This window comes from Zea mays, chromosome 6 (assembly GCF_902167145.1).
Source record: "Zea mays cultivar B73 chromosome 6, Zm-B73-REFERENCE-NAM-5.0, whole genome shotgun sequence".
Classification (NCBI taxonomy): Eukaryota; Viridiplantae; Streptophyta; class Magnoliopsida; order Poales; family Poaceae; genus Zea; species Zea mays.
Genome location: NC_050101.1, coordinates 158748842 through 158819600, shown reverse-complemented (window position 1 = coordinate 158819600; position 70759 = coordinate 158748842). Strand labels below are relative to the sequence as shown.

The window sequence follows — 70759 nt, the reverse complement described above, 5'->3', positions numbered from 1 at the left end:
TATGTTGTGCCTTCCATGACCATTTTTTGGACATCTCTTGCAGGATATGTACCACTAATGAGCATCATCTGGTATCTTTGTGATTATCATAGTGCATTCGTTCATTACCTTGATTCTGTATGGAAAGATGTCCACATATTAGAAGGCAATGTCTGTATATTCATTTAGTAGTGTCACTTTTGTATAAAATAAAGATAGTTAAATTTGTGTATACTTACTGGAGTATCAAATGGGTTGAGTAGAAGTAGTTCCCTAAGCTGTTTATGTTCTCTTTTTGCTGGTTGAAATGGAACTGGTTCTTGGATTGAACATGGTGGTAATTGTAATTTGATTTGTTCGGATAACATCCTATAAGTTTAATAAAGGGGATGTTATTAGTAGCAACAAAGTAAGGTTCAAACAGAGTCTCATGTAATTTTTTGTTGTATATAAATTCAGAAAATAACCTCAAATCATAGCAACATTCAAAAGGAATCATGGAGTCGGCAGCATGGCGATTTGCCTGAACTTGTGCATGAAACTGAAAGAGGGACCGACAACAGTTACATGGAAAAATTCTTTCTAACCAGATATAAATTCCCATTTGGTGAAAAAACCCTATCAATTTTATGGAAGACAAAATCATAAACCAGATGTTTTACTTACACTCTGTTGAGAGATAAAGCATGTCTTCAACTAAAATTCCAGAAGATGATGTTTCCACAGAGACAAACACCATCTTGTATGGACATTGCAATGACGTGGAGCATTCTTTTTTAAGATCACAAAAGTTGCTATTGCACGGAACTGTTTGCTTGTTGACGACATACCAAGGATGTAAAATGTGGCCTGAAACTCAAATGGTGAGATAAAAGATAAATTTCAAGGAACATACATGTAGGCAGTTCCAACATAAAAAATGCTATCATACATCAATTTCCAGATTAGTAGTACATTATACACACTAAATTGAGAGAGATAATAGGGAAAAACAGCTATATAATTAGTAAACCGATAATGAATTCCCACCTGTACACATTAATCTATAGCCTTTCACAATTCACATAGCATGCTAGAATGTCCCATTTACTCAATTCTCATTATGCACCAAACACATTAAACTTCGTGTTCTCTGTATGCATCCAAACACACTGAATGAAATGCAGCATAAACTCATTGAAATCAATTATAGGCCTGAAAGAAAATCAATATATTATTTGTATCCAGCATTGCAATAATCATTTAGCCTAAACAAAATTATTGGTAGAAATGTGCTTCACCGATTCCTGCAGAAAGGAATGGCACGTGAGACCATCGAGATGTTCGGCTATAGGATTTTGCAGGTGTGAGTGGGGGATGGGATCAGGGTGAATTGTGCCTGTGAATCGTGAGGAAAATGTTCATCGACTCTTGCTCTGACTCCGTCCAGGGCACGACGGTCTCCTTGACGGGACAGACTCCTCGACGGGAACCTCCACCCGCTGCTGAGCGCCTCCACACCAAGCCTCCTGCACAGTCCCAGGTTATTATGGGAGAACATCGTAGGTACACTGTGGGGGAGATAGAAGGAGCATGCGAGCTACGGTTGGTGCGGCGTACCACACGGCGACTACGACGATGGAGACAAAGGCGTGGTGCACAGCTGTGATGGCTAGGGAGAGCGAGGAACCTAGAATCCCAAACTCAACAATCCTCTACCGGAATCCCGCTCACCTAATCCACTGCAGCCGAGCAGACGACCGGCGCAGATGATGTTCACGGAGGGCCTCGATGAGTCAGCCATCTACCGGATCTAGCAGGGAACAGACTCCCCAGCCACCGCGCCCGCACCGCCATGGTCGCCGTTGTTGGAGCGTGCCGCTGCTGGGGCAGGTGGTGGCGGCGTCGTGGAGCACTGCTCTGCACGCCAGTTCGGGCAGGGCCGACGCAGGCGTCGTGGGTGAACAGGACGCACCACTTGGGCCTGCTCGGCTGCCAGCGAACGGCTGAAGAAGAAGACTGCTTCCTGCTGTCGCGCGACTATGGGCCGCCCCAAACCTAGCTGGAGTATGGGCCGCACAAAAAAATCAGCCCAAAACGCCTGCACTGCTGTGTTGTTATATTTTCTTGCAAAAACTTAGTACCATACTGGCTAGTAAAGGAGACAAGGAGCGGCTTATAAGTGTTGGCGCGGACTTAACAGTAAGAACTTTGTTGGTGGCTGAACTGGTCAGGTTCAACTCGCGCGGGCATGATAATTTTTGTTGGACACCTGCGTGTACGGCCTGTGGGGGCACGTAGATGGCAGAACCAGAGCCATGGGCAGAACAGGTCAAAGGCAGAACAAGTCAATGGCAGACTACTATTGCTTACTTAATAAGTAGTACAAATGAGAGTGCTATCCGCATGGCGGATAATCCTGTTGAACACAGCCGCACAAATCACATAGACATCCGGCATCACTTTTTGAGAGATCACCAGCAAAAGGGAGATATCGAAGTGTTTTATGTTAGCACCGAGAACCAGCTAGCCGATATCTTTACCAAGCCTCTAGATGAGAAGACCTTTTGCAGGCTGCGTAATGAGCTAAATGTCTTAGATTCATGGAACTTGGATTGATTTATAACATTCATGTGTTTTATGCCTTTGATCATGTTCCTTTATGCATATTGTTGTTTATTTATGGTGTTCAAGTTGTACAAACACTCCCCGGACCTCAAAAGTCCATGTGTGCGTGATGCACATATTTAGGGGGAGATGTGCTACAACTTGACCCTTTGAGACTAACCATGTGCTTGAGTTTTCTTAATTTAGTCTCAAAGGAGGTTTGAAAGGGAAAAAGTGGACTTGGATCATGCAAGATTTCCACTGCACTCCGATGAGAGGGTAACTTATTACAAGTTCATCTCCATGCTCTTATTGCCTTTTTACTCTTAATTGAAGATTTTGGTGAGGCCATGAGGTTCCAGGGCCAAAAATGATCTCGTTTTGGTGCTTGATGCCAAAGGGGGAGAAATTAAGGCCAAAGCAATAAATGGATCAGCTACCACTTGAGAATTTTGAAAATAGTAGAATAGAGCTTTTGGTTTGACAAAACTCTCTTATTGTCTCTCTTGTCAAAAGTTGGCCTCTTGTGGGGAGAATGGTTGATTATGGGAAAAAGGGGAGTTTTTGAAATCTTTGATCAATTTCTCTTGGAACAACTCTCTTTATGTCTCAACAAGTGTGTTTGACTTAGAGATAGGAAATTGAGGTTGATTTGCAAAAACAAAACCAAGTGGTGGCAAAGAATGATCCAAATATGCCAAATTTGATTCAAATCAAATCTGTGTTCTTATTTGCATTGATGTTGCACATCTTTGTATTGCTTTTGTTGTGTTGGCATAAATCACCAAAAAGGGGGAGATTGAAAGGGAAATGTGCCCTTGGGCCATTTCTAAGTATTTTGGTGATTGAGTGCCAACACAAGTGGTCATGTGTTAATCTATGCCAAATGATGGACAAAGTGAAAATCAACATAAAGGTATGTTTCTAAGACTTAGTACTTTGTTTTAAGGACTAATGTATTGTGTCTAAGTACTGGAAACAGGAGAAATCAATTTGGAAAAGAGATGGCTTTGTTCAGCCAAAGACAATTCAGTCTGGGAGCACCGGACTGTCCGGTGGTGCACCGGACAGTGTCTGGTGCGCCAGGCTGGCTCTGGCGAACTGGCTGCTCTCGGGTTTCGTCGGCGGAGTACGGCTATAAATCACCGGACTGTCCGGTGAGCCAACGGTCGGCCAAGCCAACGGTCGGCCGCGCAATCCGCGCGTGACGCGTGGCCGGGCCAACGGTCTGAAGGGGGCACCGGACTGTCCGGTGTGCACCGGACAATGTCCGGTGCGCCAACGGCTCCAAATCTCCAACAGTCGGCTGCGCCAAAATAGGAAAGAAATCCGCACCGGACACTATCCGGTGGTGCACCGGACTGTCCGGTGCGCCAGTCGACAGAAGGCAAGAATTGCCTTCCTGGAATGCTCTCAATGGCTCCTAGCTGCCTTGGGGCTATAAAAGGGACCCTAGGCGCATGGAGGAGTACACCAAGCATTCTCTAAGCATTCCTAAGCACCAAGACTCCAATTCCATGCATTTGATTCTTTATGATAGCAACTAGAGCTCCAGTTGAGTAGAGAACTCTTCGAGTTGTGACTTGTGTGCGTGTTTGTGCTCTGATTTTGTGTCTTGTGTGTGTTGCTCATCCCATCCTTACTTCCGTGCTTCTTTATGAACATTAAATTGTAAGGGCGAGAGGCTCCAAGTTGTGGAGATTCCTCGCAAGCGGGATATAGTGAAACAAAGCAAAACACCATGGTATTCAAGTGGGTCTTTGGACCGCTTGAGAGGGGTTGAGTGCAACCCTCGTCCGTTGGGACGCCACAACGTGGAGTAGGCAAGTGTTGGACTTGGCCGAACCACGGGATAAACCACTGTGCCTATCTGTGTTGATCTTCTTGTGGTTATTGTGTTTTGCAAGAACTCCTCTCTAGCCACTTGGCTTTATTGTGCTAACTCCTAATCAAGTTTTGTGGCATTAAGTTTCAAGTTTTTACAGGATCACCTATTCACCCCCTCTAGGTGCTCTCAGAAACACATTTAAGTCACGAGCCATGCGAGACGTATAGAAGTCTTTGCCAGTCGCGCGGGGGATCGGAACATTCTTAGGCCATCGACCCCCGGTAACCTCTAGCATCCGCGCTGAAGACTCCTGGAGCTCGGGCGAAGACATCCTTCCCCCAAGGGTTGCGCACGTCCCCATCAACTCCATAGCAAAACTATCGGAGACCCCCAGTCCCCCCACTGCAGTACCTAGTTTTCTCTTCTTAGCGGCCGGGGCAGCCACCTGCGAAGGCTCTTCCTCGGTCACGCCCATCGGTTTTTTCCCACGGCGGTCGGTGGCGTCTTCCCCGGAATAACCACCGTATGGCAAATGGTTCAATTCAAAGACCCGATTCAATCTATCGTTGGCCCCACGGATATCCCAGCTCCGCAGACCCTCTGTCTTCGGCACATAGCGCCCCACGATCCTCGTCGCACCGTCTTCCGCTTCGCGCACGAATGCGGCGAGATCCTGACCATGCAAATCCAACGCGAAGGCTGGACTTCGCACTCGCTGCCCGCCCCGGGAAGGCATCTCGCGAGGGCATACTTCGCCCAGCGCCCAGCCATGCGCCAAGGGCCACACCCCATACCCGATAAATTCCTCCACTAAGTCGCGCCCGCTACTCATGCAGGCAGCGCACCGAAGGGCTCCCTCGTCTTCATCATCCTCCGCCACCTCAAACTGCGGGTACACCACATAATAATGGGAGCACATGACGGCCACAGGGAGTCCTGGATGGTCTTCAACTGTGCCTTCGGAAACGTAAAACCAGAAATCCCATCAGTTGCCCCACTTATTGCGGGCGTAGGGAACCAACTCCACGACTTCCATCGAAGTCTTGCCGGTCCTCGGCGTAAACGTGCACGATCCAAACTGTGCAATCTCACGTCCAATTTTCCTCTTTTGCCAATGCAGACAGTAATATTTTGCAAAGACCTCCACAGAGGGCTGACCACCATATTGAAAGGGAATTAGGCTGACACCTATTTCCTAAATGATTTTGGTGGTTGAATTGTCCCACACAAATAATTGGACTAACTAGTTTGCTCTAGTGTATAAGTTATACAGGTGCCAAAGGTTCACACTTAGCCAATAAAAAGACCAAGTATTGGGTTCAACAAAAGAGCAAAGGGATAACCGAAGGCACCTCTGGTCTGGCGCATCGGACTGTCCGGTGTGCCACCGGACAGTGTCCGGTGCACCAGAGGACTCCAAGTCAAACTCGTCACCTTCGGGAAAATCCAGAGGCGCTCCGCTATAATTCACCGGACTGTCCGGTGTACACCGGACAGTGTCCGGTGCTCCAAGGAAGAGCGGCTCTGGAACTCGCCAGCTTCGGGAATTCGCAACGGCTAGTCCGCTATAATTCACCAGACATGTCCGGTGTACACCGGACTGTCCGGTGTGACATCGAAGCAACAGCTACTTCGCGCCAACGGTCACCTGCAACAGCAATTAATGCGTGCCAGAGCGCACAGAAGTCAGGCACGCGCGTAGTGGCGCACCGGACACTCTACAGTACATGTCCGGTGCGCCACCGGACATCCAGGCGGGCCCAGAAGACAGAGCTCCAACGGTCGGATCCCAACAGCTTTGGTGACGTGGCTGGCGCACCGGACATGTCCGGTGTGCACCGGACTGTCCGGTGCACCATTCGCCAACAGACTTCTCCAACGGCCATATTTTGTTTGATGGCTATAAATACCACCCCAACCGGCCACTTCAGGGAGTGGGAGTCCAAGCAACATTCCAAGTCATCTAGTTGACATACTCAAGCCCTCCCAACCACATATATTCATTGATCCATCCTATACACAAGATTTAGACCACTACAACCAATACAAGTGCCACAAAAGAGAAAGCGAGAAAGAGAGAGCTACTCAAGTGAGTTTAGCCCTAGTGCCTTGTGAGATTCATTGAGAAATAGTGTGCGCTACATCTTTGTGTTCATTTGCGCGTGGAGTTTTGACTCCCATTGAACTTCCTCCAAAGTTTTGGAGGCTTGTAAAAGCTAGCAAGAGACACCAAAGAGTGTGGTGGTCCTTGCGGGATCGAGAGTGATCCTTGAGAAGAAGAAGAGCTCGCCGATCCTTGGGTGATCGGTGGAGAGAGGGAAAGGGTTGAAAAAAACCCGTCCTTGAGTGGACTCCTCAACGGGGACTAGGCCTTCGAGGGCCGAACCTCGGTAAAACAAATCACCCGTGTTCATTGTGTTTTTGCTTGTGATTTGTTTGCTTTCCCTTACTCCAAGTTCTCTTGCACTATTCTTTGCTTATATCATTTGGTGTTGCTTCAAATTAAATTCTCATTTAGTGAAGCAACACTCCGCAAGAAAGGACTTAAGTTATTGCTCTTTTCATCTAAGCCTTCTTGCTTAATTATCATAGACTTATTAGTTGTATTATCACTTCCGCATTATTTAAAGGCTATACTCTTTACTAGCAAGAACTTAGTTTTTATTATACTCCGATAATCACATATCTTGTTCTAACCACTAATCAAAGGATCTAGTTGGGGGATAAAGTTTTAATTTTCAGGTTTCGCCTATCCACCCCCCCTCAAGGCGACTTTCAATTGGTATCAGAGCTAGGCACTTCATCTTGAGTCTAACAACTCGAAGTGATGGCTCGTAGAAGATCCCAAAAGAACAAAAAGTCTCCTCCATCGAACGCAACTCAAAAGGAGGTAACTCTTGAAGTATTATTTGATGATTGTTCTAATTATGACTCATGGTCCTCTAGTGTGATAAATGCTTTTAGAACCATAGATCCACGATCAGAACAAATTATAGACAAGAGTATTTTTCCCTCTGAGTTCAATGGAAAAATTAATTCCGAGGAGGATCAAAGATGTTATCGCTTAAACTATCTAGCTTTTGACATCTTAACTAATTCTCTTAGTAAAGAAGATTATTGTGCCTTCATATCAAATTATGATGAATCCATCCATGATGTGCATGATATTTGGACTAGAATTAGAAGCAAATTTGATGAGTCCTATTATGATAATCCATTTTGTGCTTCTACTTCCTTTGGTATTTGTGATACTAACCCTTGCAAGGAAGAAGAAGAAAATGAACGATGGAGACCAAACGATAAATCCACCTCTCCAAAAGGTTTGTCTTCCCATTTTGATTCCCACATATGTTGTGTGGCTAATGAAAATGATAGGGAATCCACAAATGAGGATGAGGAGGAAGAAAGAAGCCTCTTACAACTCTACGCTCGCCTAAACCAAGAAAATAAGGCGGTCATGCTTAAACTTCTAGAAAGAGCGAGAGAGCAAAGCAAAGCTCGTCAAAGGATAGAAGATGTTCTCTCCATAAAAATGCAATGCTTTGACGAGTTGACTAAAGAACATGAGGAGCTAAAGTGCTCTCATTTTGATTTGGTCCAAAGGTATGAAACTATTTCAATTGAGCAAGATAACGCTTTACATTGTATCGCTCAATTAGTAAATAGGAATACCTTGCTTAAGGACCAAGTAGAAAAGCTAAAAATTGAAAATCTAGCTTTTCAAGAAAAATATGATATGCTCTTATGCTCTCATGAAAATCTTATGAATAATCATATCATATTAGATATCGTTCATGAGGTTGTGATAGAAAACTTAAAATCTCAACAACCTCACTCATGCACATGTATTCAAGTTGACACTATATTATCTTGTGCTAATGCTTGTTGTTCATCGACAAGCAAACCCTCCTTTGAGCTAGAATTTGTAGGAACAAAAGATGATTCATATCAAAAGCTCAAAGAAGAAAATGAGAGGCTAAAAATGAGCTTGACACAACTAAAAGGGAAATGCATTGCTCAACCTTCTCAAGATAACCGTGATCTCATGGTGAAGAAGCTTGAGACGGGAACAACCGAGGCATGCACTAAATCCCTTGAAGAAAATGTCAAGGACTTGAGGATTGCCAAGAGAAGGAAGCAAAATAAGAAAATCAATACCTCTTCCAAAAGCCTCAACCATGCCTCCATAAAAGGTAACCTCCAAGGTAATAATCAAGTTACACTTCATACAAATAGAATCAAGAAGTGTAGTGAATGCTTTGAAGAGGGGCACTTGATTAGATCATGTCCCTATATTAAAAATGGCTTGATTATTAACAAGGATGATAAACTTTGTTTTAAATGTTCAAAGAAGGGACACTTTATTAAATCTTGTCCCCATTTAAAACAAAAGGGCATAGGGTTAGAAAAGAAAGTTTTTACTAACCATGTAGCAAGCAACAAACAAGGAAAGAAGAAAACTTCAAAACTTGGAAAACGCCTATGCTACACATGCCGGGAAAAGGGACATCAATGCAAGGATTGTCCCATTGGTAACCCCTCCACTCATAGCTTGTCATTTGATTCGTATATAACTAGGCAACCCAAAATTGCAACTTGTGCTAGAAAGGCAATAAATTTGCCAAACGCTAGTGCAAAGGACATTTGGGTTCCTAGATCTTGGTTAACTAACCATAATGGACCCATCAAGAGATGGGTACCAAAACATGCCTGACAAGCTTTGTAGGAGGAGGACATGATATGAAGCTATGGGGTGCTTAAGGGAGTTAATTCAATTCTTATTAACTCAAGCTATCAATCTTCAAATGATCTATATATTCAAGATTGACCCAAAGTTATTTCAATTTTTTATATTCAAAATTCATATCATCTCAGGAAGATATTAATGTTGTAGGAAATAAAGAATCATCATGTGCGGAAAATCAAGGCCTACAACATGGAGGAATGTCAAAGGATGGTAACACTTATGCTTTTAAGTGCAAGTATCTTAAAATTATCATTTCTTATGTGTCTTGTGTAGTCACATAGAAAAAGGAAGCACTTAAGATGTTTTTAAAGTTATGTCACCATTCTTTGAAGAAATTCCTTTCATATGGTAGATTACATATTCTTCATTTCTCTATTATGGCAATCTACATGCTTTAAATTATTGCAAGTTCTCATGGCATAGTTTACTTTAAATTATCCTATTATTGCCATGATCTAGATATAGAAAAAGATTCCATGTTCTTAAAAGAATAAGGTATCATGTAAGGAATTCAAACCCTAAAGACACTTAAAAAAGGAATCTTTCTTTATGTCTAGAATAGTGAGACTAATGTTTTTATCCAAGTAACCTAAGTAGTCTCACATTTAGAGAATAAGTTTCTCTATGGAAATGTGTAATCCATCATAACAAGGAAAATCAATCCAATAATTTATGTTGTATGTCTTATTGCTTAAATTGGATATGATTCTTCTACATTCATCGCTCTCCATGTTAAGGATTAGATTTATTCCCATAGTCTCAAGAATTTAACCATGCTTGTTTTATGAGTTAAAACTAGGCATACTTCTTGGAATAATCTAGTTCATATTATAAAGTTTCATGCTTTAGTAATCCACTTTTCATTCTTTATAAAAAATGATTACAAAAAGGGAAACTAGTGCTTGTGTTACTAATGACATATCTCTTGAGCTTACTTGTGAAATCTACAAGAGAATAAGTGCAAGTCACAAGCCTAAAGGGTCATACTTTGCCCAAAGGAAGAAAGGTAAAAAGCAACGGTATGGGAACCCATCCTCTTAATCAAATATAGTTCCCTTCAATGGTTATTTACTTTAAATTATCATTTTTGAAGAATAGATTCTTTACTGGACTAAATTTGTCTAGATGTGCATTCAATCACATTCTCATAAATGCACGTGTCCATTAGAATCTAATTCATGCCTCTGCTATATTTGCTTTCATATTGATATGCTTCTAAGTTATGATGTTAAAATTCAATATGAAGAAGTAAACTTCCTATGATTGGCCAAAAAGTTTAAAAGGTGCATATTCCTCTTTTCTAACGATGTGCACCAATAATAAGGATTTTACTTCATGTATGTGTAACTTATGGATGATAAATTATGTATATTAATTATCTAAAAGAAATCATCCTTCATCATATACTCCCTCGCGCTATTAACATCTCTCTTGAGTATCTTCAATAAGTTTGGAAGGAAAAAGAGACAACTACAAAGGGAGGACACTCAAATGAAAAAGGAAGATCATCAAGGACAACAACACCTACTTGGACAATAAAGTCTTCACAACAATCAATGGTGTGGTTGTAAGCATCCTAAAATCCTTTTTATTATGAGATTATCAGGCTTAAGTTGTTTATTGCAGATGTTATAAGCCTCGATCAAGATGTTTAATGGGCCTCCCTTTATGTCTTTAAAATTGAATGCATCAAAATCAATTCTTTCAATTACTTGATGCATATCTTTAGGGGGAGTCCATTCTTATTTTTTGATTATGTTGAGACTATTGCTTTATCTTAGTAATTTCATATAAGTCTCTTGCATGAGAATAATGTTTCTCATATAGTATGCTACTACTCATCAATCCAACTTATTAAAATAATGTCGCCTTTATCAAGGATTGTTGCTTTCATTGCTAAAGTAGCATCCTTACTGGATTCTCCTATAATAAGCTTATTTGTTAATCTAATGCTCATATTGTTCTTTTGATCACATCTGTTATTTGTTTGATCATTGAATAACTTCTATTAACACTTATACTTCTTAGTGCCTCATATAAAATCAATCATTGATATGCACTAAGTTGAAAGGAGAATTCATGTTGCCTTTATACAATTTGTGATCCATTTAATTTGAGCTAACATTAACTTGGAGAAGGATCACTAGTTGTAGAACTCTCTCTTGTGCAAAATATTTCCATATATTGTCTTGAGTATAGGTCTTAAGCAACTAAGACTAAGGACAATGCACAATGAAGAGAGCGTCTCTATGTGAAGGTACAAAAGGGTAAAACTACTTCCTTTCATTCAAACTTGTACCTAAATCTTTCTTTTCTATACTTTCTTTACATATCTTGTATAAAAGGAAGAGAAAGCATGTCCATGCATTTTTCCTACTTCATACCTAGTTTAACATCTCAAACATTTCATTCCTGCATTTATGCATCTTTGTTAAAACTGGATGAAGTAATCTTATTGTCAAAGAGCTTAAAGCTTAACCTTGTAACCAGGATAAGCTGCCTTTGTTCCAAAGGTGGATGGTCCTTAAGCCTCTTTGAAATCCTTAAGGGAAAATGCTTAAGATTTTTATAACATGCTTTCATAAGTGCATAATCTGTCATGAGCATCACACCTATACTATGACACAATGCACTTTACTTTCTCTATGATATAGATTTGTTCTCATTAACCTAATCATGTGCACTTGGCATTTAAGGCCAAAAATTTGTATTCCTCTCAAGGCACATATTTAGGGGGAGAAATCTATATTATATAGAACTATGATCATGCTTAATTGATATATCTCTTGATCATATCTCTTTATGTCTACGACTAATGTGCTTTCAAGTGATCTCTATACTAAGTCGTAGATTGAAAGGGAAATGGAGCCTTCGGCGAAGACAAGGCTTCCACTCAACTCTATCGGTACTATGTATCCTTCGCCATCACTCCACTCTATCTCTCCACATTGGTATAATCTTTCACTCGTATATTGTTTGCCAAATGGGGAGAACACTTATAGAAAGGGCTTATATTTCACTCAAAGTATCCGTTTTTGGCGATTCATGCCAAAGGGGGAGAAAGTATTAGCCCAAAGCAAAAGGACCGCACCACCACCAATTTTTCAAAATTTAAAAGGTCTTGAAATGATGAATTTTCAATTGGTATAGTCTTTCAATTTGGTTCTAAAGAAGTAATTTACAATTGATATACCCTCTTCAAAATAAATATCAAAACCCTCTTGAACACTAAGAGGAGGATTTCATTAAGGGGGAGTTTTGTTTAGTCAAAGGAAAAGCATTTGAAACAGGGGGAGAAAATTTCAAATCTTGAAAATGCTTTGCAAAATCTTATTCATTTACCTTTGACTATTTGCAAAAGAACTTTGAAAAGGATTTACAAAAGAATTTGCAAAAACAAAACTTGTGGTGCAAGCGTGGTCCAAAATGTTAAAAACAAAGAAACAATCCATGCACTTCTTATGAGTAGTTATATTGGCTCAATTCCAAGCAACCTTTGCACTTACATTATGCAAACTAGTTCAATTATGCACTTCTATATTTGCTTTGGTTTGTGTTGGCATCAATCACCAAAAAGGGGGAGATTGAAAGGGAATTAGGCTGACACCTATTTACTAAATGATTTTGGTGGTTGAATTGTCCAACACAAATAATTGGACTAACTAGTTTGCTCTAGTGTATAAGTTATACAGGTGCCAAAGGTTCACACTTAGCCAATAAAAAGACCAAGTATTGGGTTCAACAAAAGAGCAAAGGGATAACCGAAGGCACCTCTGGTCTGGCGCACCGGACTGTCCGGTGCACCACCGGACAGTGTCCGGTGCACCACCGGACAGTGTCCGGTGCACCACCGGACAATGTCTGGTGCACCAGAGGACTCCAAGTCAAACTCGTCACCTTCGGGAAAATCCAGAGGCGCTCTGCTATAATTCACCGGACTGTCCGGTGTACACCGGACAGTGTCCGGTGCTCCAAGGAAGAGCGGCTCTGGAACTCACCAGCTTCGAGAATTCGCAACGGCTAGTCCGCTATAATTCACCGGACATGTCCGGTGTACACCGGACTGTCCGGTGTGACATCGAAGCAACGACTACTTCGCGCCAACGGTCACCTGCAACAGCAATTAATGCGCGCCAGAGCGCGCAGAAGTCAGGCACTCGCGTAGTGGCGCACCGGACACTCTACAGTACATGTCCGGTGCGCCACCGGACATCCAGGCGGGCCCAGAAGACAGAGCTCCAACGGTCGGATCCCAACGGCTTTGGTGACGTGGCTGGCGCACCGGACATGTCCGGTGTGCACCGGACTGTCCGGTGCACCATTCGCCAGCAGACTTCTCCAACGGCCATATTTTGTTTGATGGCTATAAATACCACCCCAACCGGCCACTTCAGGGAGTGGGAGTCCAAGCAACATTCCAAGTCATCTAGTTGACATACTCAAGCACTCCCAACCACATATATTCATTGATCCATCCTATACACAAGATTTAGACCACTACAACCAATACAAGTGCCACAAAAGAGAAAGCGAGAAAGAGAGAGCTACTCAAGTGAGTTTAGCCCTAGTGCCTTGTGAGATTCATTGAGAAATAGTGTGCACTACATCTTTGTGTTCATTTGCGCGTGGAGTTTTGACTCCCATTGAACTTCCTCCAAAGTTTTGGAGGCTTGTAAAAGCTAGCAAGAGACACCAAAGAGTGTGGTGGTCCTTGCGGGATCGAGAGTGATCCTTGAGAAGAAGAAGAGCTCGCCGATCCTTGGGTGATCGGTGGAGAGAGGGAAAGGGTTGAAAAAGACCCGTCCTTGAGTGGACTCCTCAACGGGGACTAGGCCTTCGAGGGCCGAACCTCGGTAAAACAAATCACCCGTGTTCATTGTGTTTTTGCTTGTGATTTGTTTGCTTTCCCTTACTCCAAGTTCTCTTGCACTATTCTTTGCTTATATCATTTGGTGTTGCTTCAAATTAAATTCTCATTTAGTGAAGCAACACTCCGCAAGAAAGGACTTAAGTTATTGCTCTTTTCATCTAAGCCTTCTTGCTTAATTATCATAGACTTATTAGTTGTATTATCACTTCCGCATTATTTAAAGGCTATACTCTTTACTAGCAAGAACTTAGTTTTTATTATACTCCGATAATCACATATCTTGTTCTAACCACTAATCAAAGGATCTAGTTGGGGGATAAAGTTTTAATTTTCAGGTTTCGCCTATCCACCCCCCCTCAAGGCGACTTTCACATATGAAGTCGTCGCCCAAACATACTTCGCTAGAGCCACCATGGCATTCGGTATCAGCTGGTGGACCTGGACCTCGAATCTCCGCAGGACCTCCGCCATGAATCGATGTGCAGGCAGACGAAGGCCAGCGGTGAAAAAAGCCGAAAAACGACCAACTCGCCCTCTGGCTCGGGGACCTCCTCCGCCCCCGGGACGCGCCCCACTCCGCTGCCAAAATGTCCAAGCTGCTGCATATCCTGAACGCGGACCGAGGAAATCCGCGACACGCCAAACTCCACCGTATCACCAGGATGTAACTCCTCCACCGCCATGTTGCTCAAAGTGTCCTCGGACGATGTGCCGACCGGCGGCGTATTTGGAGCATATGAGGAAGAGGACGACATGGCTACGTACCGTCGGCGGTGGCGGACGATCTGCTTGACGCGGGCCAGATCTCCGATGAGCAGGAGCAAGGAGGGCAGGCGAGCGAACGAATGGTTTCAAAAGGAGGCTAGGGTTTTGCGGCGTGCAGAAAGAGTATCTGACCCGCCCCGCCCCGCCCCCCTTTTTATACACAGGACGCGACGCTTCGGGAAACCCGCAGTCCAACAGTACCGCGTCCGTCAACGGTCACATCAAAAACCCCCGTGGAACCACTTTGAGCGAGGGCAGCGTCTCCACCATATAGCGACGTCTTCGGCACCAGATGACTTAGTCGAACTGGTCCCTCGGAGGGCAAATGTTGGGGCGAAGGCGAAGACGCTACCCTTCGCTCGATGCCTTCGCCAATCTTGCTGCACCAACGGAGGCGAAACGATCGGCGGTTTCCACCCTTCGTCCACTACGCTGCAAGATGAAGGCCTACGACGAGGTCGCCCACGTCCCGTGTCCTCGTCGAACATGAAGGCCCACGTGGAATTCGGCCCATTGTAACAGGCCCCGCATGGCTAAGTGTATTATGGGCCCAATTTGTAATGACTTTTCTGTAATGACTGTCTGTAACCCCACTTTATGGGAATATTCCAGGGATAGCCTAGGCGCCCGAGGGCACATGCGTCCTTACTCCAAGACGTTAGGCACTCAGGCACCTATAAATACCCCCGTACAGTGCCCTTGAGAGGTCGGATTAACAGAGCTATTGTCACCTCGAGTCAAAACCTTGTTCACGTTGCTTTCATTCCTCCGTTGGATCAATTTGCCCAGGAGAGCAAGTTCCAACAGTCAAAGCAAAGTCATTCTCTTCTCTGTGTATTTATGGTTGACATCACCATTTTGATTTTTAGCTTCTTCGTAAACCTATAAAATGAAATCGTAGTGCCCAAGTGCAATTTCAATGTAAACTAAGCATGTAACGAAAGAATGTTAAACAAACTATGTGTACTATAGTTACTCAACTCTTGGAGTAAATCTGGGATGACTCAATGAATGTGAGCACCATATAAGATTTGAGTCAGAGACAATATCTTTATAATTAATCTATCAAGATATTTACATAAAAATTAAAGAGCATATATGTACTGTAGACAAAATTATATAATGAACACATTTTTTGTTTTTTTTTCATTAATGTTGCTCACCTTTGTTAAAATAAAAAAACCCACAGATTTTGTAGAAAAAATAGCACCATATGCACCAGGAAACACTTCTTCTCTTTGCACCTGATTGGATAGCTGGATGAGCGTAGCATGGCTGATGTGAGCTTGGCCCGCCGAAAACGGGATTTTTGTGCGTATCTGTGCATGCAGTTAGATGTGCTATTTCTAGTTTATCATGCAGTTGCAGGTGCAGTCTCTGGCCTCGTGTATACTTGAAACCAAATATTGTTCGTGAAAGTCGCCTAGAGGGGGGGTGAATAGGGCGAATCTGAAATTTATAAACTTAAGCACAACTACAAGCCGGGTTAGCGTTAGAAATATAAACGAGTCCGAGAGAGAGGGCACAAAACAAATCGTGAGCAAATAAAGAGAGAGAGACGATGATTTGTTTTACCGAGGTTCGGTTCTTGCAAACCTACTCCCCGTTGAGGTGGTCACAAAGACCGAGTCTCTTTCAACCCTTTCCCTCTCTCAAACGGTCACTTAGACCGAGTGAGCTTCTCTTCTCAATCAAACGGAACACGAAGTTCCCGCAAGGACCACCACACAATTGATGTCTCTTGCCTTGGTTACAATTGAGTTTGATCACAAGAAGAATGAGAAAGAAAAGAAGCAATCCAAGCGCAAGAGCTCAAATGAACACAACAAATCTCTCTCTCTAATCACTAAAGCTTTGTGTGGAGTTGGGAGAGGATTTGATCTCTTTGGTGTGTCTTGTAATGAATGCTATAGCTCTTGTAAGGTGTAGAAGTGTAGAAACTTGGATGCCATTGAATGTGGGGTGGTTGGGGTATTTATAGCCCCAACCACCAAAAATGGTCGTTGGAAGGCTGCAGTCGCATGGCGCACCGGACAGTCCGGTGCGCCACCGGACACTGTCCGGTGCGCCAGCCACGTCAGCAGACCGTTGGGGTTTGACCGTTGGAGCTCTGACTTGTGGGGCCTCTGGGTTGTCCGGTGGTGCACCGGACAGGTCCTGTAGATTGTTCGGTGCGCCAACTGCGCGTGCTCTGACTCTGGCGCGCACTGTAGCGCATTGAATGCGGTTGCAGTCGACCGTTGCGCGCGAAATAGTCGTTGCTCCGCTGGCACACCAGACAGTCCGGTGAATTATAGCGGAGCGCCCTCTGATTTTCCCGAAGGTAGCGAGTTCATCGTCGAGTGCCCTGGTGCACCGGACACTGTCCGGTGGCACCGGACAGTCCGGTGCGCCAGACCAGGGTGCCTTTGGGTTGTCTTTTGCTCACTTTGTTTGAACCCTTTCTTGGTCTTTTTATTGGCTTATTGTGAACCTTTGGCACCTGTAAAACTTATAGACTAGAGCAAACTAGTTAGTCCAATTATTTGTGTTGGGCAATTCAACCACCAAAATCAATTAGGAAAAAGGTGTAAGCCTAATTCCGTTTCAATCTCCCCCTTTTTGGTGATTGATGCCAACACAAACCAAAGCAAGTATAGAAGTGTATAATTGAACTAGTTTGCATAATTGTAAGTGCAAAGGTTACTTAGAATTGAGCCAATATAAATTCTCATAAGATATGCATGGATTGTTTCTTTATTTTTAACATTTTGGACCACACTTGCACCACATGTTTTGTTTTTGCAAATTCTTTTGAAATTTTTTTAAAGTCTTTTTGCAAATAGTCAAAGGTAAATGAATGAGATTTTGAAAAGCATTTTCAAGATTTGAGATTTTCTCCCCCTGTTTCAAATGCTTTTCCTTTGACTAAACAAAACTTCCCCTTAATAAAATCCTCCTCTTAGTGTTCAAGAGGGTTTTAAGATACTAAATTTTGAAAATGCTAGTTTCTCCCCTTTTTGAATACAATAAGACATCAATTAAAAAATTCATCATGTTTAAAAACTTTTCTTAACTTCAATTTTGAAAATAGGTGGTGGTGCGGTCCTTTTGCTTTGGGCTAATACTTTCTCCCCCTTTGGCATGAATCGCCAAAAACAGATACTTGAGTGAAATATAGGCCCTTTTAACTACTTTCTCCCCTTTGGCAAACAAAATATGAGTGAAGATTATACCAAGGACGAAGAGTTGCTCGGAGTGACGGCGAAGGATGAGTTGATGGAGTGGAGTGGAAGCCTTTGTCTTCGCCGAAGACTCGAATTCCCTTTCAATCTATGACTTGGTTTGAAATATACTTGAAAACACATTAGTCATAGCATATAAAACAGACAAGATCAAGGGTATATTGATGAGCTATGTATGCAAGATATCAAAAGAAATTCCTAGAATCAAGAATATTTAGCTCATGTCTAAGTTTGTTAAAGGTTTGTTCATCTAGTGGCTTGGTAAAGATATCAGCTAATTGTTCCTTAGTGTTAATATATGCAATCTCGATATCTCCCTTTTGTTGGTGATCCCTGAGAAAATGATACCGAATGGCTATGTGTTTAGTGTGGCTATGCTCAACAGGATTATCCGCCATGCGGATTGCACTCTCATTATCACATAGAAGAGGAACTTTGGTTAATTTGTAACCGTAGTCCCTAAGGGTTTGCCTCATCCAAAGTAATTACGCGCAACAATGGCCTGCGGCAATATACTCAGCTTCAGCGGTAGAAAGAGCTACAGGATTTTGCTTCTTTGAAGTCCAAGACACCAGGGATCTTCCCAAGAACTGGCAAGTTCCCGATGTGCTCTTTCTATTAATTTTACACCCTGCCCAATCGGCATCCGAATAACCAATCAAATCAAATGTGGATCCCCGAGGGTACCAAAGCCCAAACTTAGGAGTATAAACTAAATATCTCAAGATTCATTTTACGGCCGTAAGGTGAGCTTCCTTAGGGTCGGCTTGGAATCTTGCACACATGCATACGGAAAGCATAATATTCGGTCGAGATGCACATAAATAGAGTAAAGAGCCTATCATCGACCGGTATACCTTTTGATCTACGGATTTACCTCCCGTGTCGAGGTCGAGATGCCCATTGGTTCCCCATGGGTGTCTTGATGGGCTTGGCATCCTTCATCCCAAACTTGTTTAGAATATCTTGAATATACTTTGTTTGGCTAATGAAGGTGCCCTCTTGGAGTTGCTTCACTTGAAATCCTAAGAAATACTTCAACTCCCCCATCATTGACATCTCGAATTTCTGTGTCATGATCCTACTAAATTCCTCACATGTAGATTCGTTAGTAGACCCAAATATAATATCATCAACATAAATTTGGCATACAAACAAATCATTGTCAAGAGTTTTAGTAAATAAGTAGGATCAGCCTTTCCGACTTTGAAGCCATTAGTGATAAGAAAATCTCTTAGGCATTCATACCATGCTCTTGGGGCTTGCTTGAGCCCATAAAGCGCCTTAGAGAGTTTATATACATGGTTAGGATACTCACTATCTTCAAAGCCGGGAGGTTGCTCAACATAGACCTCTTCCTTGATTGGTCCGTTGAGGAAGGCACTTTTCACGTCCATTTGATAAAGCTTAAAGCCATGGTAAGTAGCATAGGCAAGTAAAATGCGAATTGATTCTAGCCTAGCTACGGGTGCATAGGTTTCACCGAAATCCAAACCTTCGACTTGTGAATATCCCTTGGCCACAAGTAGGGCTTTGTTCCTTGTCACCACACAATGCCAATCTTGCTTGTTGCGGAAGACCCACTTGGTTCCTACAACATTTTGGTTAGGACGTGGAACTAAATGCCATACCTCATTCCTAGTGAAGTTGTTGAGCTCCTCTTGCATCGCTACTACCCAATCCGAATCTTGTAGTGCTTCCTCTATCCTGTGTGGCTCAATGGAGGAAACAAAAGAGTAATGCGCACAAAAATGTGCAACACGAGATCTAGTGGTTACCCCCTTATAAATGTCGCCGAGGATGGTGTCGATAGGGTGATCTCGTTGGATTGCTTGGTGGACTCTTGGGTGTGGCGGTCTTGGAACTTGTTCATCTTCCTCTTCTTGATCATGGGCATCTCCCCCTTGATCATTGCTCTCATCTTGAGGTGGCTCAACTTCTTGATCTTCTCCTTCATCGTTTTGAGCCTTATCCTCCTCTTGAGTTGGTGGAGATGCTTGTGTGGAGGAAGACAGTTGATCTTGTTCATTTGGTGGCTCTTTGGATTTCTTAGGACACACATCCCCAATGGACATGTTCCTTAGTGCGACGCATGGAGCCTCTTCATCACCTATCTCATCAAGATCAACTTGCTCTACTTGAGAGCCGTTAGTCTCATCAAACACAATGTCACAAGAAACTTCAACTTGTCCAGAGGACTTGTTAAAGACTCTATATGCCCTTGTGTTTGAATCATATCCTAGTAAAAAGCCTTCTATAGCCTTAGGAGCAAATTTAGATTTTCTCCCTCTTTTAACAAGAATAAAGCATTTGCTACCAAAGACTCTAAAATATGAAACATTTGGCTTTTTACCGGTGAGGAGTTCGTAAGATGTCTTCTTGAGGATTCGATGTAGATATAACCGGTTGATGGCGTAGCAGGCGGTGTTGACCGCCTCGGCCCAAAATCGATCCGAAGTCTTGTACTCATCATGCATGGTTCTTTCCATGTCCAATAGAGTTCTATTCTTCCTCTCCACTACACCATTTTGTTGTGGAGTGTAGGGAGAAGAGAACTCATGCTTGATGCCCTCCTCCTCAAGGAAGCCTTCAATTTGAGAGTTCTTGAACTCCGTTCCGTTGTCGCTTCTAATTTTCGTGATCCTTAAGCCAAACTCGTTTTGAGCCCGCCTCAAGAATCCCTTTAAGGTCTCTTGGGTATGAGATTTTTCCTGCAAAAAGAACACCCAAGTGAAGCGAGAATAATCATCCACAATAACTAGACAGTACTTACTCCCGCCGATGCTTATGTAAACAATCGGGCCGAATAGATCCATGTGTAGGAGCTCGAGAGGCCTGTCAGTCGTCATGATGTTCTTGTGTGGATGATGAACACCAACTTGCTTCCCTTCCTAATATGCGCTACAAACCCTGTCTTTCTCAAAATGAACATCTGTTAGTCCCAAAATGTGTTCTCTCTTTAGAAGTTTGTGAAGGTTCTTCATTCCAACATGTGCTAGTCGGCGATGCCAGAGCCAGCCCATGTTAGTCTTAGCAATTAAGCAAGTATCGAGTTCAGCTCTATTAAAATCTACTAAGTATAGCTGACCCTCTAACACTCCCTTAAATGCTATTGAATCATCACTTCTTCTAAAGACAGTAACACCTACATCTGTAAAAAGACAGTTGTAGCCCATTTTACATAATTGTGAAACTGAAAGCAAGTTGTAATCTAAAGAGTCTACAAGAAAAACATTGGAAATGGAATGGTCAGGTGATATAGCAATTTTACCCAATCCTTTGACCAAACCTTGATTTCCATCCCCGAATGTGATAGCTCGTTGGGGATCTTGGTTTTTCTCATAGGAGGAGAACATCTTCTTCTCCCCGGTCATATGGTTTGTGCACCCGCTATCGATGATCCAACTTGAGCCTCCGGATGCATAAACCTACAAAACAAGTTTAGTTCTTGACTTTAGGTACCCAAATGGTTTTGGGTCCTTTGGCATTAGATACAAGAACTTTGGGTACCCAAACACAAGTCTTTGGCCCCTTGTGTTTGCCCCCAACATACTTGGCAACTACCTTGCCGGATTTGTTAGTTAAAAACATAGGATGCATCAAAAGTCTTAAATGCAATGTTGGAATCATTTGATGCAATTGGAGTTTTCTTCTTAGGCAATTTAGCACGAGTTGATTGCCTAGAACTAGATGTCTCACCCTTATACATAAAAGCATGATTAGGGCCAGAGTGAGACTTCCTAGAATGAATTCTCCTAATTTTGCTCTCGGGATAACCAGCAGGGTACAAAATGTAACCCGCGTTATCCTGAGGCATGGGAGCCTTGCCCTTAACAAAATTAGACAACCTTTTAGGAGGGGCATTAAGTTTGACATTGTCTCCCTTTTGGAAGCCAATGTCATCCTTGATGCCAGGGCGTCTCCCATTATAGAGCATGCTTCTAGCAAATTTAAATTTTTCATTTTCTAAGTCATGCTCGGCTATTTTAGCATCTAATTTTGCTATATGATCATTGTGTTGTTTAATTAAGGCCATATGATCATGAATAACATCAATGTTAATATCTCTACATCTAGTGCAAATAGTGACATGCTCAATGGTAGATGTAGAGGGTTTGCAAGAATTAAGTTCAACAATCTTAGCACGTAAAATATCATTGTTATCTCTAAGATCCGAAATGGAAGCATTGCAAACATCTAATTCCTTAGCCTTGGTAATTAATTTTTCATTTTCAATCTTAAGGCTAGCAAGAGAGACATTCAATTCTTCAATCTTAGCAAGCAAGTTAACATTATCATCTCTAAGATTGGGAACTGAAACATCACAAATATTAGAATCAACCTTAGCAATTAATTTAGCATTTTCATTTCTAAGGTTGACAATAGTGTCATGACAAGTGCTTAGCTCACTAGATAGTTTTTCACATTTTTCTACTTCTAGAGCGTAAGCATTTTTAACCTTAACATGCTTCTTATTTTCCTTAATTAGGAAGTCCTCTTGGGTGTCCAAGAGTTCATCCTTCTCATGAATAGCACTAATTAATTCATTTAATTTTCCTTTTTGTTGCATGTTTAGGTTGGCAAAAAGGGTGCGCAAGTTATCCTCCTCATCACTAGCATTATCTTCAACACTAGAGGATGCATATTTAGAGGATTTAGATTTCACCTTCTTCTTTTCGTCGTCCTTTGCCATGAGGCACTTGTGGCCGACGTTGGGGAAGAGGAGTCCCTTAGTGACGGCGATGTTGGCGGCGTCCTCGTCGGAGGAGGAGTCGGAGGAGCTCTCGTCGGAGTCCCACTCGCGGCACACATGGGCATCGCCGCCCCTCTTCTTGTGGTACCTCTTCTTTTCTCTCCTCTTGCCCTTCTTGTCGTCGCCCCTGTCATTGTCACTAGATAGTGGACATTTTGCAATAAAATGACCGGGCTTACCACATTTGTAGCTTACTTTCTTGGAGCGGGGCTTGTAATCTTTCCCCCTCCTTTGCTTGAGGATTTGGCGGAAACTCTTGATGATGAGCGCCATCTCCTCATTGTCGAGCTTAGAGGCGTCGATGGGTTGTCTACTTGATGTAGACTCTTCTTTCTTCTCCTCCGTCGCCTTGAATGCGACCGGTTGTGCTTCGGGCATGGAGGGGCCATCTAGCTCGATGATTTTCTTTGAGCCTTTGATCATCAACTCAAAGCTCACAAAGTTTCCTATTACTTCCTCGGGAGACATTAGTGTATATCTAGGATTACCACGAATTAATTGAACTTGCGTGGGATTAAGAAAAACTAGGGATCTTAGAATAACCTTGACCATTTCATGGTCATCCCATTTGGTGCTCCCGAGGTTGCGCACTTGGTTCACCAAGGTCTTCAAGCGGTTGTACATGGCTTGAGGGTCCTCGCCTTGGTTGAGTTGAAACCGACCGAGCTCCCCCTCGATCGTCTCCCGCTTGGTGATTTTGGTCACCTCATCTCCTTCGTGCGCGATCTTGAGTACGTCCCAAATCTCCTTGGCGCTTTTTAACCCTTGCACCTTGTTATACTCCTCTCGACTTAGAGAGGCGAGGAGTATAGTGGTGGCTTGGGAGTTGAAGTGCCGGATTTGGGCGACCTCGTCCGAATCATAGTCTTCATCCCCTAGAGATGGTACCTGTACTCCAATCTCAACAACATCCCAAATGCTAGTGTGGAGTGAGGTTAGATGATGCCTCATTTTATCACTCCACATATTATAATCTTCACCATCAAACATAGGTGGTTTGCCTAATGGGACGGAAAGTAAAGGAGTACGTTTGGAAATGCGAGGATAGCGTAGGGGAATCTTACTAAACTTCTTGCGCTCATGGCGCTTAGAAGTTACGGACGGCGTGTCAGAGCCGGAGGTGGATGGCGACGAGGAGTCGGTCTCGTAGTAGACCACCTTCCTCATCTTCTTCTTCTTGTCACTGCTCCGACCCGACTTGTTGTGTGAAGGTGATCCCTTCACCTTGTTAGCGGACTCCCCGGATGGAGCCTTCCCATGGCTTGTAGCGGGCTTCTCGCTGGTCCCGAACTCCCTCTTGGCGGATGCTCCCGACATCACTTCGAGCGGTTAGGCTCTAATGAAGCACCGGGCTCTGATACCAATTGAAAGTCGCCTAGAGGGGGGTGAATAGGGTGAATCTGAAATTTATAAACTTAAGCACAACTACAAGCCAGGTTAGCGTTAGAAATATAAACGAGTCCGAGAGAGAGGGCGCAAAACAAATCGTGAGCAAATAAAGAGCGAGACACGATGATTTGTTTTACCGAGGTTCGGTTCTTGCAAACCTACTCCCCGTTGAGGTGGTCACAAAGACCGGGTCTCTTTCAACCCTTTCCCTCTCTCAAACGGTCACTTAGACCGGGTGAGCTTCTCTTCTCAATCAAACGGAACACGAAGTTCCCGCAAGGACCACCACACAATTGGTGTCTCTTGCCTTGGTTACAATTGAGTTTGATCACAAGAAGAATGAGAAAGAAAAGAAGCAATCCAAGCGCAAGAGCTCAAATGAACACAACAAATCTCTCTCTCTAATCACTAAAGCTTTGTGTGGAGTTGGGAGAGGCTTTGATCTCTTTGGTGTGTCTTGTAATGAATGCTATAGCTCTTGTAAGGTGTAGAAGTGTAGAAACTTGGATGCCATTGAATGTGGGGTGGTTGGGGTATTTATAGCCCCAACCACCAAAAATGGCCGTTGGAAGGCTGCAGTCGCATGGCGCACCGGACAGTCCGGTGCGCCATCGGACACAATCCGGTGCGCCAGCCACGTCAGCAGACCGTTGGGGTTTGACCGTTGGAGCTCTGACTTGTGGGGCCTCTGGGCTGTCCGGTGGTGCACCGGACAGGTCCTGTAGACTGTCCGGTGCGCCAACTGCGCGTGCTCTGACTCTGGCGCGCACTGTAGCGCATTGAATGCGGTTGCAGTCAACCGTTGCACGCGAAGTAGCTGTTGCTCCGCTGGCACACCGGACAGTCCGGTGTGCACCAGACAGTCCGGTGAATTATAGCGGAGCGCCCTCTGATTTTCCCGAAGGTAGCAAGTTCATCGTCGAGTGCCCTGGTGCACAGGACACTGTCCGGTGGCACACCGGACAGTCCGGTGCGCTAGACTAAGGTGCCTTTGGGTTGTCTTTTGCTCACTTTATTTGAACCCTTTCTTGGTCTTTTTATCGGCTTATTGTGAACCTTTGGCACCTGTAAAACTTATAGACTAGAGCAAACTAGTTAGTCCAATTATTTGTGTTGGGCAATTCAACCACCAAAATCAATTAGGAAAAAGGTGTAAGCCTAATTCCGTTTCAGTTCGTCACTCGGTCAACGCATGCGGAGAGCGTGGATGGACGCGAGCGGGGAACCAATCATGCGGAAAGTGAATCAGTTGCAGCTGCATCTGCAGCGTCAAACCTAGCCGCTGTCTCAACCGGTGGCTCGCATCTGCCCAGCACCCCGCGGCCCCACGCTCCAGTCGGCAGCAGGCCAGCCGCCACGGCATAGTAGTTCACTGTTGAGCTCCCACGAGACCGCAAGCGACGAGCATCGGGTGTCTGTGCAGTGCAGCATGAACGAGCGAACTCGCCCCACATCTGGTGGAGCCACAATGCCACGAAGAAAGTGGCGCCTAGGAAGGAGTTGGCGATGGAGAGCGCGTGGGGCCCGTCACGCGGGCGCACGAGGAAGGAAGTATGGTGGGGGTTCTAGAAGTCGCTTGTCCTTCGATGGCAGTTGTTGCCGTTGTCGTCGGATCGAACGACTAGTGAAAAAGATGATGACGTGGACCTTCCAGGAGCGATCTTTGCTCCCACGGTTAATATATAGAACTAGCATCTTCCTCGGCAGCAGCATCTTGGTCCACAGGCAAGAAGAATCGCATCTCAAGAGAGGCGCAATGAGTCGAGTTCGTGTTGGGTGGAGCATAAATCTGCCAGCGACTGTACCCTCGAAGACTACCAAAAGCCGCTCCACGATCGCACCCGGGGGTGCAATTCTAAACCCGTATCTATCGGATTTTGGGTCACCCACTGATTTTTACTAAATTTGCGCTTTTAAATAATAATTCAGCAATAAACAATTAAGTAGCAGCAACAGTTGAGTTATATGTATGAACTTTAAACCTTTCCACGTTAAATATCAACAAAACATTTTATTAATTATGAGCCAAGTTACTTATTCAAAATAATTACTATTATATCTTAATTATTTTTGCGCAAATAAAAAATAAACTAAATTCGGGTCGGGTGCCGATCACCCGCGGATTGAAATAGAAACCCGCAACCACACCCGTGAAACTTCGGGTCGGTTGTGGGTTGCACCCGCAGGTCAAATCTTCACCCGTACCTGCACTCGCCAGATCGGTACCTGCCGGGTTTTTAGTTTGTGGATTAAAATTGCCATCCCTTGTCAAGGCATCGCTGATCACCGTCGTTTGTCACCCCGTTGTTAGCAATGCCTTCGACAAAATGATCCATCATGAAACCTCCATGGTCTGCATCGAAACCATTCGTGTCTGATGATGATGACTGAGGGTAGAGGAGCATTTATATGACATTGTTGGAGACAATCTTAGGTCATGAGTTTAACTCCTTGTGGCCATACGTGCATAAAAGTTATGCGACATGTGGCTTGAGTTCCTCAAAGTTTTTCTTGCTATTTTTGGTCTTATTACGATTTCTATGAAACCATTTACATTAGCAGACTGTGTAAGCATACTGTTAGCAACAATTGATTTACATTGACAATTCTCAAACCGACGCTAGTAGAACATTATCATCTTTACTGACCTTCCATACTCACCGTTAAAATATAGTATTCAAAAAAGTTATTGAAAATCTAAAACATGCTGCTTTATGTAAAAACGTTTTTTTGTATTAGACCTCCTTTGGAACAAAAGAAAAGAAAATTAATTTTGAAGGATTAAAATCCTATAGAAATTTTTTTATGTGGCTCTTTGGAACAAATGATTGAGTTCCTACAAAATCCTATATAATTCTTAAGAAACGAACCATTGTAGTGAGATTTTGGAGGATTTCCAACATAAGAGCATCTCCAAAAGCTCCCCAGAAGTCTCCCCTAAATCTATTTTTTTAGGAAAAACACAAAAACATGTCTCTAACAGTTCCCCTAAAGCGCTCCCAACTTTTTCATAGCCCTTAAAACTCCCTCATTTGTAGCTACAAATGAGGGGTTTTTTGGGCTCCCCAGAAACAAACTGCCGCTTTAAGGGATCTGTTGGAGAAATGATTAAAATCTACCCCCACTTATTATTTAGATGTCCCTTAAAACTGATTTTGAGGAGTCGTTTTATGGAGAGCTCTTGGAGATGCTCTAATGTCCAACGTCTTTTGATTTTTTTTCTATGAAATTGCATGTGTCATGTAACTCTATTCTTATATTTTTCCTATCCCTATATTTTACCAATCCTACATTCCAAAAAGAGGCCTTAGTGATGGAGTTATCCTGTGTTGAAAGGAGTATGTTCTAAATGCTAGGATCTGGTAGTGCTGTCTGCTGACTACATACTCCATATCTACATGCAATAACTAAATGCTTTGGATAGTCTGTAAAACAATAAAATTGAAATTACACATTGAGGAGGGTATCTATTTATCAAACCCAAAGTTCTGAGATGAAGTTGCATTGCTGAAATAACAGTCACAAGTTCAATCTGAACTTGACCAACATGAATTAACTCTGTTGCAGACCCAAAATCTGCCCCAATTCTAATTCTGGTGTTATTTTTTTTTTGACATTATGTTTGAAATAACAGTCAAAAGTTCAATCTGAACTTGACCAACATGAATTAACTCTGTTACAGACTCAAAATCTGCCCCAATTCTAATTCTGGTGTTCTTTTTTTTACATTATGTTTGAAATAACAGTCACAAGTTCAATCTGAACTTGACCAACATGAATTAAACTCTGTTGCATGCAAGTATGTAACGGAGATCACTATTAAATATTAATAGAATCTGCAGTCACTTGAACTGTAGACAAAATAAAACAGCTAAAGGAAATGTTAGCAGCAAGTGCGCGGGGCTTTTGTATTTTTATTTAAAGTCTGAAAATGGAAATATTAAAGAGTGCAAAAAAAAGTGCTCCCGGCGGGGCTCGAACCCGCGACCTTCGGCTCATAAGACCAACGCTCTAACCAACTGAGCTACGGGAGCTGTTGGATATTAGTTTGTAATCAACATATATATAGTATTAATAGTATAGTTCAAAAAACGAGAATTGATCAAACCAAGTCTGACAAGGATCAGTCGCCTTGGCCTCGGCACAGATGACCATGATCAACAAAAGATCTCTTACACACTCTGCTGTGATAGAGGTCTGAAGCCTGATACGTGGACGAAGCAGCCATAGAGCTTCAGACCCACCGCCGGGGCTGTCTACTCACGCACGGCTGTGTGCCTGTGTCGGCCACTCTTAGTCCAGCCTCATGTCCAAGGCGTGACACAACACACATGCCATCTCAGCATGGAGAAAGAGATGAGAACATACATAGGTCCCACCGATCAGACTCTCCTAAGGGCAGCATGGAGAAGACGATGTCAGCTAGTACGGTTCATCGTTGTCGGCTAGCTATATATGATGCAAGAAGAGGAGACGACACCGGAACCTTCAAAGACTAGCTCAAAGATTATAACTCAAAACCTTAGCGGTTCCTTTTCGTCCAGGGCAGGTAAATGAAATTTGGTTAGACCGAGTAACTCATTAGAGCATATCCAAGAGTTTTCGAGAAGTCTTCCCTAAATCAAGTTTTTTTAAAAAAAAACACACAAAAACATGTCTCCAATAATTCCCTTAAAGTGTTCCAAATTTTTTCATAGCCCTTAATTTTTTTTCTCAGTTACAAATAGGGTTTTTTTGGCTTACGAGAAACAATTTGCCCCTTCAAAGGATCTGTTGAAAAAAGGATTAAAATCTATCCCTACTAATTTTTTAGATATCTCTTAAAACTGATTTTCAGGAGTTATTTTCTGATGAGCTCTAGTGATTAGTGATTAGCTGCCAAATCGGAGCTAACTTTGGCAAACATGGAGACAACCACATAAGAAAAAACACAACTAAGGTTATATGTGAGCATACCACCAAAACTGAGGGCACCAATTTAAAAAACCCAATATAGAACTCCACTTATCTCCGTGATGCAGTACAGGTAATAAGCGAACAAACACTGATAGATAACTAACTGATATGATGAACCAAAAACAAAAGAGACACGATGTTGACCCCCCAAACAACAGGAGACTGGTCGGATACACACCGTACCATAACTCTCCGCTCAGCTCCCTCCTACTCATGACCACACACACACGCTATAGCAGTAAGTAGCGCTACAAAACGACGCATCGATCGATCGATAGCTTTGCACTGAGTCACGGCTGCCATGCGGCGAGCTGCTGGATGTTCATGGGGTAGACGACGTCGTTGCCGCCACTGAAGGCGGCCCTGCCGAGGAGCACGTTGACCCTCTCCGTCGGGTGGAAGGCGTCCCAGAAGATGTAGGAGTTGCGGTTGAGGCACGGGCGCAGGAAGGGCAGGCAGGTGATCATGCCCCGGTTCCTCCCGATGCCGCAGCAGCCGCGGTCGGCCACGCTGAACCCTGCACCAACAACCAGAGATTGAGAGTTGAGACGTACTACTGACTCCCCAGCTGCATCGAAGTTGCTGCTGCTGATCATGGCGTACCGTAGGACCACGGGTTGCTTAGGATCTGGGAGATCATGGCGTAGTTGTCGACGTAGATGAACTTGGCGTCCGGGCGGTTGGCGTTGAGGCTGGTCACCATGGCCTTGACCTTGGTGTTGAAAGGGATGATGAGGTCGTCGACGTCGGGCGAGCACATGTTGACGGGGCTCCGCGCGCGCATGTTGGGGATGCAGGCCATGGAGCCCACCCCGGCGATGACGAACCTGCGGGCGCCCAGGCCGTAGAGCGCGTCGAGCTGCCTGGCGTACTGGCGCACCAGCAGCGTGGAGTACTGGTCGCCGTTGTACTCGTTGCGGGTGTTGTAGTTGGGCATGAGGTAGTTGTTGAGGTAGTCGTTGCTGCCCATGCCCACGTAGAAGATGCTCCGCGCCAGCCCGCCCGCGCCCGCGCCCGGCCTCGTCGTCGTCGTCCGGCGCCGCAGCTGCTCCAGCGTCTGCTCGAAGTTCTTGATCTGCTGGTTGAACGGGATGCGCCCCACGAAGTTCTGCCCCGTGTTGTCCAGGATCCCCGCCGCCGCCGACGCGTAGTTCACGCCGTGCAGCGCCGCGTCGCCGCCGCCGCTCGACGCCGCGTCCGTGTGCGACGGCAGCAGCGGCAGGCCCAGCAGCTGAGCTGTGAGGGTGTATGCATGCACGGAATCAGTGTTATATTTTAACTGATTATTTACTTGGGTTATTAACTACTAGGTAGACGTAATTGTGTACGACGTGTTGAACTACGGATTTAAGAGGATTCTCAGCCCTTTGATCCGCAGTGATAGATAGATATATAGATACACACGTTCTAGCACGTCGTACTATACGCTGCATTCACTGCTCTGCCGCTGTAGAGTGTAGAGTCACATGGAATCATTGATGCCAATATATGCACGGCAGCGGTACAGATGACATGGGAATCAATAATGGCGAGGGGCGGCAGCATATGTCACCACTGTTCAGAGATTGAAGAGCGTGGCCGGTCGAGCCAATTTACTGCGTCAGGAGACTACTAGTGGTGTGTGTGGGGCGACTGTGTTTTGTTGTTAAATTCACCAGCGTACGTGGTGTGTGGACCATACCAACTAGTACTAGGCACTACACTACACCAGGCTTTTTAGGTTTAAGCTACAACAAATGTAGGCTTTCAGTGTGCCATTCCGCTATCAGTTGCACCATTGCTTCTTCGAGTATACCAGACGAGAGGCCTAGAATCCGAGGCAATGAACGGATCTGGTATATCTTCTGTTGTATTGTTACGGTCGCAGAAACTTGCAAACTCGTAGAATTGATTGATGTATGTACCTACCTACTACGACTTCCCCGAAAAATGTGTGCACACACAAACAATCTAAACCTCGGATCTATGCGCTTGAGGAAATTGCTTCGGAGAAGCGCGTATGTAGGAGTAGTAGTAAACGAACTAGGAGTGATCTTTCATGACAAGGTTTTTTTTAGTCCTTTATTTAGAAATGCATTAATAATAAACTATATGCATGCAACATACATTCCACTGCAAATTAGAAGAAGAAAAATAACTAAATTAATATACTTTAGAGTACTCGTGAAATTTCCTTCCTTGAGTAAATGAGCTCTGACGCTGTACTGGACTCTGTTTCTTTTTCGTGGAGAGAATCAGATAGATGATATTTTTAAGGTGTGCTAGCTAGCTGGAACTAGCATTTCTACTAAGGGGGTGTTTGGTTTGCCCCTGCTAAAATTTAGCCTCTATCACATCGAATGTTTGAACCTCCGTTCGGGGTATTAAATGTAGTCGAATTATAAAACTAATTTCTCAGCCGAAGATTAAAAAGTGAGACGAATCTAGTACAGTTGGTTGAGTCTATATTTCATACTCCTATTTGAAAGTTAAACGCTTGATGTGACCCGGGCTAAACTTTAGTCCACAGAACCAAACACCTCCTAAAATTAAGAGTAAACAACATTAATATTGCACTGCCTCTAGGCTACAGTAATAACCCTATAAACAACCATATCTTTCGAGCACTTTTTTTCGTTCAGTCGCCAACAAATTTAGGGCATGTTTGGTTCGCTGTCTAACTTGCCACACTTTGGCTACCTTTTGTGTCTAAGGTTAGTTCCTCAATTCGAACGACTAAAATTAGGTAAAGTGTGACATAGTTAGCCAAAAACCAAACATACCCTTAATCTCACCTAGTACTTTCCAGTTGTGATTAAAGACGAGCAAGCTCTCTGTGCAAACACCGCACGGCTACTACAGCAGGTAGCTTGGTTGAGAGCACGTCTAAATCTAAATTAAGAATAAGCTAGCAGCTTGAGATGGACAGAGACCGTCAGGGAAGTCAGAGAAGTAGCAGCATAGCAATGTATAGCATGCAGGCACCGGTGGATGAGCCACGTACCGATCTCGTCGACCATGGTGTAGCCGTTGGAGAAGCGGCCGGTGGGGCCGCCGGCGAAGTCGATGCCGTAGGGCGGGTAGTTAGCCTTGGCGAGCGAGTTCAGGTCGTTGTTGTTGCCGTTGTCCGTCAGCGAGTCCCCGAACACGAACATCGCCGGCACGCCCGTCCCCGCGCCCGCGCCCGCGGCCGCGCCGCCGCTGCTGCTCCCGCCTCCGAACCCGGGCCCCATCGGGAACGTGCCGTTCCACGGAGGGAACACCTGCGCCGCCGCTCCGCCGAGGGCGGAGAGCAGGAGGAGGGCCACGGCGGCCGCCATTGTCGGGTGGACGGGGTGGGGTGGCTGGCCGGAGAGCTAGCTTCCGGAGCAGAAGGCTGAGCGCTGGTCGTGGTCAGTGAGAGTGCGTGCAGGCTAGCTAGGTTGCGGCGTGAGCCTGCTGCAGCCTGCTCTTGGTGTGTGTATATAGACTATAGAGGAGGAAGAGGAATGTAGAGAGGTTCTGGGTTGGTTGGTGGGTGGATTGGGGAGTGAGTGAGTAAATGTGGCACCGGGCTCCTGCTGCCATTGTTGGCATGGCGCAGTAAATGGGAGCTCTGTGGTCTTTGCTCTTGGGAAGCGTGCAACGGGCAGCGGCCATGGCTCGGTCGTGACGCCGTCATGCGGCACGGCGAACTGGTGTCATCGGTCCGTCTAGCAGCGACATCGGTCACACCGATTCGGTACCATGGCCCACCAGCAGCGACGCAACGCCGTCGAAAAGAACCATCCAGCTGCAGCAAAGCGGAGCCTTCGGTGCGAACCAAACCCGGCCGCGTCCGGCCCGTCTACTACCACTACAAACGGCCCAACGCCAAGGCCTAACCGCCAGGCCGACAAGCGCCACCACCGCGCGCTCAAGCAGCCAGACACCACCCAACCAACCACGAGGCCACCAGCCCACCATCACCCCCACGAAAAAAGCGAACCGAGGGAGAGGAAGGATCGGCGCGTTCCGGCCGGAGATGAGGGGCGGATCCAGACCGGCCCCGGTCGTCCTGTTTCTCCTCGCTGCGTCCGGGATCTGCGCCCAGTTCACCGCAGGTTAGCGCTCTCGATCTGCTTGTTAACCGTTTGATTCGGGGCGTTGCGGGAGAGGGTCACAGCGAGATCTAGTTGAAGTCGGGGCGGGGATTGGGGAATCGCTACCAATATTGTCTGCCTTGAACATATTCCCAATTCCCTCCTGTATTTTGACTCTAATTGAATTGTAGACGGCACTTTCGTTGACAATTATTGGGTGGCTAGGGAGGATGAATGCCGTCTCCGGTGGGAGTTTGTGAAGTTATGTATGACGAGCAGGTTATATGCTTAAGTTCGGGAGATTGGAGGCTTGGTCGTACCCTGAGCCCAATGGATCCGATTTCAGCTTACAGGCATTATGATCTAGAGTGCTAAAGCCACATAGTTGGTCCTTGTGTGAGATAAAGTTATGAAAGTTAAATGTAGAGACCCCCTTAGCACAAGATAAACCATTTTGGCCTAGAAAAAAAAGGATGGTTAAATGTTAGTGATGTATCTTAAATATTATAAGTTTTTGGATTGACATCTTAACAACACAAATCTCCAATTATATTACTTCCTAGTTCCTACAACCTTGAATCTGGAAAAAAAAGACACACAACTATTGCTACAATTTCGATTCTTCGAACTTCAAGTGATGAAATTTGGGTTTGCCCCGTTATTAAAAAAAATAACCAGGAAGTTGTACACTCCTATCTACTACCCCCTGAATTGAATGTGGAACTTGGCCACGTTCCTCGTTCCGGAAATGTTCGTTTCGTTCCAGAAACACGGGAACAATCTCATTCACGTAGTGCTAAAACCTAGTTCTAGTAGTGTACCGCATACCACATTCCTGTTCCTCGATCACATCGATACAGGAACCTGGTTACCAGTTCAGTCAATTGAAATACCAAAGTCTTCATTTGGTTCGATTAAACTTCAGAAGGTTAAGATAAAACTAACTGGGGTTAAATGGCCAGGCCTGTGGTTATTTATACTACAAAAGCCCAATAGACAATTTACAATTGATGAATGTGGCGCGAGTGTGAAAAATGCTTGCTGTTTTGCATGATACTTTATAAACAATGAATCTGTTATTTGAAGTAACAAAATATTCGCAGTATTCCTTTTAAGAACATGATAAATGTTTTTAAGCTGACCATGGCTGGCCTGGTTATACTGTCTAGGACTTCTACCTAGCCAGCTAGTGTTTTATGTGCATAGTACCATCTAAAATTGGTTTTGCTGCCAGCACTCTGTGTAAGTTCTGCACATGACTGGGTAATGAGACGTGGTTGGTGCAGTTGGAAACTCTAATGCTAGGTCCACTGATCAGGAAACGATGACTCATCATTAAGATTTGATAACAATACACTTACCTTTTAACTACTGAGTACTGAAAAATGTTTATGTTTCTTATATGCTATACCATTTTTGGATTCTTGAAGACAGTAAGTTATATAATTGTGATGTGATGTCCCTTTCTTGTTGTTGTTATGTTGCTTCATTTTCCTTCTGTTAAAATCTGTGCAAGTGCAGACTAACAAAATATAGGTGTCTATTCAAGTATTAAACAGACTTTCACTTTTAGACAACTAACTGCCTACAATATTTGCAGTGCTAGCTGGTGATCCCCAAACATCCAACGATGATAAGAAGGCTGAAGCTCAGCCAAAGGGCCATACCGGCAAAACAGTTTTGTTCGTCCTCCTAGGAGTGGGGGCTGTCATTCTGTTGTCATTTGTTATTTTCAAGTATTGGCAGAAGAAGAAAAGGCAGGAACAGCATGCACGTCTGCTAAAGCTATTTGAAGAGGATGACGACATTGAGGTTGAGCTTGGTCTTCGAGATTGATAATCTTCAATTGTACAGCAAGAGTATCTTGGCTGACAAGGTGATTTCTATGGTACCGTATTTACAGTATGAAAACATTTTTCCCTTGTGCATATTTTTTAAATATTTTAAATTGTGCACAGGTTTTGCTGGCTTGCCTTCAAAGCATTTTCATGTTAATGTAAAGAATTTGTTGTATTTAAACTTGAAAGGCCTCCACAAGAAAGGTCTGTTGTACTTTAGCTTTATATATATGATGAACATCTCTGTGTGCAGGATGCTTGATAATAGCTTTAAGGAGGAAGTATCAAGGTTTGGAGAACATTATTTGATTTTTGAAGTTTTCTGAATATATATATGTGCATCTAGTAAAGAAACTCGTAGACTATGATACTTATATCCTGTGGTGTGATGACCCCCACTGTATTCCTTTTAGGGTTCGAGAGGCTAACTGGAATTAATTTGTCGTCTTTTTCAAGATGTTCTATTTTCTGGGGTTTCATATTCTAATTCCTAATGCAATACACTGTTTTCCTTAGAATGCTGCCGCTGTTGTTAATATCACGCTACTAGGTTCATTCCTCAGGATAAATCATCGCAATGACGCTATGGATTTGAGTAGTATAGGTAATGGTTGTCATACGTCTTCGTTGGTGAACAAAGAATGTTCAGGAATGAGAATATAAACAGCACGAAATTACGTACAGAAGGTTGGTAGCAGTGCAAATTATGGGTAGCTTGGATCAGTGGAAGTTATGAAGCATCTTGTAACAAAAGTTATATTAAGTGCACAAATAAACAAAAATTTTAACTGTAAGATTGCTGAGAAAGCTTGGAAGTTGAAACACGTGCCTACAAGGTACACACCAACTTTTCCCTCCCAGAACAAAGTCTTGGTGAGACTACATATATGAATTAGAGCATCTCAGTTAATACTAACTAAATAAACGACATATATAAATAACCTTGAAAGCATTTGGTTCGCTTGAAAGCGTTAAGTAACATTATTGTGACTAACATATGTCTTATAGAGACAATTTGAGCTAAGTCAAGATAATGATAATTGCTTGGGAAACAAATGGTTTTCATGCTTGGATTTATTTAGGTTTTTAAAGGATGAATGATAAGTTTAAGGACAAATGAGGTTCATATGTTTAGAGTTGAGAGACCCTAGATAATTTTAAACTTTGTTTTTTTTGTTTGACCATATTGTAAGGAGGGTATGAACTTATAGCTTGACCTAGGTTTGGTATAGTGTATACTTGTTAAATACAGTACTAGGTAGCCCTAGGATGGTCAAGGAAATAGTTGGAATCAATATCGTTCACTAGGTGGTAGAATTAGAAGTGAATTGAGTGTTTTTTTATCGTTGTACTAAAGTGGTCAAAGTGTCTGAACATTGACTAATGGTCTGACGCTTCCACGTGTCTCCACTAGGACACTACCTTGGTTGGGGATCGTGGGACTCTAGTCCATTGGTCCACCATACCATTCGCTTGGCAAGGGTTAGGGGTGAAAACGGTCGGAAACGATCAGAAAACACTAAAATAATTTTTGTTTCCATATTTTTCCTCAGAAACGAGATTAAAATGGTAACTTCGGAACCAAAATAAACGACGTCGGTAATTCAGAAACATCAGAAATGAAAGTTCGGTACGAAAATTACATCGGTTACGATCAAAACCTAAAATTCGATCGGTAAAACCGTAACATGTACCCTCAATTGACTTAAAAAATTCACGCAAGTCATACATTCATATAAAATTAGTAATAATATATAAAATAGGAGGTCATAATAAATATATAAAGTAAGAAGTCATACAATAATAAAATCATTATTATGTATTTAAATAAAGTAGAATCAAGATGTGTATAATGATATGGCACTTACATTCTATTTGTACTCCTACTACTTGGCAAAGTCAATATAATTAGTGTTCTCTTTGTCCTTCTTAAGTTCTCGTGCAAATCATGGATATATGTATCAAGAGCAATAAAAGATAAGAAAACATAAATAAGATTTATAAAACTTTCAAACGATTCTAAACTATGTACCATTAGATAGATCTTGATTTTAGGAAAATAATAAAATTAGTTTTATATTTTTCTAAGCTAAGATGAATTTATTATGAATTTATAAAGATCAGTTCAGGTTTTTTTTAAAATACCGAATAAAAACAGTAATTTCCAGAAACGGTCGAAAGAGACCCAAATCGTTTCCGAATCCGAGTTTTTCTACCGATTTTGTTTCCGTATTTTCGGTAATCGTTTCCATTTAGACCTAAATTTTGGTAAAACTTTGAAAACAATTCCAGGTATCCGAAAATTACCGTTTTCGTTTTCACCGCTAGCTAGGGTATAGATGTGGCCCAATCTTTTGATAGACCTAATAACTTTTATTGGTGGAGAACCTGACATTCACGACCTAGGCTTTGAACCAAATTTGATTCATACCCGCACAACCGTTACACCATTGCTTAGTCAAATATTATGGTAGGTGTGGTTTCAGATCCGAAACATTATGGCGGGTCCAAAATTATGGTTGGTCCAAAAAATGTTGTGCATGCGAAAAATATGCATGCAAGACATTGTGTGTGCACATCCTAGGTTTTTGCTTAAAATCCACAAGTTCGAGCATAAATAATGTGAGATATGGCGTAAATGTTGTTACAATGCTCAACAAGATGATTTTTATGATAGTTATGGATATCATAAATCATGAGATTCCCTTTTATTGTGCATGCGAGACTTCAGGTTTGAGCATAAATAGCTAGCCAACATGAGAGACGTTGATAACTCTGATGCGTTGATTGTAAAAATCCTCAAGTTTGAGCATAAAATAGTGTTAGATATAGCATAAATGTTGATTCACTACCAAGTAACAACCCCCACGTCCATGCATCCACCATAAATCAAGGGTTTTGATTAAAAAAGTTGATTAGAGGATTTAACTAGGTGAGTTGATTAGGAGATTTGTTTTTTATGACAATTATGGACACCATAAGTCACATGATTCCTTTTTATCCGCACACGAAAAATATGGCATGTGTTTCACGGGTGCGCGCAGTCCAGGTTTGAGCGTAAAAATCTTCAGTTATGAGCGTAAAAATCCTCAGATTTGACCATAAAAACAGAGCCAAAGTGAGAGATGTTGATAAAAATCAAGTTTGCGCATAAAATAATGGCAGATATACCGTAATGTTAATCTCGTAGAAACCCCAAAGCCACATAATAGACGTCATATTCATCATCATAAAATCCTCAAATGGAATGTATAAAAATTGCAGTGGTCGGCAAAAAAAATATCATGGAATGCATAACACATGGATCAAATGAGGTCGTCGTCGGAGGCTGCCACAAAGCCACCAAATCAGAGGAGGTCGTACAGGAAGCCTAGGCACGCCGAACGACGAGGTGCGTGCGGACAGGTGTGTCCAGCTGCCATGCACCAGGTCAAACCTTTCCACGCGCGTCAGTCAAACACCGAACCCCCCATGTGGGACGCAAGCCATAAATTGGGGTTCTGTTTTTCTGCGTAAATAGGGTAAATAGTTCATATCGATAGCATAAAAAACTCACCCAGACACCAGACCACGTCCACACGCGTAGGCGCATGCATGTAGATCTTATTTTTATGGTTGATCCCATAATGATGATAGATCGTGGGAGTTGATTACATGTGCGTAAATTTTAGATGACATTTTCGTTTTCATTATGCGTGCAAAAATGGATGGCTCTATAAATATAGGATCGTTCCAACAGCTATGCATTTAGGCTCGTTTGAACCACTTTATGATATATACATATAGTAATTATGGTACACGATGTATGTATTTATGCAAATTGGTACAATGCGTAAAAATTTGTTTCCTGTTGCTTGCGCACAAATTTAGAATGACAGTAATGTGCAATGAAAGGAAATAGATTGGTATGCATGGAAACAAAAAATCTTATTTAAATGTTTTATTTCCTCCATAAATGTTGGATCGCTCAAATAGTTGTGCGGTTAGTTTAGTTAGAATCAGTTTATGATATATGTTGATACTAATTATGCTACACGATCTAGATATTTATGCAATACGATACATGCATGTTCAAGCGCAAAAACCTTCGGTTTGAGCGTAAACAAATGCAGTTATGACCGTAAAAAATGATCCAACATTCATGTGGTTCCTTTTTTATGCAGATCCGAAAAATATGGCAACCACTAGGCGCTTGCTTGTGGTTCCTATTTTTATGCAGATCCAAAATTATGGCATGTCGTGGGAGTTTACATTACATGCGCACAAATTTTGAATGATATTTTCGTTCCCACAGCATAAACGCAAAAATTGAATGACTAATATCGTGCAAAGTATAAATCGTTATAGAAAGTTGCATAAATATCTGCACCGTACATCATAATTAATGGAAAACAATTCTAATATAGGCTCAACCAACAACCGCATGCATAAAACAAGGATTGGAGGAGGTCGTCGTCGAAGGACGTCGCCGAGACCACTAGATCGGAGGAGTTGGTCACCGAAGGACGTCCAAACCATCATACAGATCGTGGATCCTCGTAGCATGCGCCTCGAGTGGCCAACGCTGCTAGAGACGACAGCACCTTGCGCGCTCGTCAAGGTGGGCATCATTGTCGTGTGCATGTGGGGAGCCGCCACACGCGCCTCTGGCCGCTCACTCCTCCTCAGGCCGCGACCGGCACTCGCTCCTCTGGGGCCACCATCGCCGCTCTCGCCTCGCCGTCGATGAGTGAGGAGGCACGCCTCCTGGGCTGTCGGCGCCACTCACGCTTCCCGGGCTGCAGTCGTCGCTCGTTCCTTGAGAACCTGCTACTGTCGGTCGTGCGTCGGGGTGGTGGTGCCAAAAAATAAACACTAAAGGTCTGAGACTCCTTTTGTAGACGTCGAGATCTAGTTGAGGTTAACTGTGTAGTCTAGTGTCTATCCTGATTTTGCTCTGGTTATTAAAAGTCCAGGCTTTAGATATATAAACCATATATATAGGGGTGGCGTGACGTACGACCCGTCACTGGGGCTGTAGTAGCGTGCGAGCTGTTCGATACGGTGGCGTTCGGGCAGTCGATGTGTTGTGTCGTACATGACCCTCGATGCTTTGTTGCTGCATATATGCAGGTGGTTTATTGCAACAACTATCCTCATGCTCGATTTCAGAGGAGCTGCTGGGCCAACAAATCCAGCATGTTGGTCAATTGTGATGCTAAAGTAGGGTCCAACTTGTGTGCAGCAGGCTCGGCGAGGTGGTGGCCCATGGCACCCTATGGGCCCGTAATACACACACCGCACATTGTGCGGTGCACATTAGCACATGTTCATGTTGTGTTGCTGCTCGCTGGTTCTGCAGCGAAGGCAGCGAACATTTTTTCTATTAACCCTAATTAGATGTTCCACTACGTGTACAACATTAGGATATGAATGATTAACCAGCTTGAGGCAAACACAATATGTGAGGTGCGATTCTTTATGGTATGTCATGTAATCTACTCAGTGGCGGATCCAGAAACGGATCATGAGAAGGCTACTAAACTAAAGCTACAAAAATTCTTTTAAAAAATAATCTAATTGATGTTAATATAACACAAGTAGCAAGATAAAACTTAAATACTCAAAAGGCATGTAGCCTAAATAAGTTGACATGAATTCTACAAATATAATAGTAAATAATCAATACACATCATTCTGATTCTTGATAAGGAATATATCCATCCTATCCCTATAAACATAAAATTTAATTTTATCAACTAACCTACTAACCTAGCAGATAATTGATTAAACCAAAATACCAAATAATCTCACCTTCTTACCTAGCACAGTAGCTCTAGGCCTCTAGCAGTCCCATGCACATAGCAAACTAGCAGCAGAAGCAGTGCAGCAGGATTCATTGGTTCAGTTTTCAGCAATCAGCAGGGACAGGGAGGCTTCACGAGGTGTATAGCACGCTCACACCTGACGCCTCCACTCCACGGAGCAGCCAACAAGCATCGAGCAGGCGAGCAGCCAATGGGGGAGGCAGCACCTGACTGAGTCCTGATCCCCGATGGAGTGAGGGAGCGGGACTGAGGGCGGCGACCGGTGTGGGGGAGGACGGGAGGAGTCGAGGGCGTAGGCTACACTGCCGATGTGCCGCAGCGCGTGCGGGAGGAGCCATGGGCGCAGCGGGACGTGCAGTGCGGAGGGATGAAGAGCGGTCAGCGGCGGCTGGGCGCGTGCGAAGATATGCTGTGAGAGTCTAACATAGCTTTTTAGATTTTTGTCGGCCAAATTTAACATATATCACTGTTTCTAATGGACCACGACCGAAGCAGCTTCGGTCGTGCATCCACCCCTGAATCTACTCTTGCCGTATATGATATTCCACCCGTTCTTTTTCATTTGTAGACGAAGAAGATCGGCGGAGGACAACATGGAAGATCGGCGAAGGACACTAAGCTTATCGTGTACATCCCAAGTGGTTAGAACATTTTTCTTTTCGTCTCTCACGATCAACATAGCATATGAAAGTAAAGACACATAAACACAAGATATGAAAAGACTATTCTTTATTTCTACGTATATATAGTCAGTCCTATTAAGATCTAAGATAAAAGCTTACGTACAAATAGACGAGATTATGATTCCACTTCTACCTTCTAGCTAGTATAAAGAGTGCATAGACTTTATTAAATATTTTTACATCCGAATTCGCGTGAACTTCCCTGTAGAGTACCGTGATGTTCTACTTCTTAATTTAGTACCAGCAACCAAATTTATAATTAGCCATTAACCTCCATCTCTCTATTAAAAAAAATACAAATACGTAATCTCCAGCTACACTTCAACCATATTCACAAGAAGAGGGCTTCTCCAAATTTTCGAGCCTTTTTTTCCCTCTCTCCCTTTTTTATCCTGAGATATCCGAAATTCGGGAGAAGGGAATTGTAAACTCGCACAGTATTGGTCAGCGCCGTGGATCCCATCTCATCCTCTGCCAGGTCAGCACCATCCCTAGCCGACCCTGTTGGTGTTGGCCACTGCCTGTTGGCTGTCAGGGATAAGAGAAGGGGACAGGCGGTAGCTCAACCAATAAATGTGGGTCCTTAGACAAGTTTCAACTCTACGTTTCATAGGGTATTAATTAAACGATTTTTTGATAGGTTTTTAAAAGGTTAAATATAAAAAAATCAAGAGACAAACGAGCTCGTCTCTTTACGACTTTCTATACCTATTATCTTTTAACTGTATTAACGTTCTAGTGACTCAGGGTTGTATAATACATTTTTTACCGGTATATTCTACTTACCATCACATCATCTACATTGCCTCTTATCTACTACGACATTTTAGTGCATATTATTTATCATCGGTCTAAAGCTACAACTTTTTTACATACTTTCATCTATTTATTGAAATATAAATACATCCGAGTATATAATTAAGTAAATAAAACTTATATAATTTATAAAAACATCAAGACGTCAAAACTTTTAAAATATAAAAATTGCATAGTTTATAAAATAACAATACACCACTATTTATTTCTTATCTTCGCCTTTCCTCCTCTGCCTCTTCATCTCGTCTAGTTTTAATTGCTTTATCAACTTTTTAATACTAACTCATAGGTCTTTATCTATCTTCATCCATATCGACGTAGAGTGATCCAACAATTTATTAGATTGCTTAAACAATTTAGTTTGGATCATCCTCTAGCAAGCCTTGTATAGATGGAGTCGCTGCTACCTGTTACTTGGCTCTTGCCCTATCGTAGCCAATAGAGCATGGTGTGTTCATACTTTCCTATGACGTAGATCTATAATCACCGTCCAAGTCGAGACATAATATTTTGCTTGCATCATTGAAGTTGTCGTCGTCATGTCTGGTGCACCACTTGGGCTGCTGGCGAAGATCTCACCACGTATGCTCTATCTTGAACTCGGTTTTGTCACTCGGGCCATGTACAAGAGATTGTAGATGCCACTAAAGAGGGTGGTCTTTCGGTTACTTGTTGATCACAGATCCTTTAGCTACTTGGAGGTATGGTGGCAACGAGTATGGATGAAAAATAAGCTCGAGGCTCGCGAGCTAGCTCAAGTTTGGAGTGGCTTGGTTCGGCTCGTGAGCCGAGGCAAGCCGAGCTGAGACTATTATTTTAAGCTCATTGGAGCAGCGAGCCAAGCTAAGGTGGCTTGTTCGGGCTCATGAGTTGTGCCAAATAAATTAATCTACAACATAATAATAGATATGGGATAATCCTATAGATAACTGGCTCATTTCTTCACCTTTGATGACGAATATATGACCATTCATATTTAGATTACTCATAATATTGAATGATGATTCTATATTTTGTATTTGCGTATTTTTAGTTCACTATGACCTCCTTTGGAATGGAGGATTAGTAAAATATAGGGATAGGAAAAATGTAGGAATATAGTTGTATGACACCTTCAATTCTATAGGAAAATTTTTAATAGGTTGGACCTTATGTTAAAAATCCTCCAAAATCTCACTATAATGCTCTATTATATATGAATTTTATAGGATTTGTAGCAACTCAGTCCTTTGTTCCAAAGGGCTACATAGGAAAACTTTCTGTAGTATTTCAATCCTTCAAAATTCCTTTACTTTTCCTTTGTTCCAAAGAAGGATTATATAATGCAATACTCCCTCCGCTTTTTTAGTTGTCGTTGGATAGTTCAATTTTGCACTATCCAGCGACAACTAAAACGAAACGAAGGGAGTAATATTTAATAGGATGTGACTTGCGAGCTGAACCGAGCTAGCTCACAAGCCAACTTTGAGCCGAGCCAAGCCGAGCCCAGTCAGCCACCGAGGCGAGCCAAGCTGAGCTCGGATCGACTCGTTTCTAGCCCTAGCAAGGAGCTTCTTTGGTGTAGTTATAGGTGTTGCCTATTTTATCCTAGAAGGTCATACCCTTATAACTATTGACATCAATAGAATCTACTGAGTGCAGTAGCCATGCGTAGACCTAAAAACATGAGCTCAAAAAATATTATGTACCTAAAAACATTTGGACTATGCAAAATATATGTATACTTACCAGTATTAAGGAAGGAGCGTCGGTGGTACTATCATCATTGGGAGGAAGAAGAGCACCTATGGATGGTCGGTAAGGATACAAAGGAGGAGGATATGGGTACAGAAATAGAGTTTCTGTACTTAGATGATGGGCATAAACATCCTTCATGGGAGAAAGATCATTGAAGAAGACATGTTCCTCACCAGCATGGGTGTTGGGATGTAATGGAAATTCGTAGTTGAGCAAGTTGATGATAGTTTCAAAGTTTGTACTCTGCCTAGGATTCATATTGGAATAGAGAGTTGAAGGCCATAATATTAAGGAAGACAAGTGAATTGGAGAGTGGGAGGTGTGAATGAACTCAAACACGGTTCATACCGACAAGTTTAGCTCCTACATGATTGATACCAATGAGAAGTGTCTTATGGCATAACGTTGAAGACTTGTCCTCTAGTTAGAGTTATAGTGATAGCGACAGTGACGATGAAAACCCCTCTAATAAAGAACTTACACAAGCCATCAAATTTTGAAAAAGTTTGCACTAAGCAAAAGGCTCAACTAAAAATGTTAAAAAATAAAAATAGTTATCTCACAGAAGTCCTATCAAAATTTACTGTTTTAAAATCTTAATGTGGAGATATCTACAGGACTACAGTGAGGAAAAGTTTGGCATCGCGAGTTGTCAAATCATCGGTATCTCACAGAGAGAAAGAGAAAGTCGACCAGCGACCACAAAATCCTAGTCATGTTCAGCGCCCTCGCCCTCAAGCTCAAGAAGGAACCGCGCGCCCATACGGACACCGACAGGCGCAGAACGAAGGTGCCCGTCGCGTGCTAACAGGGATCGATTTTCCTTTCACGCGAAGGTTTCACGTGGATCGGCACGAGGTCCTTAGCGGACTGATTACTGGTAAACCACGCTAAAAAGGATTCGTTTACTGCAGCACAGCACAGCACCGCGGGATGACCAAAAAAAAAAGGACTCGCGTCGGCATCGTCGATGGCGATGGGCACCGGGGCGCGCGCGTCCTCTTGGCCGGTGGTGGAGTGGACGCGCCGTGGTCCGTGGACGGCGAGCCGACGACGGGGCCAAAAAAATCTGCGTCCACACGAAAAACAAAGGCGTGATTCGTTGGGTTCCCCGAAAAATCAAGCGCCGCGGCTGGGGCTGGGGCTGGCCGAGCGAAGCGAACTGGGTCTGGGTGGGGGCGGTCGGCCGTGGCCCGTGGGCCGTGGCTGCCACTGCCTCCCGCGGCGCGCCTGGCTGTTGGCGGGACATCCGCACATGCGGCCGGTCACCGGTGGTCGCGCCCCGCCGCGGTGGCGCCCACCCGTCCGTTATCAGATCGATCCGCTGGTGGCTGCTGGCTGCTGCTCCTGCTCGCTGTCATGACCCAAGAACGATCGCGTGGAATCTGCGTGAAAGGGATGGCCGTCGCTGGGGAATTGCGATTTTTCGTGGTGCCGCGAGCTTTCCACCTCTCAACACACGCCCGGCCTCTTCCACACGAGACAGACATAGAGGAGTGTTATAAGAACAATTTGAAGGAGAAAGAGGATGTAACTTTCTCGTATGTTTTACTTGGCAAAGTTAATCCCATCAAATTGAGGTAACTTTCTACATGGAACCTTTATTAGAGATCTAGGGCCTGTTTGGTTTGTGGCTAAATGTGTCACACTTTGCCTAAGGTTAGTCGTTCGAATTGAGGGAATGTTTGGTTCGTGGCTAAATGTGTCACACTTTGCCTAAGGTTAGTCGTTCGAATTGAAGAACTAACCTTAGTCATAAAAGTTAGGCAAAGTGTGACAAGTTAGACATCAAACCAAACAGGCCCTGAATAACTAACCTTAGGCAGAAAAGTTAGGCAAAGTGTGGCAACTGAGGTAGTGAACCAAACATGCCTCTAAAATAAAGATCAGCCATAGAATTATCATATTTAAAGGATACACTCTCTTAGGTCTTCTTGGTCATGTCAATGGTGGCTTTCGTGTTGTTCTTGGAAGTTTGATATGATCTATCATCTCAAAACAGAGTTGCCTTGCTTTGCATACCGCTCTCATATATCCTTAGCATAGCCATTCTTCATGTGGCGAATTGTTACAGTGGAAACATGCTCTGGTACCACTTATAAGGACCTCGTATTGCCTAGAGGGAGTGTAAATAGGCCTATCAAAATAGCACTTAAAAATCTTATCAGCAAAACGAGGGTAGTGCCGCTTGATGCCCTAGCACTGTCGTGGCCTGACACTTCCGAGCAGAGTGTGACACTGCCACACAACTTGAAACATTGAGCCCAATTTAAAATTTACTAGGTGAAAAATAGAATATGGTAGAGTCTAATGCATCGAGAAAAGGTACACTAGATATTGCAATATGATAGATTAAGACCAAACCCTAGATATATCACATGAACAAGTAAGTGCTATAGAAAGTGTCGGCGTTTCGAGACAGGGGGGTCCCTAAGCCGACGAGTGAGTGTGCTGCGTGCCCCAGCCCAGATGGGTCGAGCGCGTGGGCGAGCGCGAAGGGGGGAGAGGCGAGGTGGCCGGAGTCGGGCGTGAGAGAGGTGGAAGTCCCGCGGCCTTCGTGTTCGTCCCGCGCCCAGGTCGGGTGCGCTTGCAGTAGGGGGGTTACAAGCGTCCACGCGGGTGAGGGAAGCGAGCGGCCCCAAGAGAGCGCCTGTCCCGTCCTCGGTCCCGCGCGGCCAACCTTCTCTAAGAAGGCCCTGGTCCTCCCTTTTATAGTCGTAAGGAGAGGATCCAGGTGTACAATGGGGGGTGTAGCAGAGTGCTACGTGTCTAGCAGAAAGAGAGCTAGCGCCCTAGGTACATGCCAATGTGGCAGCCGGAGAGGTCTTGGCACCTTGCTGGCGTGATGTCGTGGCTGTCGGAGGAGCGACGGAGCCTGGCGGAGGGACAGCTGTTGGAGCGGTCGAGTCCTTGCTGACGTCGCCCTGCTTCCGTAAGAGAGCTGAGGGCCGCCGTCGTCACAGAGCTCGTGGAGCGCCATCATTGCCCATCCGGCGGAGCTGGCCGGATGGGACGCCGGTCTTGTTCTCCGTGACCCGAGTCGATTCGGGGTAGGATGATGATGGCGCTTCCTGTTGACGTGGCGGACCTGTGCCCTAGGCAGGGCGGCGTGGGGGCTCCTCCGAAGCCGAGGTCGAGTCTGTCTTCCGTTGCCGAGGCCGAGCCCGAGCCCCTGGGTCAGGCGAGGCGGAGATCGTTTGGCTGAGGCCAGGGCGGAGTCCGAGCCCTGGGGTCGGGCGAGGCGGAGTTTCGTCGTCTTCCGGGTCTTTGCCCGAGTCCGAGCCCTGGGGTCGGGCGGAGCGGAGTTCGTCGTCTTCCGGGTCTTAGCCCGAGTCCGAGCCCTGGGGTCGGGCGGAGCGGAGTTCGTCGTCTTCCGGGTCTTAGCCCGAGTCCGAGCCCTGGGGTCGGGCGGAGCGGAGTTCGCCGTCTTCCGGGTCTTAGCCCGAGTCCGAGCCCTGGGGTCGGGCGGAGCGGAGTTCGTAGTCTTCCGGGTCTTAGCCCGAGTCCGAGCCCTGGGGTCGGGCGGAGCGGAGTTCGCCGTCTTCCGGGTCTTAGCCCGAGTCCGAGCCCTGGGGTCGGGCGGAGCGGAGTTCGCTATGGCGCCTTTGGCAAGGCCTGACTGCCTGTAAGACTCACTCTGTCGAGTGGCACTGCAGTCGGAGTGGCGCAGGCGGCGCTGTCCTTCTGTCAGACTGGTCAGTGGAGCGGTGGAGTGACGGCGGTCACTTCGGCTCTGCCGGGGGGCGCGTGTCAGGATAAAGGTGTCAGGCCACCTTTGCGTTAAATGCTCCTGCAACTTGGTCAGTCGGTGTGGCGATTTAGTCAGGGTTGCTTCTGAGCGAAGCCAAGGCCTCGGGCGAGCCGGAGGTGTGTCCGCCGTAAAAAGGGGGGGCCTCGGGCGAGACGGAAGTCTCTCGAGGCCGGCTGCCCTTGGCCGAGGCTAGGCTCGGGTGAAGCGTGATCGAGTCACTCGTGTGGACTGATCCCTGACTTAATCGTACCCATCAGGCCTTTGCAGCTTTATGCTGATGGGGGTTACCAGCTGAGAATTAGGCGTCTTGAGGGTACCCCTAATTATGGTCCCCGACAGTAGCCCCCGAGCCTCGAAGGGAGTGTTAGCACTCGCTTGGAGGCTTTCGTCGCACTTTTTTGCAAGGGGACCAGCCTTTCTCGGTTGCATTTCGTTCCGGTGGGTGCGCGCGAGCGCACCCGCCGGGTGTAGCCCCCGAGGCCTCGGAGGAGTGGTTACACTCCTTCGAGGTCTTAATGCCTTGCGTAATGCTTCGGCTGGTCTGGTTGTTCCCTCATGCGAACTGGTCGTAGCCCGGGTGCACGGTCGGGGCCCAAGCTCTCGGGCTGGTATGTTGACGCTGTCAACGGTTTGGCCGGAGCCGGGTTTGCGAGAGCAGCCCCCGAGCCTCCGCACAGGGCGAGAGGACGATCAGGGACAGACTCGACTTTTTACATACGCCCCTACGTCGCCTTTCCGCAAGGAGGAGGGGGGAGTGCGCCATGTTACCCTCGATGGGCACCGAACATGGTGTCTCCGGTGAGCTGCAAGCGGGTAATCCGAGTGGACGTCCGTGCCCCGTTCGTTGGGGGTCGGCTAGGGGCCCAGAGGCACGCCCAAAAGTACCTGCGGGTGATTTGCCGGACCCGGTCCCCTGGCGACGGGGTCCGAGGGCTCGATGCCTCCCTCCGATGGGATTCCGTTACAAGATCGTTCCCGCTGGTCTCGGAAATGTCCTAGGGTACCTCGGGAGCGCAGCCCGAGCCTCGGTTATGTATCGAACGTACCCCTGGTCATCCCTCGCTCGGTGTCTGAGGCGACTGTGAACCCTTCGGGGGCCAGCCTTCGAACCCCTGATTAGTAATGGGCGCGGAGCCCGAGTAGCCTGAGGCGGCCATGGAACCCTTCGGGGGGCTGGCCTTCGAACCCCTGACCAGTAGTGGGTGTCGGGCCCACGCGATCTGAGGCGACTGTTGAACCCTTCGGAGGGCCAGTCTTCGAACCCCTGATCAGTAGGGGGGCTCGGAGCCCGGTTCCTTCGCGGAGAAGGATCCTTTTCGGGGTATCCCCCTTTCCCGGTCCCTGTTGCAAGAGATAGAGAAAGAGGAAAAAGGAAAAGTATACGAAATCGAACGACGTGGCGTACCTCTTTTTGACGCGGTTATTACGGCGAAGGCGAAGCGTCGCGCGCTTCTCCCGCCAGAGGCGCCGCGTGTCCCGCCGCGGAGTTAATGCGACGGAGCGAGTGGTTGGCGGGGCGGCCGTTGTGCGTGCGCGAGCCGTTCGAGGAACGGGTCACGGGTGCACCGTCATCACGCCGTGGGAGGAGGCACTCTTGCTGTCCCCGGACGGGACGTGAGCCTGGCTGACGACGTGACTGCTGCGCCCGCCCGCCTGCCACCGCCATTACTGCCGGCCCACTTTCGGCCGCTTTGACCAACGCGCCAGGCTGGCGCCGCTGGGTCGTGCGCTGGTTGCCCTGAGTCGCGGCACAGGCTCCGCAACCGAAGAGGTGCGACAGTGGCACAAGTGGCGGTGCGGTTGCTTGCATGCAGCAACTGGCGCGCCGGTTGCTTGACGCGTGGGCCTGGGCTTCCAAGCTGGCGTGTCAGAAGTCGGAGAAGCGCGTCCACCTAGCGCGGTTGCATGCCGCCTGCATGGCTGCCCGCCCCTTCCGCCCGTTGGTCTGGGCAAAAGTGGGGGGTCGCTTGTAACCGCTGGGCGGTCGTGCGCACCACGCGCGGCGGTTTGGCTTCTTCTGCCCTGAGCCGGTTTGCATGACATGCGGGACCCAGCCCCCGAGTCGCAGGGGAGGGCCTTGGAGCGTGTTGGAGAAGACTCAGCCCGTGGCGTCTGGGGGCGCACATAGGGAGAGTTGCCTTTAAAAGGAGGGAGACTCCTTTCAGAAGGCAACCATGTCTTCTTCCTCCCTTATGCGTCGTGTCTTTCCATCTTCCAAGCCCCCGGATGGGGGGTATCCGCCGCCTTTCCGCCTCCTCGTTGGAGGAACGCAACCCCATGGGAGTTGGTACCTCTCAGCCATCGTTCGGATTCAAGGATTTTCATCAGCCGGCCCGGCCGCACCCCTACGCCCGCGATCACCCAGGATGGTGACCACCAGTTTCTGGGTGGGGAAGAGCAAGCCGGGCAGCGATCTTGGTCCCACCCTCAGCTTCAAGGATGTTCATCATCCTCGCTGGGGTGGGGGCCACGCTGAGCCGGCGCTCTACCTCCCGCGCGGGTCCGCGGGTCACCCTTTTCCGCGGCGTTCGGGGGTGGAGGCGCTCGCTGGCCCTGCGGGCGGCGCGGACTTAGACAACGTGGGGCTGATCGACGGCGGGCGTCGTCACCTCCAGCGTGTCAGAGTCGTCGGCCGGGCTTCCAGCGGCCCCTCCTGCCGGAGGGCGGCCGCCGCGCCGTGTGCACGGGAGGACCACCCACGATGCCGCGCGCTGCTAGGGCGGCGTTCGTGTTCTGGGGTGGTCCTGCTTTTGCACTGGGACGGCGCCCTCGCGCAGAGGCCGGTGCCCCACTCGTCTGGGAGGATTTGAGTGGGGACCTGCCGGGGGGCTGGTGTCCCCTGCCATCGGCGCCGAGGCGGAGGCGGCTCGAGAAGTCCTCGTCGCCGACGGGATCACTGCCACCATCCGCGCCCCGGGCCACTGCGCCGGCGTACTTGTCCTCGCCCCTCGAGCGTCGGCGGGGGCGAGGGCAAGATCGCAGCAGCGCCAGCCCACTGTCGCCGTAGTCAGAACGGGCGGCGGCGAGCCGCTCGTCAGTCTTCTGTTGCTCCGCAGGCCTTCCCCATGGAGTGGGGTCGTTCGTACCTGCGGAGGGGGAACCGGAGTTCCGTTCGTAATGGCACTTCGAATGCCAGTGTTTTTTGTTCATTGCGGCTGTCGGGGCCTGAACATGTATGTAATTTCGGCACGGAGCCGTGTTTTTCCCTCATTTTCGAGCACTAAGTCTCGCCTGTTGATTATCTGAACCGCTTTACCAAGCATGAGTCGCCCCGTGTCAAGGTGACGAGTGAGGTATCCGTATCCCGGAGGCGTAGGAATCCCTCGGCCCGATCGGCCTTGTTGTCTGGGGCTCCTCTAGCTTAGTTAAAGAGACCCCTCGGCCGCTCTTCGATGAGCCGAGGCCAGGGGTAGCGATATCAGTATGAACAGAGGCGGAGTTGGCTCGAGAATGGGAACCTGGTTGGCCGGAGCCTAGCCGTGTTGTCCGTCAGCGGAGCCGACGCCAAAGTCGATCAGCCGAGGCCTCGGGTCGGGCTGGCGCCCTTGGAAGCCGGTTGGCCGAGGCCCTAGGGGTAACCGGCCGAGCCGCCTGCTCGGGCCGGATTCCCGGAGAAGTCCCTGGACCGCGTCGCCGTCCGAGGCTGGGTCGGACTTTGCTGAAGACGTCGTCGATGCCGAGGGTGCTACGGCTCCCTTCAGCGTGAAGACCCGAGCCTGCAGGATCGGATCGTCTTGTAGCGTGTGCCTTCTGCGGCCGCCGAGGCCAGAAAACACACCCTCGCCGTGCTTGCGAAGCTGCGTCTTTTTTCCTCTTGTTTCGAGCATCTGGACTCTCTGTCGGTAACAGGGATGTTTGTGTGAGCGAGAGTTGCTTCTCGCGGAAGGGACGAGTGAGGTATCCGTATCCCAGAGGCGTGGGAATCCCTCGGCTCGGTCGGCCTTGCCGCTTACGCGTACTTTCACCCGTTCATGAGGACCTGTCCCCGACTTAGTCGAGAAAGCTTGAAGGACTGCTTCGACAGGAGAGCTTCCGAACGTGAAGACTTGTTCGGTCCACGGAGTCGCTTTATCCGAACGCGAGTTACTTATCGCAGAAGGTGATGAGTGAGGTATCCGTATCCCGGAGGCGTAGGAGTCCCTCGGCTCGGTCAGCCTTGGCTGCTTACGTGTACTCCGTCGTTTCCAGGATCCGCTTTCCGAAGTAGTCAAGAAGCACGAAAGAAATCCTGCTAAAAAGAGATCCTTTTTCGAGGAAAAATTCTACGCAGAGGGGGTCTCCCCCCTTTTAGCCCCCGAGGGAGGGTCGGGCTTTGCCGAGGCTAGGCCGACCCTTCCTTGACGACTAAACTTTGCGTAGGTGCGAGGTATATGAACAACTTGGAAACATCTTAAGGGTAGAAGCGACGTAGCTGTTTGATGTTCCAAGCGTTGCCGTAGATCTCGCCTTGATTGTTGGCCAGCTTGTATGTTCCGGGCTTCAGAACTTTGGCGATGACGAATGGCCCTTCCCAGGGGGGCGTGAGCTTGTGCCTCCCTCGGGCGTCTTGCCGCAGCCGAAGCACCAGATCGCCCACCTGGAGGTCTCGGGACCGGACCCCTCGGGCGTGGTAGCGTCGCAGGGACTGCTGGTACCGCGCCGAGTGTAGTAAGGCCCTGTCCCGAGCCTCCTCCAGCTGGTCCAGCGATTCTTCTCGGCTAGCTTGGTTGCTTTGATCGGTGTAGGCCCTCGTCCTCGGGGAGCCGTATTCCAGGTCAGTGGGCAAGATAGCTTCAGCCCCGTAGACCAGGAAAAACGGCGTGAAACCCGTGGCACGACTCGGCGTCGTCCTTAGGCTCCAGACCACCGAGGGGAGTTCCTTCATCCACCGCTTGCCGAACTTGTTGAGGTCGTTGTAGATCCGAGGCTTGAGCCCTTGTAGAATCATGCCGTTGGCACGCTCTACTTGCCCATTCGACATGGGATGAGCCACGGCGGCCCAGTCCACCCGGATATGGTGATCCTCGCAAAAATCCAAGAATTTTTTGCCGGTGAACTGGGTACCGTTGTCGGTGATGATAGAGTTTGGGACCCCGAGGCGATGGATGATGTTGGTGAAGAACGCCACCGCCTGCTCGGACCTGATGCTGTTCAGAGGTCGGACCTCGATCCACTTGGAGAATTTGTCGATGGCGACCAGCAGGTGCGTGTAGCCCCCGGGCGCCTTCTGCAAGGGACCGACGAGGTCCAGACCCCATACAGCGAAGGGCCAGGTGATGGGTATCGTCTGTAGAGCCTGAGCGGGCAGGTGGGTCTGCTTCGCATAGAATTGGCACCCTTCGCAGGTGCGGACAATTCTAGTGGCGTCAACCACCGCCGTTGGCCAGTAGAAGCCTTGCCGGAAAGCATTCCCGACAAGGGCTCGGGGCGCTGCGTGATGGCCGCAAGCCCCCGAGTGTATTTCTTGCAGCAGTTCCCGACCTTCGGTGATGGAGATGCATCGCTGGAGGATGCCCGAGGGGCTGTGATGGTAGAGCTCCTCTTCATCGCCCAGCAAGACGAACGACTTGGCGCGTCGCGCTACCCGCCGAGCCTCGACTTGGTCGAGGGGTAGCTCTCCTCGACGGAGATATTGCAGGTACGGGGCCTGCCAATCTCGATCAGGCGTGGCCCCGCTCTGCTCTTCCTCGACGTCCAGTGTCTCGCCCTCGGGGGCCGAGGGTACCTCGGGCTGAGCCGAGGGTGCCTCGGGCCGAGCCGAGGGCGCCTCGGCCTGAGCCGAGGGTGCCTCGGGCTCGGGCGCGTCGTCGATCTTGACAGAGGGTCGATGCAGATCCCGGGAGAAGACGTCCGGGGGGGACCGTCGTTCGCCCCGAGGCTATTTTAGCCAGCTCGTCTGTGGTTTCGTTGTAGCGCCGAGCGATGTGGTTGAGCTCGAGCCCGAAGAACTTGTCTTCCAGGCGCCGAACCTCGTCGCAGTAGGCCTCCATCTTCGGGTCGCGGCAGTGGGAGTTCTTCATGACTTGGTCGATGACGAGCTGCGAATCACCACGGGCGTCGAGGCGTCTCACCCCTAGCTTGATGGCGATCCGCAACCCGTTGACCAGAGCTTCGTACTCGGCCACATTGTTGGACGCCGAGAAATGGAGGCGCAGCACGTAGCGCAGGTGCTTTCCAAGGGGCGAGATGAAGAGCAGGCCCGCGCCGGCTCCTGTCTTCATCAGCGATCCGTCGAAAAACATGGTCCAGAGCTCCGGTTGGATCGGAGCCGTCGGCAACTGGGTGTCGACCCATTCGGCCACGAAGTCCGCCAACACCTGGGACTTGATGGCCTTCCGAGGGGCGAACGAGATCGTTTCGCCCATGATTTCCACCGCCCACTTTGCGATCCTGCTCGAGGCCTCTCGGCACTGGATGATCTCCCCCAGGGGGAAGGATGACACCACAGTTACCGGATGAGACTCGAAGTAGTGTCGTAACTTCCGCCTTGTCAGGATCACAGCATACAACAGCTTTTGAACTTGTGGGTAGCGGATCTTGGTCTCGGACAACACTTCGCTGACGAAGTAGACCGGCCTCTGAACGGGCAATGCATGCCCTTCCTCTTGCCTCTCGACCACAATCGCGGCGCTAACCACCTGAGTGGTCGCGGCGACGTAGACCAAGAGGGCTTCTCCATCCGCCGGGGGCACCAAGACAGGCGCCTTTGTAAGGAGCGCCTTCAGGTTCCCGAGGGCTTCCTCGGCCTCAGGGGTCCAAGCGAAACACTCGGCCTTCCTTAAGAGGCGGTACAGAGGCAGACCTCTTTCGCCGAGGCGTGAGATGAAGCGGCTCAGGGCCGCGAGGCATCCCATGACCCTCTGTACACCTTTTAAGTCATTGATGGGTCCCATGCTGGTGATGGCCGTGATCTTCTCCGGGTTGGCTTCAATGCCTCGCTCGGAGACGATGAACCCTAAGAGCATGCCTCGGGGCACCCCGAAGACACACTTCTCAGGATTGAGCTTGACTCCTTTCGCCTTGAGACATCGGAATGTCACTTCAAGGTCGGAGAGGAGGTCGGGAGCCTTCCTTGTCTTGACTATGATGTCATCGACGTAGGCCTCGACTGTGCGACCGGTGTGTTCGCCGAACACATGGTTCATGCACCGCTGGTACGTCGCGCCCGCATTCCTCAAACCGAACGGCATGGTGACATAGCAGTACATGCCGAACGGCGTGATGAAAGAAGTCGCGAGCTGGTCGGACTCTTTCATCCGGATCTGGTGATACCCTGAGTAGGCATCGAGGAAGGACAGGGTTTCGCACCCAACGGTGGAATCCACGATTTGATCGATGCGAGGCAGAGGGTAGGGAACCTTCGAACATGCTTTGTTGAGACCAGTGTAGTCTACACACATCCGCCATTTCCCCCCTTTCTTCCTCACAAGCACAGGGTTGGCAAGCCATTCGGGATGGAATACCTCTTTGATGAACCCTGCTGCCATTAGCTTGTGGATCTCTTCGCCAATCACTCTGCGCTTCTCCTCGTCGAATCGGCGCAGAGGCTGCCTGACGGGTCGGGCTCCGGCCCGAATATCCAGCGAGTGCTCGGCGACATCCCTCGGTATGTCGGGCATGTCCGAGGGACTCCACGCAAAGACGTCGGCGTTTGCGCGGAGAAAGTCGACGAGCACTGCTTCCTATTTGGGGTCGAGCCCGGAACCGATCCGGATCTGCTTGGTGGTGTCGCCACTGGGGTCAAGAGGGACGACCTTAACCGTCTCCGCTGGCTCGAAGTTGCCGGCATGGCGCTTCACGTCTGGCACCTCCTTGGAGAGGTTCTCCAGGTCGGCGATGAGGGCCTCGGACTCGGCGAGGGCCTCGGCGTACTCCACGCACTCCACGTCGCATTCGAACGCGTGTTTGTACGTGGGGCCGACGGTGATGACCCCGTTGGGGCCCGGCATCTTGAGCTTCAGGTAGGTGTAGTTGGGGACGGCCATGAACTTCGCGTAGCATGGCCTCCCTAGTACGGCGTGGTAGGTTCCTCGGAACCCGACCACCTCGAACGTCAGGGTCTCCCTTCGGAAGTTGGAGGGCGTCCCGAAGCAGACGGGGAGGTCGAGTCGCCCGAGGGGCTGGACGTGCTTCCCAGGGATGATCCCGTGGAAGGGCGCAGCGCCTGCTCGGACGGAGGACAGATCGACACGCAGGAGCTTGAGGGTCTCGGCGTAGATGATGTTGAGGCAGCTGCCCCCATCTATCAGGACCTTGGTGAGCCTGACATTGCCGACAACGGGGTCGACGACGAGCGGGTATTTCCCCGGGCTCGGCACATGGTCGGGGTGGTCGGCCTGGTCGAAGGTGATGGGCTTGTCGGACCAGTCTAGGTAGACTGGCGCCGCCACCTTCACCGAGCAGACCTCCCGGCGCTCTTGCTTGCGATGCCGAGCCGAGGTATTCGTCGCATGCCCTCCATAGATCATGAAGCAGTCGCGGACCTCGGGGAACTCTCCTGCTTAGTGATCTTCGTTCTTGTCGTCGTCGCGGGCCCTGCCACCCTCGGCGGGTGGCCCGGCCCTGTGGAAGTGACGCTGAAGCATAACGCACTCCTCGAGGGTGTGCTTGACGGGCCCCTGATGGTAGGGGCACGGCTCCTTGAGCATCTTGTCGAAGAGGTTTGCACCTCCGGGGGGCTTCTGAGGGTTCTTGTACTCGGCGGCGGCGACAAGGTCCGCGTCAGCGACGTCGCGTTTCGATTGCGACTTCTTCTTGCCTTTCTTCTTGGCGCCGCGCGGAGCAGACGCCTCGGGAGCCTCTTCCGATGGGCGGCCCTGGGGCTGCTTGTCCTTTCGGAAGATAGCCTCGGCCGCCTCCTGGCCAGAGGCGAACTTGGTGGCGATGTCCATCAGCTCGCTCGCCCTGGTGGGGGTCTTGCGACCCAGCTTGCTCACCAGGTCGCGGCAAGTGGTGCCGGCGAGGAACGCGCCGATGACATCCGAGTCGGTGATGTTGGGCAGCTCGGTGCGCTGCTTCGAGAATCGCCGGATGTAGTCCCGGAGCGACTCCCCCGGCTGTTGCCGGCAGCTTCGAAGGTCCCAGGAATTCCCGGGGCGCACGTATGTGCCCTGGAAATTGCCAGCGAAGGCTTGGACCAAGTCGTCCCAATTGGAGATCTGCCCCGGAGGCAGGTGCTCCAACCAGGCGCGAGCAGTGTCGGAGAGGAACAGGGGGAGGTTACGGATGATGAGGTTGTCGTCGTCCGTCCCACCCAGTTGGCAGGCAAGGCGGTAGTCCGCGAGCCACAGTTCCGGTCTCGTTTCCCCCGAGTACTTCGTGATAGTAGTCGGGGGTCGGAACCGGGTCGGGAATGGCGCCCGTCGGATGGCCCGACTGAAGGTCTGCGGACCGGGTGGTTCGGGCGAGGGACTCCGATCCTCCCCGCTGTCGTAGCGCCCCCCACGCCTGGGGTGGTAGCCTCGGCGCACCCTTTCGTCGAGGTGGGCCCGACGGTCGCGTCGATGGTGCTCGTTGCCGAGGTGGCCCGGGGCCGCAGGCGCGGTGTTACGCGTGCGCCCGGTGTAGACCGAGGCTTCCCGCATGAATCGGGAAGTCGCGACATGAGGTTCCGAGGGATATCCCTGCCTTCGGGAGGCAGTGCTCTCGGCCCGTCGGGCCGCAGCGCCTTCCAGGAGATTCTTGAGCTCTCCCTGGATTCGCCGACCCTCGGTGGTTGATGGCTCCGGCATCGCGCGGAGGAGCATCGCTGCGGCTGCCAGGTTCTGACCAACCCCGCTGGATGCGGGCGGCGGCCTGACCCTGACATCGTTGGCGACGCGGTGCTGGAGACCTTGGGGCAGGTGACGTATTTCTCCGGGCAGGGGTTGGCCCGCCCATACCTGCCCGACGTCCCGACGGATCGGCTCAAGCGCTCCTGTTCCCTCGTTGAGCCTGGCCTGCGCCTCGCGGACTTGCTCGAGTTGTGGGTCGTAACCCCCCGCTGGAGCGGGGACCACAGCTAGCTCCCGTGGGATGTCGGCGCGAGGCACCGGCCTAGGAAGATCACCGTCCTCCGGCATGCCGAGATGGTTGCCTTCGGAGGGATCCCCAAGGCTGCGGCTTCCGTCGGAACAGTCGGAGAGGCAGTAGTCACATGCGATCATGAAGTCTCGCATGGCACTGGGGTTGCCAAGTCCGGAGAAATCCCAACAGATGCTGGGATCGTCATCTTCCTCGGACCCAGAGGGCCCGTAGGTCGAGACGTTCGTCAGCCGGTCCCAAGGCGACCGCATACGAAACCCCAGTGGGGTTGCACTCGCCTCAATGAGAGCGCCCGCCAAAGCGAGGTCGTTTGGCGGGTTGAGGCCGAGTCGAAATGACGTAAGATGGGAGTTAGTCGGTACCTTTTGGTCGACGAGGAGCGACGTAGTCACATCGGGGACTGGTTGCACCGTCATCTCGGGTACGAGGGCGACGTCCTGCAGGCTTTCCGCGAGCGCGCCGGCGTCGTCTTCTTGCTCGGGGTCAGCGTGTCGCGGGGGGACGGCGCTTGCCTTCGTCTCGAACGCGAGGTCGACGTCCGGCGTGCCTTCCGTCGGGGCGTCGGGGGCGTCGATTCGCTCGACGGCCAACGAAGCGCGGCCTCCCGCTTGGCCTTGATGGCCCCGCCTCCTCCTCCGTTGGCGGGGGAGAGAACGGAGCGAGCTCGAATGTTGTTCTTCCACCACGCGGGGAAGGTGTCGTCGATTCCGCCGCCGGCGGGCGGGTTGTCGGCCGCCATTGTCGTTGTCGCGCGGCTGTGGAAGAAGTATCATGTTGTAGCTGCCGTCGAAGGACATGAACTCAAGAGTCCCGAAGCGAAGCACCGCCCCGGGCCGGAGAGGTTACTGGAGACTGCCCATCTGGAGCTTGACGGGGAGCTGTTCGTCAGCACGCAGCAGGCCCCTACCTGGCGCGCCAACTGTCGGCGTTTCGAGACAGGGGGGTCCCTAAGCCGACGAGTGAGTGTGCTGCGTGCCCCAGCCCAGATGGGTCGAGCGCGTGGGTGAGCGCGAAGGGGGGAGAGGCGAGGTGGCCGGAGTCGGGCGTGAGAGAGGTGGAAGTCCCGCGGCCTTCGTGTTCGTCCCGCGCCCAGGTCGGGTGCGCTTGCAGTAGGGGGGTTACAAGCGTCCACGCGGGTGAGGGAAGCGAGCGGCCCCAAGAGAGCGCCTGTCCTGTCCTCGGTCCCACGCGGCCAACCTTCTCTAAGAAGGCCCTGGTCCTCCCTTTTATAGTCGTAAGGAGAGGATCCAGGTGTACAATGGGGGGTGTAGCAGAGTGCTATGTGTCTAGCGGAAAGAGAGCTAGCGCCCTAGGTACATGCCAATGTGGCAGCCGGAGAGGTCTTGGCACCTTGCTGGCGTGATGTCGTGGCTGTCGGAGGAGCGACGGAGCCTGGCGGAGGGACAGCTGTTGCTGACGTCGCCCTGCTTCCGTAAGAGAGCTGAGGGCCGCCGTCGTCACAGAGCTCGTGGAGCGCCATCATTGCCCATCCGGCGGAGCTGGCCGGATGGGACGCCGGTCTTGTTCTCCGTGACCCGAGTCGATTCGGGGTAGGATGATGATGGCGCTTCCTGTTGACGTGTCAGACCTGTGCCCTAGGCAGGGCGGCGTGGGGGCTCCTCCGAAGCCGAGGTCGAGTCTGTCTTCCGTTGCCGAGGCCGAGCCCGAGCCCCTGGGTCAGGCGAGGCGGAGATCGTTTGGCTGAGGCCAAGGCGGAGTCCGAGCCCTGGGGTCGGGCGAGGCGGAGTTTCGTCGTCTTCCGGGTCTTTGCCCGAGTCCGAGCCCTGGGGTCGGGCGGAGCGGAGTTCGCCGTCTTCCGGGTCTTAGCCCGAGTCCGAGCCCTGGGGTCGGGCGGAGCGGAGTTCGTCGTCTTCCGGGTCTTAGCCCGAGTCCGAGCCCTGGGGTCGGGCGGAGCGGAGTTCGTCGTCTTCCGGGTCTTAGCCCGAGTCCGAGCCCTGGGGTCGGGCGGAGCGGAGTTCGTCGTCTTCCGGGTCTTAGCCCGAGTCCGAGCCCTGGGGTCGGGCGGAGCGGAGTTCGCCGTCTTCCGGGTCTTAGCCCGAGTCCGAGCCCTGGGGTCGGGCGGAGCGGAGTTCGCTATGGCGCCTTTGGCAAGGCCTGACTGCCTGTCAGACTCACTCTGTCGAGTGGCACTGCAGTCGGAGTGGCGCAGGCGGCGCTGTCCTTCTGTCAGACTGGTCAGTGGAGCGGTGGAGTGACGGTGGTCACTTCGGCTCTGCCGGGGGGCGCGTGTCAGGATAAAGGTGTCAGGCCACCTTTGCGTTAAATGCTCCTGCAACTTGGTCAGTCGGTGTGGCGATTTAGTCAGGGTTGCTTCTGAGCGAAGTCAAGGCCTCGGGCGAGCCGGAGGTGTGTCCGCCGTAAAAAGGGGGGGGGGGCCTCGGGCGAGACGGAAGTCTCTCGAGGCCGGCTGCCCTTGGCCGAGGCTAGGCTCGGGTGAAGCGTGATCGAGTCACTCGTGTGGACTGATCCCTGACTTAATCGTACCCATCAGGCCTTTGCAGCTTTATGCTGATGGGGGTTACCAGCTGAGAATTAGGCGTCTTGAGGGTACCCCTAATTATGGTCCCCGACAGAAAGGTAATGAACATGAAGACACAAAGATTTATCGTGTGGTTTAGCTCACCACAAAGACGTCCTACCTCCATGTTGATTATAAACCTCCAAGACTACCACAAGGAGCAGCGTAGCTCACCGGATGACGCTCTAGTGGCTAGGAGCAACAAGGGTAAAAATTCAAACATTGGCATGAACGTGGACTGGATGCTCATGAGTATAAAAACAATTTTGTAAGTTCAAATCTTTGATTGAAGACCTAATCTCTTATGAAATTGCTTAGGGAAACATTTAGAGAGATATGGGACCTTCACAAGAGTGTGCCAGAGAGAGTGAGGCATGTAATCTTGAACACTAGTCAGATCTGATCAAACAATGATAATTGGGGAACATTAGGGGGTATAAATACCCTTCATCTATCCTAACAGATATATTAAGGCTGGCACTACTGGGTAGGAAGTAGTGTCGGGGTATGATAGTGTTGCATAGGCACAAAAATCCCAAAGAGTCCAAAATTTTGTGGTTATGATTCTAGGCCCTTTAGAGTATGTGTGGTGGAGTTTGAGCATTGGTTTTGCATTCAAGCTTGCAAATTGAATCCCCGTTAATAGTATGTTGTTCCTATATTCAAATTCTAAATATAAACAGATTTTTAGGGAGACATCTTCCTACAAGTTGAAAACTTTAATACTAACACCTTTTCAAGTTTATCATATCTATAGTAGTCTTATTGTAAAGAAAACGAAGTCCCCATAGATAAGAACCATAATTCAGCTCAAATGGTATCAATCAAACTGAACCACTTAGATTTGGTATCTCTTTAAACTGATATCAATTTATTATCTTTTAATTAGTACCTATTGTTATGTTTTTTCATGTATTATATAGTTTAAACTCCTATATATTATCTCCGTTCTCGAATATTTATCGTCAGCTAGTTTATTTTTAAATTAAAATGCGACAAATAAAAAAGAACGGAGGGGTACATTATTTTGAGGATTTTCGCCCCAAAGAACTGGAGTTGCAAAAAAATGTCAGCCAAATATACAGTACCCTTTGAAACGTGGGCCCGAAATTCCATCTGGTCCCACTGGGCACTGGCGGTCAGAGCGGGAGCCCGCTGCAGCTCACGCGGACGCGGCCTGCCAACCATTCCCCCCCGGGCCCGCACCCGCCACACAACTCCAGCAGTCCTCCTCATCACGCCGATACATGGGGCCACCGGCTTCCGACCCCACGCTGCCAGTCATCAGAAGTAAAACATCGTCTCCAGCCCAACCCACTCGTAGCCTTGTCGCGCGATCTCCTGGCTGCGAGTCGGAGACGAGCCGGGTATAAAAGGCATCGTCCATCTCTCCGGGCGGCCGCGCTGCTTCGCTGGCTTTCGGCAACGCCCTTTACCACATCTGAATCTCACCCACCCACCCACCCCCGCGTCCCCCACCTCATGGCGCCGGCGATGGGGCTGAAGCGGCCTGCGGCGGGAGCAGGGGCGGCAGCAGCGCAGACCGTCACGCTGTCCGCGCCTGCCGTGCGGGACGCGGTGCGCACCGCCGTAAGGGAGGCCGAGGCCACGGCGAAGGCTACCGCCCCGGCCGCCAGGGTCCCGGCGACGGCGGCAGTGCCGGCGGAGATCGCTAGGGATGGGGTGCTGTGCCTGGAGGAGGTCGACGGGAGGCGGTGGAGCTATGTGGTCGACGCCGCCGGCGCCGCGGTCAAGGCCAAGGGAAGGGCGTCCGTCGGCGGCGCCTTCAAGGCCGTCCCGCTCCAGTCCCCGATGCCGCCCGTCGAGGTGAGGCCACCCCCTCGTGCTGCCCTGGACCCGAGGGGTTTCTGACACTGTTGATCATGGTTTGGTCTTCTTGTGTCGATTCGATTGCTCTGTTCACACTTGTGAGATGGTTTGGTGAGATGATGTGGTTTGGCGAGGAGGATATGGATTTATCGGTCTTTTGGTGGTGGTGGGCTGGTGCTTCCTTTGTCGGGGATTTGAGGTCTCGGCAGCAGCAACGAATCAGAATTCGCACTTGGATCTGATAGCATGCGGATGAATATGCTTGAAACAATTGTTTGGTCGGAATTTGGCGCAAGCTAATTGTCTGGTTGTTTGAGCCTTTGAGGCGAAGCGTGGAAATTTCAATAATTTCCGTCCAGATTGGATCCGCAACAGTAGGCCTCGTTGTTGATTTCTGGAAAAGAAAAGTTAGGTCTTTTTTTTTTCTTCTGTTGCTTGTCTCCGAGCAATTAATTCAACCTTTTCATTGAATGTGGTTTGGTATTGAGTCGCCGGTTGGCTTTGAATTCGATTTCCTCAGTTAGGTTTATCATGCATGGCCAAGTATGTGATTCAGGGTCAACTTGTTCTGACCTCAGGCTGTCTATTTTATGGACTTTGCTGCCTTGCTGGTGGAGCAAAGTTGCAATCTTTAGGCAAAGTGACCCTGGTGTCTCGTTGAAGCTAGTTGTTTGTTGGATGCCGCTCAATAGCACACTGCACACTGTTCCTTGTTTTTTTTAATCTTTTGGTGTTGATTACCTCCTGTGTTTTCAACTATAGAAATACCAGATAAAATGAATGGTCATGATTTAGAATGATGAACTAATATAGTGATTGCAATTTCCACACATATTTTTGTTGGTGCAGGAAATCATGTCCTTTATAAGATCATATGTTGTGCCCGAAGGCTTTCCAGATAGTGTCACACCTTCATATGTTCCATACATGACATGGAGAGCATTGAAGGTATATTTTCATTACAATATATTTGGGTTCCATGATCTACTGGATAGATGCATTTATTTAGATTTTCCTTTAATTTTCTCTTGCCAGCATTTCTTTGGTGGAGCAATGGGTGTGTTTACAACAAGGACCTTGCTCAACTCTGTTGGAGTCTCCCAAAGCAGGGCTGCATCTGGTGCTGTGGCTATCAACTGGATTCTCAAGGTGGAAATACCTTTTCCAATTCTTTGTTGAAAAACTGATCAATAGAATTCCCTTTTGTGATATTTATCATAGTCATGTTCAAAGAGAAGAAGAAAATTTGCAATATAGTATCCACAATGTCATTAAGATCTATCCAACTATATCTCTAGTACTGTTAATGCCTTTCTTACAGAAAATAGCACTTGTGAACTGTGACTTTTTTTCACTAGATCCACTATGTGCAGTTAGCAAAAAAAAAAAAAAACTACTGTTTGATGTCTGCATTGTTTTGCTACTACAGGATGGGGCTGGGCGTGTTGGAAAGATGCTTTTTGCCCGCCAAGGGAAGAAATTTGATTATGACCTGAAGCAGGTGCATATATTAGGTTCAATGTGTGCCCTTCTGCAGTACTTAGTTTTCTTTCATGCTAATGACTATTTGAAATGAAAATTTCCTATAGCTACGCTTTTCTGGTGATCTCTTGATGGAGTTAGGAGCTGGGATAGAATTAGCTACTGCAGCTTTCCCACAGCTTTTCCTACCAATGGCATGCATAGCAAATGTTGTTAAGGTTTGTCCTACTGATTTGTTGCAACTTGCAACAGGTTCTTGCTATAGTATGTTACTAATATTTTTAACTTGCCTTGCAAAATGGGTGATGAAATGTATTCTACTTGTTTGATGCATTTTCTCCTATCAGAATGTTGCTGCTGTCACTTCCACCTCTACTCGAACACCAATTTACAAGGCGTATGCAAAAGGAGAAAACATCGGTGATGTTACTGCTAAAGGAGAAAGTGTTGGAAACATTGCTGATCTGGTATGTGTTCATGTTTTTCATTGAACTTGGAGCTTTTTTTTGCTGCCGCCATTGTGTTATTATCATATTATGCTTTTTCAATCACTGCCATTTTCCCCTTCTCTGATTTAGTTTTGTAAGATATCTTTTGATTTACATTTTTTGTTTGTGAAGTTGGGAACTGGAATGAGCATACTAATCTCAAAGAGCAATCCATCACTGGTAACTTCATTTGCCTTCTTGTCGTGTGGATATCTTCTCAGTTCATATCATGAGGTACACTTTCAAATCCATTAAGTGTGTTGCTCTTGTGATCTGATTTTTTCCTGATAAACTTCCAGGTAACAGAACTAATATTATTTTATAATCAGGTGAGATCTGTTGTACTAAACACCCTGAATAGGGCAAGGTTCACTGTGGCTGTGGATTCTTTCATCAGGACTGGTATGTCAACATATGCTTTGTATAAAAATTCTGTACAAGTTCTGCAAAGAGATTTTGTGTTTGTGTGCAAATACTACTGTGTTTCAGAGTCAACATAGAAACTAATAAATTGTTAGTGACATTATTCTAAATACACCAGATGTGTTTATGAGAAAGAACTGAAATTTTATCCGTAAGTAGTATGCAGTTCATGCAATTGAATTTAGAAGATTAGATTTTAATAGTGGAATTAGCTGACAAACATAGTACTCTTCAGTTGCCACTTTGTTATTTGCATGTCTCCCTGTGTGATATTTGTCTCCTGTTTTACTGGTGCAGGGTATGTACCCTCGCTGAAGGATGGAAACTCACAAGAGACAATATTTAATCCACCTTGGCGACATGAGCCAGTTGCAATAGGTTTGCGCTCTTAGTAATCTTATATATTCCTGTATGCTGGTGCAATGTAGAACCTCTACTCATCAGTTTTGTTCTCTTACAGGATCAAGATTTGGAGATGCGTTTCAAGAACCTGCTTCGTTTCTTGCTATAAAACCTTTGTTCGAGGTACCATCTTATTTGCTCCATTCTGAATGCTTTCTTTCTTTGGTGTAATCAAGGATTGTTCTGTGAAGTTGCAACGTGGTTTGGCTGCAGGATGAGAGGTATATTGTTACATATAACCCAACAAAGGACAAGGTATATGCTTTGCTCAAGGACCAAGCAAAGCCAGATGACATTCTCAAAGCTGCTTTTCATGTAAGCGTTGATTGTATTCTATTTGGTAGGATTCCACTGCTAAAGTTCTTCGCGTTTTCTTATCCTCGTCAACCATGTTTTTTATTAACAGGCACATGTGTTACTGCATTTCATCAATGCCTCACATGCTAACCTGAATGCACGGAAGCGCATGAACTCCAACCGGTCGTACCAGTATGACCCACTGAACATGGACTTTGTACCACACATCGAAGAGTCGTGCAAGATCGTTATGTCATCTTATGGAGTTTTCAAGAAGAAAGCAAGAGAACAGGTAAATGTCACCTTTGTATGGTTACACCTCATACAAAACACGTGGTTTATTCTTTTTTGAGTTAATAACCCCTTTTTTTCCTCACAGGGATGGATAATGTCTGAATCACTTCTTAACCCGGGACGAGCAAGATTGTGTGGAGCAGTACCACAATGATCCAAGCCTTTTTCGTTTTTCATGATGAAGAGGATGAGTTCTTTTTCATACAATTGGTATGTGAGTCAGCGAAACTAACTTAAGTCGACAATCAGCTCAAGTACATAAAATGCACCAAATTGTCATGAGTCCTGATCCTGCAGGAACAGTACTTGAACCTGGTTAGTTCTCGCACTAGAACACAGTTTCTACTATTTTACTAAAATGTGCAGTAAATCTTATCGGCACGATTTCCTGTATGCAGGAGCGTTAGATCGCAACAACCACCATGACAGGGGGGTGCTGACTCAGGAAGGGTCCGTGAAGGCTCCAAACTGCGGAAGATCGACTAACAATCAGCTCTTGTATATTCTTTTGGTATTGTATAATGGAGGCGGCTATCTTTCCTAATGTTGACCGGACTAAGTGGTCATCGGCTGATTTGTTTTGACTATCTGACAACAATCCCCCCTGCTAACCTTGCGGTATCGTGGTCCTCATTTCCCTAATTTGGGGAGCGGTACATGCCAGTTTTCGTAAAGAATATCAGTGTTTATATGCAAATTGATTTGATCATTTGTCTCAGGCCTGTTTGGAACAAGGGAGATGTTTTCTGCGTATGTTTCGTGAAATTAAACTGATTCCTATGATTTTTTGCACTATTCCTACGAATTACTGCACTTCAAACACCCTCGGATGTCTCGATATATATAGAGATAGTGCTCTGTTTTGTTAGTCATCGTCCATGATGGGCTGGTTACCGTGGCTGTTCTTACTTTTCTATTTAGGACCAGTTTAGCGGGGCTATGACTCTAAAAACTCTGGCTTTAGTTTTTGTAGAGAAGCAGCTTCTTCGAGAGAAGTTAGTAGGTTTAAAATGTCCATTGTGACCCTACGTGTCTGACTTGTGTATACAAAAGAGAAATATGATATGTTGAGGAATTAAAATGTGACTTGTGTATACAAAAGAGAAATATGATATGCTGAGGAATTAAAATGTGTTCTGTCATTCTATATAATAGCGCGCGGAGGGAATCTCGCCTCCTAGAGCGTCCACGTGTGTCGTAATTCTTTCAACCGTTCGATTGGACATCCACGGCATGTCGGCTAACATGCAGCGCCCAAATCCGTCGCCTTCCATTCCAAGCTGTCGCCACTGGATTCTTCGAGAGATAGCTCACTGCGCTGCGGCGATACCGAACGTGGAAACCCTATCGGCCGCTGCTCCTTCAAGGCGTCAGCGTCATCTTCGTCGAACTGCCAGCAACCGTGCGTTCTACGGTTCTTCGGCGCCGTCCACGGCCCCATCCCCCATGCACCCTATCGCCGGCTGCTTCTTCAACGCATCGTCATCGCCGTCGGCTGCTTCTTCCACGCGTCATCGTCGTCTCCGTCGAACTACCCATGATCGTGCACTCCTTGCTTCTTCAGTGCCGTCCATAGTCCTCCGCAACCTATCGGTGCCTGCTTCTTCAACACGTCGTCATCCCCGTCCAACTGTCGGCAGCGGCGAGCTCTACACAAAGCTTCGGTGGAATTTCTGTGCGACACAGGTACCCTGCCCTCTTTGCTCCCCCCCCTCCCCATTTCAAGAAGATAATGGTACCTTGCTTATCCATCCACATCCAGCCAAACATACAAAAGAACTGTTGTGTGATCCATCTGAAATTTTGAACTAACAAAATAGGAATTTGGATGGTCCAATCCATCCGACCAAATAAACTGGTGTGAGAATCGGCAGCAGCTGCTATTGCAGCTATACCATGCGCATCTTCAATGTGACATAGGTATTGAACTTCATTTACATTTCCTCCGAAATGCGAACAATTTGTTTGAATAGTCTAAAATTTATATTCATAGTACTTATAGTTTCCTTTTTTGTCCACCATACACAATCTGTTACCTATTTGCATACTTTAATTTTATGCTCCTAGCATATCACTAATGCGCTGCGACATGCAGTTACACTACCGGAATCGCCGTCTTTGCCGAGTGCCTGAAGCACTCGGCAAAGTCTTAAAAACACTCGACGCTATAAATCTGTTTATTGCTAATTAGCTCCTTTTGTAATCTTTAAGACCAATGCTTCTAAGATTAAGACCACCCTGCTCCTAACCTGCTTCTGTGGTCATTAACACCACTGCTTTTGATCCACATTCATATAGCTACGCCTACTGTATTGTAATCTCTAAGCTCTTCTATAATATAATCTCTAAGAACTTCATGCTGTTACATTTCCAGAACTTGAAAACTTCATTACTACAAAAAAAAGTACAATCCAAGTTGGCTATTATAGCTACCTTACGTCATATATTGATACCTTATCAAATTGAACTCAGCGCTACAAATCTGTTTATTGCATTTGGCTACAATGTTCCATCAATGCTAAGCTTCAGCACTTGCATTTTACGTACACTTAGATTTGTATGCCGTTGTCTACCCATCTTTGTCCAAAACCATGAAACGCTTTGATTTATGTTGATATAATGTTCACAAAAAAAATTTAGTTACTATCCAGTTTGATACAAGTTAATTCAACTGTGCTCATGTACCGTTTGTACCACTCGCGAGTTTCTAGTAAAGATTAAGGCCCTTTTCGTTTGTTCTGGAACATTCCAGCTAGAATGGTATGTTTATTTATATTAACATAGATTAGCCAGAATAGCTCCTGGTCTCAAACCGACGAGGAGCTAGACTATCTACAGTGCATGCTTCTTCCATTCGTCCTCCTGTAGAGGCTTGTCGCTTCGTGCCCTCCATGGAGCACACTACTTTGCGGAGGTCACTCTCTCTCTCCAAGGCAAGCGGCACGCTATTTTCCTTTGTCACGCTCACTGTGAAGTCGTTCGTGCCCACGTCCCTTAGCCTGGCAGGTGCTATCGACGCCACCATGGCTGGGGTGGAGGATGAAGACAAGTTCAAGGACGCTCCAGCAGTCGCCGATCGCCATCGCAACGATGCGGCGGTTGTGTGGGCGGCGCCGCGCCACGACACCCAATCAGCATTCGCAGCCCACCACCTGCGGCGCCGGCGGAGGGGGCGCCACCCTCGAGCGCCACTGCAAGTGGCCGTTGTTGACCTCGTCTTGAGAGCCAAAGAAGAGGAAGTTGTCGATGCTGACCTCGTCTCGAGAGCCAAAAGAAGAGGAAGTTGGGGGACTCTGGGTCGGCCTCGGGTATGTGGAGTGGGAACAAATGGTTTTTTTTGTTGACGATGATGCAATCGGGGTTTAAGAATCGATTAAATTTTGCTCCTGACAATATTATTTAGTAACAATGTCAAAATAATTACAATTAACAATAAATGTGTAACCATGTATATGATACACTATTTGTTTATGTTGAATTAAAAGAAAGAGAGAAAGATAATAGTTAGGGTAGTTGAGATAAAAATGTTATGCTCTTGTCTGATACTCAAAGAAAAAGCAAAGAACGATCAAATTTCATGGTCGAATTACTATAAATCTAGTGTGATTTCTGGTGCTACCACCGGATATATCCGATGCATACACACAATGCTACACTTTTTTTTTGCCAATGACCAGTTTTGAAATTTGGGACTATAAATACCAACCTAACCGACCATTTGAACTGTCTAACAGCCAAGGAACACACCAAAAGAGTTGGTGCGCCACATGGTTATTAAAACGTCATTTAAACGTCGTTTAATCGACGTTTAAACGGTAAAACGTGATTAGAAGTTGAAACATCCGAGCGTTTTGACCACATCGCGTAGAACGTCCGTAAAACACGTTTAAATGTCTGTTTCGTGTCGTTCTGACATTTTGGGATGTTCTATGCACGCTTAGGACGTTTTAGACTATTAGGCCTCTCATGCCCATCAGCTCTCAGGTCAAGACCCATCCTTGCTGCCCCTGTACTCTAGCCTTCCCTCCTCCTATCCTCTAGCGCCGCCTCCCTCCTCCCTCCTCTAGCGCCACCACCCATCACCTGTCGCTAGAAGCCAGCGTCGATCGCCTCCACTATCGCCAACATCCTGTGCCCGTCACCTCCATTATCGCCAGCGGCTACCAGCACCATCTAGCTTTGCTAGGTGCCAACAACCAATGAAATTGAAGCAAGCAATAGTGAAAAAGATGGCGATGATCAAGACATGATTATGCTCTTGATATTGATGAGTTGGATGATGGTTACTGATCCTATATGCAAGTTATAACTTGCATTGTGTTTATGCTACTATGTACCAAAGAAAATGAAACACGTGATGTTTTGGCCAGAAGCTCGATAGTGGAGACGATGTGGAGAGGCCATCTTAGAGATGTACTTACACATGGGGAAGACAAGAGGTTATTCACGAAGTTGCCTGACTCGAGGCTTGGTCCTTGTAAGTACTAAGAGAAAGCGTAAGCTTATCGATACCTCGTTAAAAATATCAGGGTGAGTTTGCAACTCTAGCTCAATTAAGCTTTCATATTTTATGTATTATTTAATTAGGTTGTGTATCCTAGTTTAGCTTGCTAGACTAATAATAAAAATAAGATCTAGGTTGCATAACTATTTTACGAAGGTAAAAACACATCAAATAAAACCATAATTACACGTCCAGATATATTATTTTCTTATATAGGTTGTAGCTATGTGAAAATAAAGACATTGTTTTATAAAATAATTTTTAAAATTGGCTAAATCACTGCCTCTTCGACATTACTGGTCATTCTCCATTCAACCAACAAGCCGAGTGCCAATATTTTTTTTTCTCTATTGCCAATTGTGATATTCATGTCAGCACTGAAAAGACGAAGATTTAGACGTTATTGGACATTCTCCATTCAACCAAACCGAGTGCTAAAAGGATGTTTTCTTTTTTAGTATTTTGCTTTATTGTCAATTGTGATATATGTGGTAGGAATAAAAAGGCGGCAATCAGCTATCCACCACATATCGCCTAAAGCTTTAGAGGTACCCTAAAATCCAACGGTAAAGAACACACTGAATTTAAGGGCAGATCCTTCTGTCCCTAAATATACAGTGTTGTCTCTCTTTTCCCCTAAGACTATGATAAATATATGTGAAAAATCTAACTTATATTAAAAATATAGTGTATTGTGTATAGTTGATGGATTTAGAGGTAACTGCTCCT

At 47.2% G+C, this 70759-nt stretch overlaps 3 protein-coding genes and 1 non-coding gene across 5 annotated transcripts; 2 read left to right on the top strand and 2 right to left on the bottom strand.

Moving 5' to 3' along the window:
• Nucleotides 1–28101: 28101 nt before the first annotated feature.
• Nucleotides 28102–28175, bottom strand: TRNAI-UAU (transfer RNA isoleucine (anticodon UAU)). The gene has a single exon. It is a non-coding gene; the product is annotated as a tRNA-Ile (tRNA).
• Nucleotides 28176–29122: 947 nt separating this feature from the next.
• Nucleotides 29123–32635, bottom strand: LOC100281363 (anther-specific proline-rich protein APG). The gene is made up of 3 exons (NM_001154281.2): nucleotides 32081–32635; nucleotides 29701–30333; nucleotides 29123–29614 (listed from the first exon to the last, which is right to left on the bottom strand). Exons 1-3 carry the CDS (start codon nucleotides 32394–32396, stop codon nucleotides 29388–29390), a joined length of 1176 nt encoding a protein of 391 aa, NP_001147753.1. The 5' UTR covers nucleotides 32397–32635; the 3' UTR covers nucleotides 29123–29387.
• A 309-nt stretch (nucleotides 32636–32944) lies between these two features.
• On the top strand, nucleotides 32945–35419 carry LOC100278419 (uncharacterized). 2 transcript variants are annotated; one of them, NM_001407492.1, is made up of 3 exons: nucleotides 32945–33158; nucleotides 34738–35013; nucleotides 35229–35419. In NM_001407492.1, exons 1-2 carry the CDS (start codon nucleotides 33080–33082, stop codon nucleotides 34971–34973), a joined length of 315 nt encoding a protein of 104 aa, NP_001394421.1. In that variant the 5' UTR covers nucleotides 32945–33079; the 3' UTR covers nucleotides 34974–35013; nucleotides 35229–35419. The 2 variants fall into 2 exon arrangements, with proteins under 2 accessions (NP_001394421.1, NP_001394420.1); NM_001407491.1 differs by having other exon boundaries at nucleotides 35096–35284.
• A 26326-nt stretch (nucleotides 35420–61745) lies between these two features.
• On the top strand, nucleotides 61746–66235 carry LOC100278802 (uncharacterized). The gene is made up of 14 exons (NM_001151959.2): nucleotides 61746–62137; nucleotides 62990–63088; nucleotides 63176–63289; nucleotides 63570–63641; nucleotides 63730–63840; nucleotides 63970–64089; nucleotides 64243–64344; nucleotides 64440–64512; nucleotides 64831–64911; nucleotides 64994–65058; nucleotides 65149–65250; nucleotides 65342–65524; nucleotides 65612–65841; nucleotides 65925–66235. The coding sequence occupies exons 1-13, from the start codon at nucleotides 61793–61795 to the stop codon at nucleotides 65678–65680; spliced, it is 1536 nt and encodes a 511-aa protein (NP_001145431.1). The 5' UTR covers nucleotides 61746–61792; the 3' UTR covers nucleotides 65681–65841; nucleotides 65925–66235.
• The last annotated feature ends 4524 nt before the right edge of the window (nucleotides 66236–70759 follow it).

Excerpts from the sequence above, each read along its gene's own strand:
- LOC100281363 (NM_001154281.2), bottom strand. The coding sequence starts at position 32,396 with ATGGCGGCCGCCGTGGCCCTCCTCCTGCTCTCCGCCCTCGGCGGAGCG. Across the intron at positions 30,334-32,080 it reads CACCATGGTCGACGAGATCG|CTCAGCTGCTGGGCCTGCCG; the intron begins GTACGTGGCTCA and ends ACACCCTCACAG. Across the intron at positions 29,615-29,700 it reads AAGCAACCCGTGGTCCTACG|GGTTCAGCGTGGCCGACCGC; the intron begins GTACGCCATGAT and ends TTGTTGGTGCAG.
- LOC100278419 (NM_001407492.1), top strand. The coding sequence starts at position 33,080 with ATGAGGGGCGGATCCAGACCGGCCCCGGTCGTCCTGTTTCTCCTCGCT. Across the intron at positions 33,159-34,737 it reads CTGCGCCCAGTTCACCGCAG|TGCTAGCTGGTGATCCCCAA; the intron begins GTTAGCGCTCTC and ends CAATATTTGCAG.
- LOC100278802 (NM_001151959.2), top strand. The coding sequence starts at position 61,793 with ATGGCGCCGGCGATGGGGCTGAAGCGGCCTGCGGCGGGAGCAGGGGCG. Across the intron at positions 62,138-62,989 it reads CCCCGATGCCGCCCGTCGAG|GAAATCATGTCCTTTATAAG; the intron begins GTGAGGCCACCC and ends TTGTTGGTGCAG. Across the intron at positions 65,525-65,611 it reads AGAAGAAAGCAAGAGAACAG|GGATGGATAATGTCTGAATC; the intron begins GTAAATGTCACC and ends TTTTCCTCACAG.